This window comes from Salvelinus sp. IW2-2015, linkage group LG13 (genome assembly GCF_002910315.2).
Source record: "Salvelinus sp. IW2-2015 linkage group LG13, ASM291031v2, whole genome shotgun sequence".
Classification (NCBI taxonomy): domain Eukaryota; kingdom Metazoa; phylum Chordata; class Actinopteri; order Salmoniformes; family Salmonidae; genus Salvelinus; species Salvelinus sp. IW2-2015.
This window is the reverse complement of record NC_036853.1, coordinates 10,242,973-10,315,061: the sequence shown is the minus strand read 5'-3', so window position 1 is coordinate 10,315,061 and position 72,089 is coordinate 10,242,973. Positions and strand designations below refer to the sequence as shown.

The 72,089-nt window shown below is 41.5% G+C and overlaps 3 protein-coding genes across 4 annotated transcripts in view; 2 read left to right on the top strand and 1 right to left on the bottom strand.

The window, feature by feature from the left end:
- Positions 1–8,203, bottom strand: part of LOC111972089 (elongation factor 2b) — a 13,619-nt gene extending 5,416 nt beyond the window's left edge. Inside the window, exons 1-6 of one of the 2 annotated variants that reach the window (XM_070446117.1) lie at positions 8,098–8,167; positions 1,453–1,667; positions 1,165–1,346; positions 1,007–1,054; positions 697–908; positions 310–488 (exon numbers count right to left, since the gene is read on the bottom strand). In XM_070446117.1, the coding sequence (XP_070302218.1) occupies positions 310–488; positions 697–843 (326 nt within the window). In that variant the 5' untranslated portion in view covers positions 844–908; positions 1,007–1,054; positions 1,165–1,346; positions 1,453–1,667; positions 8,098–8,167. Of the gene's footprint in view, positions 1–309; positions 489–696; positions 909–1,006; positions 1,055–1,164; positions 1,347–1,452; positions 1,668–8,097 lie in introns of both variants that reach the window. The other variant, XM_023998929.2, reaches the window with a different exon arrangement.
- Positions 8,204–14,882: 6,679 nt separating this feature from the next.
- On the top strand, positions 14,883–29,185 carry LOC111971200 (cyclic AMP-responsive element-binding protein 3-like protein 3-B). The gene is made up of 10 exons (XM_023997992.2): positions 14,883–15,036; positions 15,868–15,981; positions 16,144–16,387; positions 16,697–16,830; positions 17,142–17,252; positions 17,364–17,470; positions 26,078–26,146; positions 26,234–26,318; positions 26,826–26,916; positions 27,504–29,185. The coding sequence occupies exons 1-10, from the start codon at positions 15,016–15,018 to the stop codon at positions 27,827–27,829; spliced, it is 1,302 nt and encodes a 433-aa protein (XP_023853760.1). The 5' UTR covers positions 14,883–15,015; the 3' UTR covers positions 27,830–29,185.
- A 7,674-nt stretch (positions 29,186–36,859) lies between these two features.
- Positions 36,860–38,166, top strand: LOC111971652 (relaxin-3 receptor 1-like). The gene has a single exon (XM_023998509.2). The coding sequence runs from the start codon at positions 36,882–36,884 to the stop codon at positions 38,085–38,087; it is 1,206 nt and encodes a 401-aa protein (XP_023854277.1). The 5' UTR covers positions 36,860–36,881; the 3' UTR covers positions 38,088–38,166.
- Positions 38,167–72,089: the final 33,923 nt, after the last annotated feature.

Genomic DNA, 72,089 nt, shown 5'->3' with positions numbered 1-72,089 from the left:
TTTGCTTTCGCCGTAAAGCCTTTTTGAAATCTGACACCATGGTTGGATTAACAAGAAGTTAATCTTTAAACCGATGTATAACAGTTGTATGTTTCATGAATTTTTATAATGAGTATTTCTGTTTTTGAATTTGGTGCTCCGCAATTTCACTGGATGTTGGCCAGGTGGGACGGTAGCGTCCCACACCCCCTAAAGAGGTTAACTACATTGCAAACGGACAAGGCTTGACATGTACCAGGCAATCTGGCAGGAGCTAGTTCAGGACAATGTGGCAGATGATTACAAGGTTGACAGTGACTGGTCCCTCACCTTTCACCCCACAGCTTCTTCATCATGTCCTCCACCTTCTTGCAGCGCTCTGCAGGTCCTAGTTGTGCATCACCCTTGGCAGCAAACTTCATCACGTACATTTCAGCAAACTGCTTCAGTGTAAAGGCCCATCCGTGGAGTCCCGACCCAAAGCCAACAGTTCCAATGACTGGGTCAATCTGTAAGAGAATAGTTGTTACTACTAGGGCAGGGTTGATACCAAGCCATGAAACTAGAACTCTATTTCCAGAGAAACACTTCCAATATTCATGTAAACTGCAGTTTTGTCATTAGGTGCAAAACAAAACTGGAACAACGCCACATTTTCACAGGTGAATTGTCAACAATTTCTGACAAGGCAGTGTACAGCCAACATAAGTTGCGTACCATGATAGAGCCCATGGGACCACCCTCATCCTCTCCGTAAGTGGCAATGATCACGTTGACATTCTCCACAATGCGCTGGAAGGTCTGGAACAGATCTTCTGGCTCCAGCTGCAGCTCCAGCAGGGCCCGGTCCATCTTGTTCATCATCAGCACGGGCTTGATACGCTCAGCAATGGCCTGCCTGAGCACGGTCTCTGTCTGCACACACACACCTGGGCAGGGACGGACAAGAGCAGATAGTGAGCTAGGAAAATGTTGAGAACAAATGGATTGGTTTGTTGACTGACTCCTACTCCTTTTTATAATATACCTCGTAATCATGGAACCTAGCATCAATATGACATCCTGTATGACATGTCTGAAAATAAAGAAATACTTGTTCACAAAAAGTATAGAACATGCCATCATTTTTTACAGAAATGAAAGCATGATTGTGTCCGACATAACTAGGGCGCAAGTCGTCCTTACCTGACACGCAGTCCACAACAACCAGGGCTCCATCAGTGACACGGAGCGCGGCTGTGACCTCAGAGGAGAAGTCAACGTGGCCTGGAGAGTCAATCAGGTTGATGAGAAACCCAACGCCATCTTTGCATTGCTTGATGAAGGCCATGTCGTTCTCAGAGAGTTCGTAGTACATGGAGATGGCACTGCATTGGAAGAAAGTGTTAGTCCACTCAAAGGCCAGCCAAAACCTCTCCCACTTCTGCCCAGTCAGAAGAAATGTTAATGCRCCATCGGCCAGAAGACACTCACGTTGACTTGATGGTAATGCAGCGCTCCTGCTCGTCCTTTCGTGTGTCGGTGAAACGGGTCTCTCCGGCACGGGATCCTGCGATGATACCAGCCTTCGACACCAGTGAGTCTGTCAGGGTGGACTTACCATGGTCGACGTGCGCAATCACAGACATGTTACGGATGTTGGACTTCTTGTCCATGATGGCACGGATTTGGTCTACGGTAAAGTTCACCTACAGGGGGGGGGGGGAGATTATTAATGTAGAGCTGGGACGATAAACTGAAAATTAGACGCCAACCATACCGATCACTTACCACAGGCATTTTGCTAACGTCGCTCATTATGACAAGTAGCCTACACTAGGGAAATGTGAAGTTTGAAATGAAATAAGTTTGCTAATACAATTGATGGCTACAACCTAGGGCTGGGCTATATAAAATTAATTCAAATGTACGTTTTACGCGATGTTCCAAATGCCTGTATCACAAAAGTCAAAGGTTTATTTCTCTCTCTGTTTTTATGAATGTTTGTCTTTTGTCTCGTCCCCTTTTCTCCTTCCCCAAACAGCAACAAAGACAAAAGAGCATATTTTTCCTTTAATTTCTTGACGCTAGGGGCCAGAATAGTTTTTTCCCTCTTATATATATTTTTGTATATAAATAACGTTCCCAAGGTAAACAGACTATTTCTCAGATCCAGATCGTAGAATATGCATATAATTTACAGATTAGGATAGAAAACACACCAAAGTTTCCAAAACTGTCAAAATATTGTCTGAGTATAACAAAACAGATTTTGCAGGCGAAAACCTGAGGAAATAAAGGGATCCGTAGCGCAGAGAAGTTAAGCTAGAGTTCTCTTCATTGGATGCGTCTTAATCCACTGGATCCGCCTATGTAGCRCTTCCGCATCTGCGGTGAAAGAGCTAGAGCGGTGTTTGACAGACCATGAGACATCCTGAAAATCGATCTTCAAACAAAATCGCCTGTAGCGTCCAAACGGTTTGGCCTACAAAACTATTATGACCCCCACAAGCGTATTGGGAAACATCTGAAGTTGGTACAGCCAATCTTYCAACTTCTGTCTGTCCAAACCGGTCAGACTACACACTAAACATGATCCTTCTGTGTAAAGGTGAGAAGCTCAACGAACACGGTTGTTTTGCAACAGGACACCCACAGGTCTGAAGACTCGTCTGAAGGTTCCAGCTGTTTTTTTAATGGAAATATATATGGAGACTTTACTGACAAAAAGCGGTTAATATAGCTCTCAGATATAGGAGACACCCCAGAACAAACTTCCTTTAGATTTTAATATTTTTTTTGGGGGGGGGGGCTGTTCTTTCATGTAGTGAATCTGTTATTCAATTAACTTGTATAGGCTAATAACAGTGAGGCCAAAAATATTTTTTTTCTCAATTCGTTTGATATGTCAAATTGCAAAATTATCCTTGGTATGACCGTAAAACAATTCCATATAGCCTAGTAGAAGGACAGGCGAGTGTATTCATAACAGTTCAACTGTTATACCTTATTAGCAAGCAAATGGATCCAAGTTGGCTAGACTTTAAATATAAAGATGAGGTGTTACTCAATAGCAAGGTGGGCTTGTGCTTGAGTGTTTATGAGACCGGTGTTAATTTTCTATATTGCCTGCTACCAGACGTTGGTCATTAGTAATGGATGTGCATCGTTCTGGTTAAATTTGTACCAAAAAGGACATTTTCACAGACTTSAAAGCCAGATTAGAGATGACAAAAAAAGCAGGTTAAAATATTTTGAAAAAAAATAAATCATTAGTGAGTTATGGTTAGCCTTCTATTTAGCCTAGGTATAATTTTTTGTCCTGAATTCATTACATTTTCCCAGACTTTTTGAAATGCAGTGTATTGCAACAAAGCGTATTTATACAATGGTAAAAAAACAAACAAAGATATCTACTGTGCAAGTATTCAGACCTTGACTTTTTCCACATTAAGTTATAGCCTTATTCTAAAATTGTTAACATCCCCCCAATCTACACACAAATAAATAAAAACAGAAATATCTTCTGTAAATAAGTATTCAAACCAGGTGCATCCTGTTTCCATTGATCATCCACTAGATGTTTCTACAACTTGATTAGAGTCCACCTGGGGTAGGTAAATTCAGTTGATTGGACATGATTTGGAAAGGCGCACACACACTATGAGGTCCCACAGTTGACAGTGCATGTCAGAGCAAAAACCAAACCATGGAGGTCAAAGGAATTGTCCGTAGAGTTCAGAGACAGAATTGTGTCCGGGAACAGATCTGGGGAAGTGTACACAAAAAATTCTGCAGCATTGAAGGTYCAAGAACAGTGACCTMCATCATTCTTCCTAAAGCTAGCCACACGGCCAAACTGAGCAATCGTGGGAGAACCCAATGGTCTCCAGAGTTACTCTGGAGATTGTAGAACCTCCCAGAAGAACAACCATTTCTGCAGCACTCCACCAAACAGGCCTTTATTGTAGAGTGGCCAGACATAAGCCACKCAGTAAAAGGCACATGACAGCCCGCTTGGAGTTTGCCAAAAGGCACCAAGGACTCTCAGACCACGAGAAACAAGATTCTATGGTCTAATGAAACCAAGATTGAACTCTTTGGTCTGAATGCCAAGCGTCACATCTGGAGGAAACCTTGCACCATCCCTACAGCGAAGCATGGTGGCATGGTAGCACCATCATGCTGTGGGGATGTTCTTCAGCAGGAGGGACTGGGAGACTAGTCAGGATCGAGGGAAAGATGAACGGAGCAAAGTACAGAGATCCTTTATGAAAAGCTGCTCCAGAGTGCTCAGGACCTCAGACTGGGGCGAATGTTCACCTTCCAACAGGACAACGACCCTAAGCACACAGCAAAGACAATGCAGGAGTGGCTTCGGGACAAGTCTCTGAATGTTCTTGAGTGGCCCAGCCAGAGCCCAGACTTGAACTTGATCTAACATCTCTGGAGAGACCTGAACATAGCTGTGCAGCGACGCTCCCAATCCAACAAGACAGAGCTTGAAAGGATCTGCAGAGAAGAACGGGAGAAACTCTCCAAATACAACYGTGCCAACCCAAGAAGACTCGAGGCCGTAATCACTGTCAAAGGTGCTTCAACAAAGTACGTTGTACCGAGTTTGAATACTTATGTGATATAATTTACAAAATTGTTTAAAAAAATGTTTTTGCTTTGTCATTATGGGGCATTGTGTGTAGATTGATGTGGGGGGAAAAATTGAATCAATTTTAGAATAACGCTAACAAAATGTGTAAAAAGCCAAGGGGTCTGAATACTTTTCAAATTTAAAAAAATAAAATTAGGCCACGTCAACCAGCCCTACTACAACCATGAAACGAGTAGTTTAAAGGATAACAAATAAAATTAAACTGGTGCACATGTTGTAAACTTATCAGTCGATAGAATTKAGGCAGTTTATTGCGATACGTATTTCTCTCCATAACGGCCACTAGTATAGAAGCAGTCTCCCCTGTTCTCCCACATCAATAAATATTTAGTATAATCAGCTCTGGCAGTCTCAGCCTTATTACTTATTTACATGGCCACACTGACGCCATCGTCCAGCTCTCCTAGCGTCGGGAATTGACAGTATTAGAAAAGCGACAATGCCCAAAAAGCCAGTGTTGAGGATAAACCAGCAAACCGTGCCAATATATCATCCAAACAATGGCTTTGAGGGCATTAGCACTTTATTACAACGGGTTACCAACATTCAAATAACGATTGCCTTGTTTTCATAAATATTATTTTCATGAATTTATTCATCCCCATTTCATCCTTCCACAGATAGTCCCAACACAAATCTAGGGTTGCTACCYAAGCTGGCTTTTATTTAACTAGGCAAGGCCATAAGAACAAATTATTATTTACAATGACGGCCTACACAGGCCAAACCCGGATGACGCGGGGCCAATTGTGCGCCGCCCTATGACTCCCAATCATGGTAGGTTGTGATACAGCCTGGATTCGAACCAGGGTGTCTGTAGTGACGGCTCTAGTACTGAGATGCAGTGTCTTAGACCGCTGCGGCACTCAGGAGTTTAAGCGGCTTTCTAGTGACATTTATTTGGACACATCCATAACAATGAGCTAATGAGGCGTGATTTAACCTGGCATAGAAAATGTGCTCTCATYAGGACACTGCTGTTCAGAAAAGCTAGTCAACAACACAGCCAACAATCACTTCAAACAAGCTGGAAAGAGTGCAAACTAGCTGCCCTTAATTTCGTTTTATCTTTTTTCAAATGACTTTTTTGTGGTATATTTCCATAAAAATGATGCCAGCTGATTCATGATTTCGACTGGCTGGGAAWCGCTGCCTGTCTCGTCCCAACACATTCATTACTATGGGACACCTGGATATCAAATTTGAATATTGAAACAGGTTTATACAAATTTCCGTATTTGAAAACAAGATTTAGTCCAAAAGAAATATGAGAATGTCTARATGCTTTTTATAGTGGAGATCATGTTTATAAATTGCCTGGCTGGGCTGATATGGAACAGTAAATAGGCCTTTTTAAAGTCATTGATTTAGCAGGTGGTAACTTGTGGAAAAGACACCAGCTGCAATGTGGTTTTAACCAATCAGCATTCAGGATTAGACCCACCCATTGTATAARCTCATTATGTAGGGAGGTCTAACAAAAGGTATGAGAATGGCTGATTCTGCATTGCTATAAACCGTGGAATGTAGTACCATTAGAACAGATATGACGCACTGAAAGCGGATGCATTGGGGACCGGGCACGCAGACAGTCAYGAGCATACTCACCTGCTCGGTTAGCTGACAGAACTTTATTAGCCAAATTCATGCTTTAAATTGTTCAATGCTAGGCAACCAAAAACAGTAAACTGCAGTAAATGGTGCGTGTAGGTTGGCCAAGAGCACCCGGTGGAAAATTTGACTAGCTATCACAAAAGTTGGCTCTCGAGTTTGCTACTAAGTTAATTAAGCAATTAGGCCTGAGGTGGTGTGGTATATGGCCAATATACCACAGCTATGGGCTGTTCTTATGCATGACAAAACGCAGAGCGCCATGACACAGCCCATAGCCGTGGTATATTGGCCATATCACAAACCCTGAGGTAACCAACATAATTATACCAGTAAAATAAATGTTTAGTCATACCCGTGGTATACGGTCTGATATATAGTGGTGTAAAGTACCTAAGTAAAAATGCTTTAAAGTACTACTTAAGTAGTTTTTTTGGGCATCTGTACTTTACCATTTATATTTTGTACTACTTCATGCCTAATGAAATTAATGTACTTTTTACTCCATATATTTTACCTGACACCAAAAAGTACTAGTCACAATTTGAATGCTTAGCAGTACAGGAAAAAGGTCAAATTCATACACTYAAGATAATGTCCCTGGTCATCCCTACTGCATCACATCTGGTGGACYCACTAAACAGAAATGCTGCCTTTGTAAATTATGTCTGAGTGTTGAGTGTGCCCCTGGCGGCCAAAAAATAAAGAATTGTGCCCTCTGGTTTGCTAAATATAAGCAAATTGATGTATAGCATTTACTTTCCCTCAAGTACTACAATTTATTATTTCTTCCACCACTGTACTTAAGTACATTTAAAATCTGATACCTTTAGACGTTCAAGTAGTATTTTACTGGGTTACTTTAACTTTAGCCATTTTACAAGGTATCTTTACTTTCACACAAGTATGACAATTGAGTACCCCCAATCTCTGTTGATATACCACGGCTGTCAGCCAATCAGCATTCAGGGCTCGACGACCCAGTTTATACCTAACGTTAGAAATCTACGTAACCGGTATACGATCAGACAAAAATAGGCCTCGGTGCAATCGGCAGAAAAATATAAACGGCAGTTTATTACACCTGGCTGCCATTTAATCCCACCAAGTAGCGGGATAGCGAGTTATATAGACTAAAACACCAGCTGTTTCTGAATAGTAAACCGAACAGATTTAAACTTGAGAGTATAGCCATGAAAGGTAGACCGTCATTGTAAATAAGAATGTGTTCTTAAACTGACTTGCCTAGTTAAATACAGGTTATAAAAAAATATATAAAACGAATTATTGCCAAGAGACAACGCTTTCAGACAGCGCAGCATACACAGCTAACGTAGCTTTTATGACATGTCGGCATCCTGCACACGCCAGTATTTGAACATAGCGTTAGTTTATTAACTTTGGCCAGTTAACAAGCAAACCTAGGACAAACAATTTGTAAACATAACACAGACAGCGTTAGTTCTTAACGTTTGCGTCACTGGATATGGGACCAATACTAGACGTGCAAAACATGACAATCGACCGCTAAGGGATCAGAGCCACTGACCGGCACTTCAACACGTAGCTTCATGCTAGAACCTCGTTTTAAGGACATTACAGATACAGGTGGCCTCTGGCATGGGGCATTATCAAACAGGGGGAAACTGGCATAGTTGGGGCCATTTGGGTGTCTGCACTACTGTGCAGAAAGAAGAGGTCTGTTCACACAAATTGGGTGCCATTTTGTTCAAAGCCCAAGTAACCAAATACCATCCATCTTCTTAGTGTCAGGCATTTTACACTTTAAAGTTATGACTGAAGTAGCAGAACACATGATTACACGATATTACTATTCCGAAAATACTTATCCAACTCACCATTTTGACGGATGGTTATGGATTCACTTCGTGGAAAAAGAGTCACGAGATTTTACACTGCCCACCTCACGAGGGCATAGGCAGGGAAGAGAGTGATTACGTCAACAGGCACAGTTTTATACTGTTCACGTGCTGCGTAAGGACGCAGTCTTGACACGCAGTCTACTGAGACAGAGAGGTGCGTTGATTTGGCATTTTGTGACAGAAGAAACAAACACTTTCTCTGAGGACCATGTGTAGCATTCTACACTGGTGGGCAATGGCCTACAAGCATTGACGAATAATTATACTTCTACGAAATTAGGCTGAATTAACGTTAAACAGTAATCGCTAGAGGGTTCCTTACGCGCCACACCCAGGTACAACAATAGACGTTTCACTGCACACGTCTTCCCTCGCCCTACCTGACTAGCCCAACCAGCCGTTTATGACGTGAAACGAATAACAGTGCCATCTGACGGGTGGTTGGGCTACGACCTGACCTGACCCTGTAGTCAGAACTTCAGAAATTGTTCAACTACAGTTACTTTAGCAATATATAATTTAGCAGTTCGACAGTATCTTATAAGTGTAGTGGAATCTCAAGTATGTTTATTCATGTAAATTATACCCAAAGAAAATGCACTTCTATTTTAGGCTACATGGGTCAGTTCACCCAAAGTAAATGTAGGACTGTGCTTTTCCATTCCTCAAAAATCCTTTAAAATAAAACGTATGCCTGATTTATTTCAACCCATTTGTTTAGTCCTCAATCACAAACAAAAATATTTAGATTGGATTTTAAATCAAATGGTGCATATCTTTCCCATTCATTTTGCATTGAGGCCAGCATGTTAGGGTAGCTCTAATRCAGATTAAAGGGAAGCGATAGATTAGAGTACACAATTTGAATTTGATGAAATATCCCATGTAAAGTGAAAGCTATGGAAAAAGCAATTGAAAAATGTCTTAGCTTTAATTCAAACAATGTCTTGTACTCTTGTTATTATTGCACTCTCACAGTGAACGTCTGCCAGTTGTCACGTTACTTGGTCAAGTCATCCAGCAGGTGGTGCCTCTGTGCTGAGTTCCGACCTCATTCTGCGTCACTAGCGAGTTCCAACTACATTCTAAATCTCAACCYGAAGTGCCATAAAACAGTGTGTGAAAGCTATGGAAAAATGGCTTTGCTTTATTTCAAACAATGTCTTGTTATTATTGCACTCCCACAGTGAAGGTCTGCCAGTTGCCACGTCACTTGTTCAAGTCATCCAGCAGGTGGTGCCTCTGTGCTGAGTTCAGACCTCCTGCATCACTAGTGAGTTCCAACTACATTCTAACTCTCAACCTGAAGTGCCATAAAACACTGGTGTTACCTAAGGTATTATCTAAAGATAGTACAGTAAAACATAGACTTATACAACAGAATGTCCTGTTCCATACCCAAAAGGCCATTATAGGGCAAAAGGTCACCGTGCCATTGTTAGAGCTGTTTTAAGGAGCATGACATACAAAGACCAGTCAAAAGTTTGGACACACCTACTCATTCAAGGTTTTTCTTTATTTTTAAATATTTTCTATATTGTAGAATAATAGTGAAGACACTCATATCTCCCTCACTAGCTTTAAGCACCAGCTGTCAGAGCAGCTTACAGATCACTGCACCAGTACATAGCCCATCTGTAAACAGACCATCTATCTACCTACCTCCTCCCCATACTGTATTTATTTATTTATTTATCTTGCTCCTTTGCACCCCAGTATCTCTACTTGCAMATTCATCTTCTGCACATCTACCGTTCCAGTGTTTAATTGCTATATTGTAATTACTTCGCCACAATGGCCTATTTATTGCCTTAACTCCCTTATCTTACCTCATTTGCACTCACTGTATATAGACTTTTTGTTTTATTTTGTTCTACTGTATTATTGACTGTATGTTTTGTTTATTCCATGTGTAACTCTGTGTTGTTGTATGTGTCGAATTGCTATGCTTTATCTTGGCCATGTCGCAGTTGCAAATGAGAACTTGTTCTCAACTAGCCTACCTGGTTAAATAAARGTGAAATAAAAATAAAAATAAAAAACACTATGAAATAACACACATAGAATCATGTACTAAGCAAAAAAGTGTTAAACAAATCAAAATATATTTTATATTTGAGATTCTTCAAAGTAGCCACCCTTTGCCTTGATGRCAGCTTTGTACACTCTTGGCATTCTCTCAACCAGCTTCATGAGGTAGTCACCTGGAATGCATTTCAATTAATAGGTGTGCCATGTTAAAAGTTAATTCGTAAAATTTCTTTCCTTCTTAATGCGTTTGAGCCAATCGGTTGTGTTGTGACAAGGCAGGGTTGGTATACAGAAGATAGCCCTATTTGGTAAAATACCAAGTCCATATTATGGCAAGAACAGCTCAAAAAAGCAAAGAGAAATGAGAGTCCAAAAACCATCAAGGGCTATTATGAAACTGGCTTTCATGAGGACCGCCACAGAAAAGGAAGACCCAGAGTTACCTCTGCTGCAGAGGATAAGTTCATTAGAGTTACCAGCCTCAGAAATCAGGAATTAACTGCACCTCAGATTGCAGGCCAAATAAATGCTACACAGAGTTCAAGTAACAGACATAAACTGTTCAGAGGAGACTGCATGAATCCGGCCTTCGTGGTCGAATTGCTGCAAAGAAACCACTACTAAAGGACACCAATAAGATGAAGAGACTGGCTTGGGCCAAGAAACACGAGCAATGGACATGAGACCGGTGGAAATCTGTCCTATGGTCTGATGAGCCGTGTCTTTGTGAGACGTAGAGTTGGTGAACGGATGATCTCCGCATGTGTGGTTCCCACTGTGAAGCATGGAGGGTGAGGTGTGATGGTGTGGGGGTGCTTTGCTGGTGACGCTGTCAGTGATTTATGTAGAATTCAAGGCACACTTAACCAGCATGGCTACCAAATCCTTCTGCAGAGATTCGCCATCCCATCTGGTTTGCGCTTAGTGGGACTATCATTTGTTTTTCAACAGGACAATGACCCAAAACAAACCTCCAGGCTGTGTAAGGGCTATTTGACCAAGAAGGAGAGTGATGAAGTGCTACATCAAATGACTTGGCCTCCACAGTCACCCGACCTCAACCCAATTGAGATGGTTTGGCATGAGTTGCACGGCAGAGTGAAGGAAAAGCAGCCAACAAGAGCTCAGCATATGTGGGAACTCCTTCAAGACTGTTGAAAAAGCATTCCAGGTGACTACCTCACGAAGCTGGTTGAGAGAATGCCAAGAGTGTGCAAAGCTGTCATCAAGGCAAAGGGTGGCTACTTTGAAGAATCTCAAATATATTTAAAATTGTTTAACACTTTTTTGGTTATTACATGATTCCATATCTGTTTTTTCATGGTTTCACTCTTATTCTACAATGTAGAAAATATATATATATTTTTTTAAACAGCCTTAATCCAGACAAACTTTTGAATACTTTTAGATTTACTTTCACTGAGATGGAGACATCTGGTCAATATGATGAGGCGTGCATCAAGCTGATATTCAAAACATTGTATGTGATTGAAATCCCACATTGTGTATTGAATGGTCACAAGGCGCAGGCCTCCTAACTATCCCTAGAATTTCTAAGCAAACAGCTGGAGGCAGGGCTTTTTCCTATAGAGCTCCATTTTTATGGAATTGTCTGCCTACCCATGTGAGAGACGCAGACTCGGTCTCAACTTTTAAGTCTTTATTGAAGACTCATCTCTTCAGTAGGTCCTATGATTGAGTGTAGTCTGGCCCAGGAGTGTGAAGGTGAACGGAAAGGCTCTGGAGCAACGAACCGCCCTTGCTGTCTCTGCCTGGTCGGTTCCCCTCTCTCCACTGGGATTCTCTGCCTCTAACCCTACTACAGGGGCTGAGTCACTGGCTTACTGGTGCTCTTCCATGCCGTCCCTAGGAGGGGTGCGTCACTTGAGTGGGTTGAGTCACTTACGTGATCTTCCTGTCTGGGTTGACGCCCCCCCTTGGTTTGTGCCATGGCAGAGATCTTTGTGGGCTATACTCGGCCTTGTCTCAGGATGGTAAGTTGGTGGTTGAAGRTATCCCTCTAGTGGTGTGGGGGCTGTGCTTTGGTAAAGTGGGTGGGGTTATATCCTGACTGTTTGGCYCTGTCCGGGGGTATTGTCGGACGGGGCGACAGTGTCTCCCGACCCCTCCTGTCTCAGCCTCCAGTATTTATGCTGCAGTAGTTTATGTGTCGGGAGGCTCGTGTCAGTCTGTTATATCTGGAGTATTTCTCCTGTCTTATCCGGTGTCCTGTGTGAATTTAAGTATGCTCTCTCAAATTATTTATTTCTTTCTCTCTCTCGGAGGACCTGAGGCCTAGGACCATGCCTCAGGACTACCTGGCCTGATGACTCCTTGCTGTCCCCAGTCCACCTGGTCGTGCTGTTGCTCCAGTTTCAACTGTTCTGCCTGCGTCTATGGAACCCTGACCTGTTCACTGGACGTGCTACCTGTCCCAGACCTGCTGTTTTCAACTCTCTAGAGACAGCAGGAGCAGTAGAGATATTCTGAATGATCGGTTATGAAAAGCCAACTGACATTTACTCCTGAGGTGCTGACCTGTTGCTCCCTCGACAACCACTGTGATTATTATTATTGGACCCTGCTGGTCATTTATGAACATTTGAACATCTTGGCCATGTTCTGTTATAATCTCCACCCGGCACAGCCTGAAGAGGACTGGCCACCCCTCATAGCCTGGTTCCTCTTTAGGTTTCTTCCTAGGGTCTGGCCTTTCTAGGAAGTTTTTCCTAGCCACCGTGCTTCTACACCTGCATTGCTTGCTGTTTGGGGTTTTAGGCTGGGTTTCTGTACAGCACTTTGAGATATCAGCTGATGTACGAASGGCTTTATAAATACATTTGATTTGTTTTGACTTCTGCTGATTGGGCGAGAAGTTGAACGCAGACTGATTATGATTGTGCATAGACCAAGACTGTTCAAAACCATTCAGAGTGACCAAGAGAATAACCAGTAATCTGCTCTGACTCAGTCTGCAAAGTGCTCTCTTTTTTTTCAAGTATCATTCGAACCAAACAGATGCTCAACGTTAATTTTCTTGACCTCCATTTATGCTCCATTAACATTGTCATTCGGTCCTTTACATCCAGCCAATTTAACATCCACTTGCTTTTGACTCACACTCACAGTTGCTTTTGACTTAGTTACTTGTCTTAATTTTTTTAATAAAATAATTTTTGCACAGACTGTATTGTAGCAATTGGATGTATGCTTTAAACAAACAACACGTGAACGTTTGCTTGTAGCTTGTAGGAGCAATGACCGGTTACGTCAGGTTATATTCATGAGAGTAATCCCAAAGCCACATAGTCTGAGAGTAGTGATAGCTATATTGCTTTTCAGATGTTGTAACAATGTACAAGTGGAACTCGCAGGCTAAGAACAGGGTTTTAACCTTTGGACCCATTCCCCATCAGATAGAGGAGCAATAATGATTATTTAATGCTGCCACAATATGAAGACCATCCTGGTTATTGGCAGTGATCTAATTGCAAATTGAAGACACAGCTCGCAGGACAGTGACAGACGAAAGGAAAGAGTGACAGATATTGTAAGTGATACAGTGAGTAAGGAGAGATAAAGGGTCAGGCTTTTTGGATATAATAGAAAATGAAGACGTTGACAACTCACATGAGACGGAAGAGAAATAGTGTCTGATAGGAGAACAATTAAATGTAATCTGTTTTATGAGAAATATGAATAAATGGTGCATAGCTTCTCTACTGTATGTGCTTTATTAGCATATAGATGTTGGAGAAATAGCTCTGTCACTATCGAGATGTTCAGACTAATAGCCTTGCCAAAAGAATCTGCCATCAACTTTTTAATGCCATTCATAAGGCCTTCTGATATATATTTTGAGAACAGAAACAGACAAATCAGTTTTGTAATTTGACAAAATGAGATTTTAATAGATTGTCTTGCACATTAAAACACTGAGAGTGGCAGTTCATCCMTTTTTCTATTTTCCATGCTGAGCCACCATTCCAGTCTGGGGTCTTTGCATCTGTCATCATTGCAACTAAAATGCGAACACGTTTGAATGTATTTTAGAAAAGARGACACATTAAAATATCCCCATGGGTTGTTTGTTATTGATTCATGCCTATGCTGCAGTCCTAGGCCTTGATCATAAGCCCAACTGAATCCCAGTAATAACAACAGGTGGATCCTTCCATATGCAGAAACAACAACTTCCTGGAGATCTACATATATWTWTYTTTTTKAATTTTGAGAGTTTTTTTTCTGGTCAGAGTTGAATGAATTGATTGATTTAAATCAGTTATTTGTATGAACAAATAAAGATTAGGTTATAAAAGCAGTGTTTCATTTTCATGRGGATTGTTTCAAATGGATACATCTTATCATATAGTACATTGATTACTTTTATAAGCTCAGAACTGTTTGCTAATGAAGGATGTTCAATCAAGCTCTCATTGACAGGCCATAAAGAGCATGTATACCGTATGAATTAACTAACATCACACAGAAACTGTGTCAAAGGGTACCCTCATTCCCTGTCAATCTGCTATCAAACACAATAAGAGGATAGGGAAGTATAAACTCTGATCTATTCATCCATGAAGAAGGTTCTTTCTTTTCTAGACAGACTTTCCTTAGTTGTCAGTCTTTCCCTAGCAATCAAATCTTTACAAACTGGCCAATGGGATGACAGCCCTGGAGTTGATTACTGGGTGTGCTGTGTTGGAGTTTAAACTTTGGACCTCAGAACAAGAGCAGGGAGATACAGTAGAGACATGKTCATCTGGAACAGAGCTCCTTCACMACAAAGGAAACAGAACATTTAACTGGATTTGTCTTATTTTGGGGAGTTCTGTCCTGTGCCACCCTAGTGCTGAAATTATGGACCACTATTCAGACCAGGTAACAGGGCCCATGTCTTAGTTTCTGTGTTTTAGTGTCTCCTGGTTAATTTGTTTTGTAATTTATGTTATTAGGGCAGCCAAGGTTATATGTATCGTGAAACAAGTTCAGAGGAGGTAACATACTGTATCAACGTGCCAGTGAATCGGGGTGGGTGCTTTGTGTAGTCTACAAAGGAATGTGGGTGCTTTGCGAAGTCTACAAAGGAATGTGGGTGCGTTGTGTAGCCTACAAAGGAATGTGGGTGCGTTGTGTAGCCTACAAAGGAATGTGGGTGCGTCGTGTAGCCTACAAAGGAATGTGGGTGCTTAGTGTACAGTAGCCTACAAAGGAATGTGGGTGCGTCGTGTAGCCTACAAAGAAATGTGGGTGCGTCGTGTAGCCTACAAAGGAATGTGGGTGCTTTGTGTACAGGATCCTACAAAGGAATGTGGGTGCTTTGTGTACAGTAGCCTACAAAGGAATGTGGGTGCTTTGTGTACAGTAGCCTACAAAGGAATGTGGGTGCGCCGTGTAGCCTACAAAGGAATGTGGGTGCGTCGTGTAGCCTACAAAGAAATGTGGGTGCGTCGTGTAGCCTACAAAGGAATAGTCTTACAATTTTCTCCTTTCAAATGAATCAGAACTAGATCAACTTAATTTAACTCACACATTGAAAGGCATAGTCAAATCGATACATTTTTTAGATAGGAGTGCCATGCGATAATGGTAATAAAAAGCATTAGTCCTGGGTATGATTGCTTTTACAGCCATCCTATAAGGCTCTTTGTATGTTAACTCTCAGTTGTAAATGTAGAGCAACATGTCATTAAGTGGCCTGTTCTGTTCCAGGGTTGCGACGGGCTTGAGCTGCTTGATTTGCTGTTTGATCAAAACAATGGCATCCTCCGTCACGAGGAGATGGGACACCATGACAACCATGCCTGGCCAATCCACGAGCCAAACGTGAGTGGAGTGAAATCTCTCACTCTGTGATTTTRTCCTGCAGTGTTTTTAAAATGTCCCCTTACCTGTGTCTACTACGTGATTCACATGTCTAGCCTGCCATTCTCAACCACTCCAGTTTGGCTGTACAGTAATTATCACATTTGGTGTGTCATTTGGCAGGTGTTGCGTCCAGCAGAGCAACAGAGCGAGGACTTCCTGAATGCCCTCCTGAGTGGCAGTGACTCAGTGTCGGGGTCCCCCCTGTGGTCTCCCTCTCCTAGTGACAGTGGCATCAGTGAGGACCCRCACTCGGATCAGATGGACAGCCCCCAGCGCCCTGAGAGCCCTCACATGGAGCCCCACTTCATCCCCCCTCAGCCACAAACCAAGGTTGCCCTGGATGCCAACTTCTCCATTGATATCAGTAAGACAAAGCTGGCACAAATTACTAAGCACAGAAAGTATAACAAAAACTTGGTTTAAATTTTCATGGTAAAAAGAAGCAACAGAGGCAGTTACATTATTACGTCATGCGGAACATGTGATTAAGTATTGTAATTTGTTTATGTCAAACATTGGAACAGAAGTTCATCCTTTGAAAGCAACACAGTCTGTGTTCGTAGGCTCTATGTATTCATTAGGCAAAAGCCTACATTGTCTCAGTATCAACACATACACAGACAAATGATGGYCCTTCTGTCTGGTCCTATCACGTCTCTCTGTGTGGTTACAGATGGCTTGGACTCATGCTTCTACCCAGGCAGGACTGGGGGGACAGAGTGTTCCTCTGATGTATGCACAACCCAGCTGTCTTCTGGCTTTCCCCTCACTGTCAAGGACCTACTGCTCTCTGTCACATCTGATCCGGTGAGTGATGATGAAGGGTGTGTTTGTGTTTGTGTGGTGCTTGGGGGGAGTGTGTCTGTAATTGTTTGTATGTAGGTGAGTGAGTGTGTTGGAGTGGAGAGGAATGGGTTAGAGGGGTAAAGTCATTCTATAAAAATCAGGCAATGTAATTGGCATGAGCAAAGCATGAAATGAGAGGGATGGAGGSCGATGCTGTCTGCCGTGTAACTCTGCACTCCCTCCATTCACTCTGAAAAACCCATTGCAGCTGGCCACTGGTTGTGATGCTGTACGTATGACTTACTGTATTAACATTCTCGTCTCACTTCCAGCCCCCACAGCATTCCCAACAGTCCTTCCAAGAGTTGATTCTTAATGAGAATGAGAAAAAACTGCTGGCCAAGGAGGGGGTGACTCTGTCTAGCCAACTACCTCTCACAAAGGTCAATCTTTTTTGCACACTTTGCAACTTCACAGAACAACTTATGGCTCTTGAGGATTTCCAAAGTGTGTAAACACGTTAAATATGTACTTCCTTTGTCTGTTTCTATTAGTATGARGAGAGGATTCTGAAGAAAATTCGCAGAAAGATCCGGAATAAGCAGTCGGCTCAGGAGAGCAGGAAGAAGAAAAAGGAATATATTGATGGTCTGGAGAGCAGGTACTGGCAAGAGGCACTAAATAAATGGATAAGGCAGGGAATCACAGACCTCAATTCAAAGTAGACATGATCAATTCTGACYAGAATTGCCTAAAATTGATAAAGCACTTCTACAAACTAACAAGATATTTGGAACATGTCACAGGGTGCTGAGCACAAAAAGTTAAAATCAAAGGTCCAATGCAGCCATTTTTATCTCAATATCAAATAATTTCTAGATAACAATTAAGTACCTTTCTGTGATTGTTTTCAATTAAAATGGTAAAAAATAAAGACAAATAACTTCTTAGCAAAGATCAATTTCTGAGTGGGGAGGGGAAAACTAAAAACAAGCTGTTATTGGCAGAAAGGTTTGGAAGTCACGTTCTTTTATTCTTCAGGCTAGGGTCTATTTTTCTCCACTTCCTGTCTAACTGACGTGCCCAAAGTAAACTGCGTGTTGCTCAGGCCCTGAAGTCAGGATATGCATATAATTGGTACCATTGGAAAGAAGACACTCTGAAGTTTGTAGAAATGTTAAAATAATGTAGGAGACTATAGCACAATAGATATGGTAGGAGAAAATCCAAAGAAAAACCAACCTGATTTTTTTGTTGTTGAGAGAGCCCATGCTCTTACAATGGAAAGTATAGGGGCATATCCAAATCCAGCTCCCAGATTGCAATTCCTATGGCTTCCACTAGATGTCAACAGTCTTTGTTCAAGGTTTCAGGCTTGATTCTTCCAAACGACGAAGAAAAATGAGTTTTAGTACTGGGATGCAGACTTGGAAATTTGTGTATGCGCTCGCGACGTAGAGGACGCACACCTGCTAATATCGCTTTCCTATTGAACATACTTCTTTCCGTATGAAATATTATAGTTTAATTACATTTTAGGGTATCTGAGGATTATTTAGAAACGTTTTTTGACTTGTTTTAACAAAGTTTTGCAGAAGCTTTTTGGATTCCTTTCTTTGCATGTTGAACGAGTGGATTACTCAAATCGATGGCGCCAACTAAACAGACTTTTTGGGATATAAAGAAGGRTTTTATCTAACAAAACGACACTACATGTTGAAGCTGGGACCCTTTGGATGACAAATCAGAGGAAGATTTTCAAAAAGCAAGGGAATATTTARTCGCTATTTGTGAATTTATGAAACTTGTGCTGGTGGATAAATATTTTGATGTGGGGCGCCGTCCTCAAACAATCGTAAGGCATGCTTTCGCTGTAAAGCCTATTGTAAATCGGACAGTGGAGTTAGAATAACAAGAATTTAAGCTTTTAACCGATATATACTTCTGGCAGTTGTAAATCGGACAGTRGAGTTAGAAWAACAAGAATTTAAGCTTTTAACCGATATATACTTCTGACAGTTGTATGTACCTACAGTGGGGCAAAAAAGTACAGTATTTAGTCAGTCACCAATTGTGCAAGTTCTCCCACTTAAAAAGATGAGAGAGGCCTGTAATTTTCATCATAGGTACACTTCAACTATGACAGACAAAATGAGAAAAAAAAATACAGAAAATCACATTGTAGGATTTTTTATGAATTTAATGCAAATTATGGTGGAAAATAAGTATTTGGTCAATAACAAAAGTTTATCTCAATACTTTGTTATATACCCTTTGTTGGCAATGACAGAGGTCAAACGTTTTCTGTAAGTCTTCACAAAGTTTTCACACACTGTTGCTGGTATTTTGGCCCATTACTCCATGCAGATCTCCTCTAGAGTGATGTTTTGGGGCTGTTGCTGGGCAACACGGACTTTCAACTCCCTCCAAAGATTTTCTATGGGTTGAGATCTGGAAGACTGGCTAGGCCACTCCAGGATACTTTTTTGCCCCACTGTAAATGTTAATATCCATAATTTTTATGATTATTTTATTTGAATTGCGTGCCCTCCAATTTCACCGAAGTTAGCGCGACACCTAGCCTAAGAAGTTCTAACTAATTTATCACCTTGGAGGTCAAAACTCCATCCCACCAAAACAGTCAGACATTTCAGACGATCTTTTCAAGCAGGTCTTAACTAAAACAGTATATCACCATTTTCCAATTTCACAGTATTATTACAACCTCAAAGTGTGGAAATATATATAAAACATTTTTGACTGCACTTGGCCTTTTTAAATATTTTTTTTTAATTTCACCTTTATTTAACCAGGTAGGTCAGTTGAGAACAAGTTCTCATTTACAACTGCGACCTGGCCAAGATAAAGCAACGCAGTGTGACAAAAAACAACACAGAGTTACACATAGGATAAACAAAAGTACAGTCAATAACACAATAGAAAAATCTATATACAGTGTGTGCAAATGGAGTAAGAAGGTAAGGCAATAAATAGGCCATAGTAGCGAAGTAATTACAATTTAGCAAATTAACTGAAGTGATAGATGTGCAGATGAAGATGTGCAAGTAGAAATACTAGTGTGCAAAAAAAGTTAATAAAAACAATATGGGGATGCGGTAGGTAGTTGGGCTATTTACAGATGGGCTATGTACAGCTGCAGCGATCGGTAAGCTGTCAGATAGCTGATGCTTAAAGTTAGTGAGGGAGATATAAGTCTCCAACTTCAGCGATTTTTGCAATTCGTTCCAGACATTGGCAGCAGAGAACTGAAAGGAAAGGCGGCCAAAGTGGGTGTTGGCTTTGGGATGACCAGTGAGATATACCTGCTGGAGCGCGTGCTACGGGTGGGTGTTGTTATGGTGACCAGTGAGCTGAATAAGGCGGAGCTTTACCTAGCAAAGACTTATAGATGACCTGGAGCCAGTGGGTCTGGCGACGAATATGTAGTGAGGGCCAGCTGACGAGAGCATACAGGTCGCAGTGGTGGGTGGTATATGGGGCTTTGGTGACAAAAAGGAGGCACTGATAGACTGCATCCAATTTGCTGAGTAGAGTGTTAGAGGGCTATTTTGGGTAAATGACATCGCCGAAGTCGAGGATCGGTAAGATAGTCAGTTTTACGAGGGTATGTTTGGCAGCGTGAGTGAAGGAGGCTTCTGTTGCGAAATAGGAAGCCGATTCTAGATTTCATTTTGGATTGGAGATGATTAATATGAGTCTGGAAAGAGAATTTACAGTCTAGCCAGACACCTAGGTATTTGTAGTTGTCCACATATTCTAAGTCAGAACCGTCCAAAGTAGTGATGCTAGTCGGGCGGGCGGGTGCGGGCAGCGATCRGTTGAAGAGCATGCATTTAGTTTTACTAGCATTTAAGAGCAGTTGGAGGCCAYGGAAGGAGTGTTGTATGGCATTGAAGCTTGTTTGGAGGTTTGTAAACACAGTGTCCAAAGAAGGGCCAGAAGTATACAGAATGTTGTCATCTGCGTAGAGGTGGATCATGGAATCACCCGCAGCAAGAGCAACATCACTGATATATACAGAGAAAAGAGTCGGCCTGAGAATTGAATCCTGTGGTACCCCCATAGAGACTGCCAGAGGTCTGGACAACAGGCCCTCCGATTTGACACACTGAACTTTATCTGAGAAATAGTTGGTGAACCAGGCGAGGCAGTCATTTGAGAAACCAAGGCTGTTGAGTCTGCGGTGATTGACAGAATACGTTGATTGACAGAGTTGAAAGCCTTGGCCAGGTCGATGAAGACGGCTGCACAGTATTGTCTTTTATCGATGGCGGTTCTAATATTGTTTAGTACCTTGAGCGTGGCTGAGGTGCACCTGTGACCAGCTGGGAAACCGGATTGCACAGGGGAGAAGGTACCGTGGGATTCGAAATGGTCAATGATCTGTTTGTTAACTTGGCTTTTGAAGACTTTAGAAAGGCAGGGCAGGATGGATATAGGTCTGTAACAGTTTGGGTCTAGAGTGTCTCCCCCTTTGAAGAGGGGGATGACCGCGGCAACTTTCCAATCTTCAGGAATCTCGGACAATACGAAAGAGAGGTTCAACAGACAGTAATAGAGGTTGCAACAATGGCGGCGGATAATTTTAGAAAGAGAGGGTCCAGATTGTCTAGCCCAGCTGATTTGTATGGGTCCAGGTTTTGCAGCTCTTTCAGAACATCTGCCTATCTGGATTTGGGTGAAGGAGAAGCTGGGGAGGCTTGGGCAAGTAGCTGTGGGGGGGGGGGGGGGGGGGGGGGCGGTGCCGTTGGCCAGGGTTGGGGTAGCTAGAAGGAAAGCATGGCCAGCCGTAGAGAGAATGCTTATTGAAATTCTCGATTATTGTGGATTTATCGGTGGTGACAGTGTTTCCTAGCCTCAGTGCAGAGGGCAGCTGGGAGGAGGTGCTCTTATTCTCCATGGACTTTACAGTGTCCCAGAACTTTTTGCAGTTAGAGCTACAGGATGMAAATTTCTGTTTGAAAAATCAAGCCTTTGCTTTCCTAACTGGCTGTGTGTATTGGTTCCTAACTTCCCTGAAAAGTTGCATATCGCGGGGACTATTCGATGCTAGTGCAGTACGCCACAGGATGTTTTTGTGCTGGTCGAGGGCAGTCAGGTCTTGAGTGAACCAAGGGCTATATCTGTTCTTAGTTCTACATTTATTTGAAAGGGGCATGCTTATTTAAGATGGTGAGGAAATTACTTTTAAAGAACAACCAGGGATCCTCAACTAACGGGTTGAGGTCAATATCCTTCCAGGATACCCGGGCCAGGTCGATTAGAAAGGCCTGCTTGCAGAAGTGTTTTAGGGAGCGTTTGACAGTGATGAGGGGTGGTCGTTTGACCGTGGACCCATAACGGATGCAGGCAATGAGGCAGTGATCGCTGAGATCCTGATTGAAAACAGCAGTGGTGTATTTGGAGGGCAAGTTGGTCAGGATAATATMCATGAGGGTGCCCATGTTTACGGATTTAGGGTTGTACCTGGTGGGTTCCTTGATAATTTGTGTGAGATTGAGGGCATCTAGCTTAGATTGTAGGGCGGACGGGGTGTTAAGCATATCCCAGTTTAGGTCACCTAACAGAACGAACTCTGAAGATAGATGGGGGGCGATCAATTCACATATGGTGTCCAGGGCACAGTAGGGAGCTGGGGGGGGTCTATAACAGGCGGCAACAGTGAGAGACATATTTCTGGAGAGATTAATTTTAAAAAATTAGAAGCTCGAACTGTTTGGGCATAGACCTGGAAAGTATAACAGAACTGCAGTAGATTGCAACTCCTCCCCCTTTGGCAGTTATATCTTGATGGAAAATGTTGTAGTTGGGGATGGAAATCTCAGAATTTTTGGTGGCCTTCCTAAGCCAGGATTCTGACACGGCAAGGACATCAGGTTTGGCGGAGAGTGCTAAAGCAGTGAGTAAAACAAACTTAGGGAGGAGGCTTCTGATGTTAACTTCTTTGGGAACGGGGAGCCTGAAACCTTGTTTCAGGCTTCTACTGTGAAGGGGGAGAGAATAAGAGCTGTTTGACTGAGAGGTCTGGCAGAATGCCATGAGGTCAGTCAGGCCTGCGGCCGTGAGAGCGAGCTCTGYTCCTTTTCATTTCTAAAGACAAAGGAATTGTCCGGTTGAAACATTATTGAAGATTTATGATAAAAACATCCTAAAGATTGATTCTATACATCGTTTGACATGTTTCTACGAACTGTAATATAACTTTTTTTTTTACTTTTCGTCTGAACTAATTGCTTGCGCACTGTGCATTTGGATTACTGGGCTAAACGTGCGAACAAAAATGAGATATTTGGACATAAATGATTGACTTTATCGAACAAAACAAATATTTATTGTGGAACTGGGATTCCTGGGAGTGCATTCCGATGAAGATCATCAAAGGTAAGTGAATATTTATAACGCTATTTCTGAGTTTTGTGACACCTCTTTTTCTTTGGAAAATGGCTGTATGTTTTTCTGTGACTTGGCGCTGACCTAACATAATCGCAAGGTGTGCTTTCGCCATAAAGCCTTTTTGAAATCAGACACTGTGGCTGGATTAACAAGATGTTTATCTTTAAAATGGTGTATAATACTTGTATGTTTGAGATATTTTAATTATGAGATTTCTGTTGTTTTGAATTTGGCGCCCTGCAATTTCAGTGGCTGTTGGTTAGGTGGGACGCATGCATGAAACCAAGGCTTTTACGGTTACAGAAGTCAACAAATGAGAGCACCTGGGGACACACAGGCCCTGGGTTAACCTCTACATCACCCGAGGAACAGAGGAGGAGTAGGATGAGGGTACGGCTAAAGGCTATCAAAACTGGTCGTCTAGTGCGTTGGGGACAGAGAATAAAAGGAGCAGATTTCTGGGMGTGGTAGAATAGATTCAGGGAATAATGTCAGACAGRGGTATGGTAGGGTGCRGGTACAGTGGAGGTAAACCTAGGCATTGAGTGACGATAAGAGAGTTTGCATCTCTGGAGGCTCTAGTTATGCTAGGTGAGGTCACCCCATGTGTGGGAGGTGGGACAAAAGAGATATCTGAGGCATGTTGAGTGGGTCTAGGGGCTCCGCAGTAAAATGAAACAATGATAACTACCCTAAACAACAGTATACAAGGCATATTGACATTAGAGAAAGACATAAAGCGAGGCATGTTGATTGGGAGAGCTAGCTAAGACAATGGGTAAGATAGCAACAGCTAATCAGCTAAGACAACAACAACAGGTAAAATGGCGATGAATGGGCAGAGAGGGTCAGTTAACTACACTCAGGGCCTGAGTTCGAGGCTGGGGCAGACAGATAAACAAAACAAACAAAATGGAGTACCGTGATTAATGAACAGTCCAGCAGGCATCATCTATGTAGCCAGGTGATCATAGGGTCCAGTGAACAGCAATAGATGAAACAGGGAAGTCGTTACTACGCTGGCAAGCAGGAGACACAGCGTTCATAAAGTTAGCAGGTCGGGGCTAGCAGAAGCGTCTTCATCGACGTCCGACAAAGGCCGGTTGAGGGTACATCGGATGGAATTACGTCGGCAGACTAATCGTGATGGATCTGCGGGGCTCCGTGTCGACAAAGGGTCCTGGCCAATTGACAAAAAAGGTAATGTAGCTGGAGTAATATCGTTTGCTAGCCGGGAAATGCGCCTGTCTCAAGGCTAACTGGTGCTAGCTTCGGGACAAGGGCGTTAGCCACTATAGCCACTCGGTAGCAGCTAGCTAGTTGCAATGATCCGATGCAAAGGTCCAGAGCTTACGGCAGAAATCCGGCGATGAATCTAGTCGTGTTAGTGAAGAGTCCGGGAGGCATCAGCTGTGTAGCCGAGGGATCATAGGGTCCACTGAGCTGGCCGGGAAATGGGCCAGCTAGCTGCGAGGATCTGTAATAATGGTTCAGTAATCTGGAGTAATGGTGGGAAAAGCAGTCCTGATATGCTCAGGGTTGATATCGCGCAGTGCAGACTGGCGTTGTGCAGACTGACRGGTATTATCCAGGGTAAAAGCGGCTGGTGTCTGAGATAGAGGTAAAAGCCGCTAGCAGTGGCTAACAATGACTAAATAGCTAGTAGCTAATTAGCTGGTTAGCAGCTGATGGCTAGCTTCTGATGGAGGTTCTAGCTATAAGGTCTAAAAATAGCGGATTCGTATCACATTGGGTAAGACGGGTTTACGGAAGGTATATTTCATTTAAAAATGGAAAAAGAAACAGTGTGTGGAAGCTCAGACACACTGGTAGGATTGTCAAACGTTTGCGTGACGACAATACTTAGCACCTCTGAACAGAGTGTCGGCAGTCAATCTTTATTGTGTTCACACAGCAAAGACCTTGGAAGTCGTCAGCCACGTAAAATACTCCAAACCAGAAGGTGTCAATAGTGTTGTTTGGCAATGCATATCCGTGCGTATTGCCTGTGGTCTAGATTCCAAGCTATCTGCGCTAACGTTTCTATTTTGTAGAAAGCCCTTGTTGATACTAACCAGATGGCCACAGCTAGATAACTACCTGGCAAAACGATGCAGAAACATTCACTCTCCATAATCCCATACTGCCAGTGCCAGCCCATAGCCAAATGTTTCACTAGCTAGCTAATGTTAGCATATCTGCTAGCTAGCACAAAATAGCTARCYAGCTAAGGACACTGCAAAAACTCAGCAGCTAACAYTGGCAGCTGTTTCATGGAAGCTAGCTAATCCATTGTGATTTAATTATAACGACAATACTAGCTACAGTGGTTAGCTAGCTTGGAGGAAGTATTTAGTGTTGTGTGCATTGCGTCTGTGCACTTAGCTAGCTCACAGGAAAAGAAAATGACTTTTTTTCATTTTTTTGTTGGGGTACGTGTTCTCTGATTGGATCAAAGTCAAGTTGTTGGCCACTGACGAGCATTGCGATTCCACAAGTAGAATCGGTASGTTTGTCGCTACCGGGTCAGCCCGCAGCACGTACCGCTTAAGTTCTAGCAAGAGATAGAACGGCCTCCCACTGTGATATGTACTTATCGGCAGTCTATCGACAGTGAGATTCTTGATGTGTGTCTGCTTAAGTTGCGTGGGAAACAGAGAAACTTCACAGGGCCCACTGCAGTCAGAAATGTGTAATTCAGTATACTTGACTGTCACATTATGATCTAATTCTACAAAAGGGTTTTTCAGTGTGGTGGTAAGAGTGATAGCTAGCTAGTATGTTTCTTGGACTGATCAAGCAGCAGCAGCTCGTCAGTCTCATCTGGGAAATTCCCTTGTTGTTTGTCTTCCAGGATGGCTGCCTGCAGCACACACAACCAGGAGCTACAGAGGAAAGTGTTCCAGCTGGAGAAATGCAATACGTGAGGGACCTCCACACTAATCTGCTCTGTTTCTGCCTCCGTACACCCGGTCTCAACGTTTGCTAATTGAGCCTTTGTGTCTCCCAGGTCTCTGATGGAGCAGCTACACAGGCTGCAGACTCTGGTCATGGGCGGCTCCAAAAAGACCGCCCAGGCTGGGACTTGTGTCCTGGTAAGGAGAAGTGTCACTTTAAGAAACAGTTTTACTAGATCAGGCCATACACCATGTGAAATTAGAGAGAGACAGACAGGTGGAGTGAGAGAAAGATGTATGCCAGACATACGGATGTAAATACAGACACAGATAGATAGACTCCAGAGAGGCAAACCATTGATTCCCTTGTCTACAACATAATTGGACAGAACAAAAATCACACCACATCAGTGCAAGCAGTAATTAGACTTGTAAATCCACTATGAATATGAATGAGTTTGTATCTCTTCTAATGCCTTTCGGAAAAGGCAAACATTTTAATTATACGGATTGTGTGTTCAAGCCGTGTGACATTGATGCCCATGTACTGGGATGAGCTGAAAAGTTCTAAACAACAGTTACTGAAAAAGTGAATCTTCCACTCTGGAACTCCACTGGGGAGTGGAAGCTCTCCCAAATGGCTAAACCTTATTGACTTTGGCAAAGAGAAAATTATGTGATTTTTACCCTTCCCTTTTCCCCCAGGTACTGCTCCTGTCCTTCTCCATCATCCTCTTCCCCAGCCTGAACCCTTTTGCCAAGGTCAGCCAAGGAGGGGACTTCAGCCCAGTGAGGGGTGAGTCAGCCTCCTGCACTGTCTGGCCAAACCTCCCCCGCCACCCCATACCTCCTGCCTCAAATCACAGCTGGAGAGCTGAATAGACTAGAGCTCCTCTCACTTCTACTGCCAGATGCTGCTACGGCGCCACTGTTAAAACAACTCTGCAGAGCAAGGCGGCCCACCAATTCACATCAAAGAGCTGAGCTGGCAACCCTCAGCACAGAAACCATGTATTATTGAGCACTCTTCTCATCAGCCTGTCTGACTGTAAAATTCCTTTCAACAGTTGGAGGAACTGTTGGATAAAATATGAAATGGACTTCAAAGATATCTAATGGTCTCATCAACGTTTTAAGATTGTGAATTACTTAAATGTAATTTGTCATCTTAACCGACTGTTCGTTAGCTCTATGAATATAATCAATTCCTAGTTGTCTTTAGGTAAATGTACAACCGAAGACCAAGGTACAAAATTGTTGAGGGTGGCGTACAGTTAACGAATTAAAGTTGGACTGGGGATGTATGTGTGACATACTGTAGTTCAACATTTAATGACTGGAATACATACTCACCTGTAACCTGTGTCCCTCTCGCTCCCGCAGTCCAGTCACGGTCCCTGCACAACCTCCAGTCCTCCAGAGTGCTGCATGTGATTGACCAGCCGTACCAAACTGCAGACGACAAGGCCAAGCCTCCAGACCACCATGTCCTGGGAGACCAGGGTGTGGATGAGATTATGTCTCTGCTGGGTAAACTGGGCACTGGTCACGACAGCCAAGGACTGCCCAATTTTGACCCCATGTCTCATAATAATAGCATGGACGAGCAAGTCCATTTCCAGGGAGACCCCATTACTGGCCATATAGCTACAGTAACTTGGAATCCATACCGCAGAGCCCCACTACGCCCACATGCTGATGACATGTGATTTGGAGAGAGTATTCCCAGCAGGATTCCTCTGTTCTGCTCCCATCTCCAGACACTTCATATGATAAAACAGAGTAGCACATGCCTAAGGCTCTTGTTTACACTATGAGTTACGGAATAATAAATACATTATTTTGCCTGTTATAGTACATACAGTGTGTGTGTGTGTATATATATATATATATATATATATCATTTTTTCCCTGTTTGTTATTCTGTTTTGTATTGTTTTAATTAACTATGGGATCGGTGWCCCCCCCACGGGACGGTTGAGCTAACGTGCACTAATGTGATTATCATGACATCATAAGTAACAAGAAAATATGTCTTATATGRGCAGAAAGCTTAAATTATTGTTAATCTAACTGCACTGTCCAATTTACGGTAGCTATTACAGTGAAAAAAATRCCATGCTATTGTTTGAGGAGAGCGCACAACAACAAAAAAACTTTTATCACGGCAACTGGTTTGATACATTCACCTCAGAAGGTAAATAATGTACTTACATTCAGTAATCTTGCTCTGATTTGTCATCCTGAGGGTCCCAGAGATAAAATGTAGCATAGTTTTGTTTGATAAAATCCATTTTTATATTCAAATGGGTTCTACAGTTTGAACCCCTGCTGTGTCTGCCCCCCCATCTAGATGTGTGAAGGTTAGTGTCTTTTCTGTACAGAAGCTAATTATCCATAATTTATGACATTCCTGGGAGTGTGTAAACTTACATTTTTTATTACCATATCATTTTTGTATGTTCTCTATAGTTATGTACTTGAAAATGTATCAATTGACCAATTCGGCACACTTTGGCAGACTTGATACAACATTTTGAACAGTAAGGCAATGGTTCATTGGATCAGTCTAAAATGTTGCACATACACTGCTGCAATCTAGTGGCCAAAATCTAAATTGTGCCTAGACTCCCAAGTGATATAATGGCCTTTCTCTTGCATTTCAAAGATGATGAATTATCTATATTATCTTTTACCAGATCTAATGTGTTATATTCTCCTACATTAACTTCAAATTTCCACAAACTTCAAAGAGTTTCCTTTCAAATGGTATCAAGGATGTTTTCTGATTTAATCTGAATTTCTGTATATTGTAAAATTTATTTTTCAAGATGAATTGAGCTTCTCTTGCCCCTCTGACTGTTTTAACATTGACAGTGTAGGTTTGTGTATTTTGAGAGAGACAATAATAATTATTTTTCATAACTGATGGTGCGTAAAACTGAGCTTTACAAGTAATTCAGAGAATAATTTTGCATGTAATTTGAATACTATGATACTATAACTTTATTAATAATCTTGCTAAACATGACAAAAACGGTCTCAAATAAACTAAACATTTTAAAGTGTAGTCTCGTTATTTTTTTTAAAAGTAGCTCATTCCAATAATATTTCAAAAGTGGTTCAAGAGAAAAAGTACAAGATTTCTCAAAAGTTCTGTAGTGCATGAAAAGCTGACAATTTAAATACAGTGGCATATTTACAATGTCTGAAATGACAGGGATTTACAGAGAGAGACAGTGAGCCAAAGTGAACTAGGTCAAAGGTATTGCAAAGGTAAGATAACCTTCCACTGACAAAATACAAAAATCAGTGCTCTTGCTCAATGCTCAGACCATGACATGCCCTCAGCCAGAGTTTGTTTCCTTGTCTGTTAGTGTGACATTCCTAGTCAACTCCACTGGGCAAAACCTGGATGAATCATTGTTGTTTCCATGTCATTTCAACCCAAAAATGCAGTGTGATGACATTGAATCAACTTGGAAAACTGATTGGATTTGAAAAACGTCATCAACGGAATTTCGTATTCTTTGAACCTAAATCCAATGACCTGGTGACATTTGTTTGTTGATTTCACGTTGAATTCACGTTAGTTGACAACTCAACCAAATGTAAATCCTCGCCTCATTGGATTGTCAATAGAACCCCAGAACACAAAAAGTACCCCATCAGCGAGTGAATAAAAGTGTTCTCTCTCAAGTGCTTCTTGGTCCCCAATTGGATCATTTAATATTAAATTCTGAAATAGTCTGGCTAGTCTGACAATATCTGGCACACGCAACATCAAGGGGTTTGGGGATGGGGACAGGCTGGAGAGATGGAGATGTGCTATTCAGTTTCAAGTGCATAGTGTCTTGTTGACACATATGTAGTAAGTCAGTGGAAATGACAAAGACACTATACCAACCTTCCTAACAGTGGTGTTTAGGTAGCCTAGTGGTTAAAGTGTTGGGCCAGTAGATAAAAGGTTGCTGGATCAAATCCCTGAGCTAACAAGGTAAAAATCTGTTATTCTCCCCCTGAGCAAAGCAGTTAATCCATTGTTCCCTGGGTGCTGAAGATGTGGATTAAGGCAGCCCTTTGCACCACTCTGATTCAGAGGGGTTGGGTTAAATGCGGAAGACACATTTCAGTTGCACAACTGACTAGGTATCCCCCTTTCCCTCATTTGACCAAATTGACATGAATGACTTGTGTGTGTGTGTGTGTGTGTGTGTATGTCTGCAGACGCACACCCCAACGATTGTTTGTGTCAATCGTTATCTGCCGTGGTGCCTCTCATCTCTCAGCCTTTAATCATGGGGAGAGTAGCTCAACGACCAGCATTCGTAATCAGCTTCTCTGTGACCCACTTTGATTGTCCATCTTCCACCAGCATAGAGTTCTCCTACCACGGGTCATATCCCACTAAGTCAGACCCTGAGAGAGGGACAAAAAAAAAGTACACAGTCAAAGAGATGTCCTTGATTTCACTTGTTTAAAGGGGCAATCCAGGATTAAAGCATACATTTTTGGACTTTTAAATTAACAATACCATTGATTATTGAAGAATTTAATTTATAAATGCCTCAGGAGATTATTTCAACTCTCTTAACCCATCAGGACCCAAAATATAAGCTTGTTTTACATCATTCTAACACTGTGTAGATTCTCATGGATGGTCAGTCCATGCATTAATAGCTCCTTGCATCTATAGCTCTGTCTATAAATTGGTGAGTGTTTACATTACTCCAGCCCCATCCCTCAGCTGTTTACCAAAACAAGTGGCAAATCCCAGATTGCCCCTTTAATCCTGCAAATTGCTGTTCTGTTTGAGGTGTATGGTATGATTCAACAAATATTATAGATGCAAAAATGTATATAAGATAGCTAGCTAATCACTGAATGTAYGGTCCGAGATATACAATAAAGAGATTAAAGTCTGCAGGTTTATCGAACTTCACAGGTGCGCTCATCTTGGTGTTTGATAGGATTAACCTGTGCCGTGGCCTTAGTGTCTGTGTGATGTTACAGCTTGACTATCCTCTGTCTACTGACATAATGCTTTACAAAATGTCAATATCTGGCCATCTGTGCAAATGCCAAACACTAGCTACTGGCTCTCTCTTCCCGGAAGTTCCTACCTTGGGATCTGACATGAAACATGTCCTAATTAGCYWTCGACAGGATAATAACATCCATTTTAGTCTCATTCATTTGAATTGATACGTTTGACAATAGCATACTGACTCTGCAAGGCTCACTAGAAGGCGGACTCAGAAAACATTACTTCAGAAAAGTTGTAAATGACTATTACTGTGCCATAATATTCAGATCCAAGAACAGCACTTTAGAGCAAAGCCAACCCCACTGTGAATCACTACGACCTGTGTCTAACCCAGGCAGCAGCACACAAGATAAACACCATGCTGGTTTTACTGACCGTCTCTAGGTCACACACCACTCTAGGTCACACAACACTCTAGGTCACACAACACTCTAGGTCACACACCACTCTAGGTCACACACCACTCTAGGTCACACACCACTCTAGGTCACATAACCACTCAGGTCACACACCACCCTGGCCAACACACCACTCTAGGTCACCACACACTCTAGGTCACACACCACTCCTAGGTCACACACCACTCTAGGTCACATACCACTCTAGGTCAACATACACTCTAGGTCACACCACTCTAGGTCACACACACACTAAGTCACACACCACTCTAGGTCACAACCCACTCTAGGTCACACACCACTCTAGGTCACATACCACTAGGTCACACACCACTCTAGGTCCCAGACCACTCTAGTCACACAACACTCTAGGTCACACAACACTCTAGGTCACACACCACTCTAGGTCACACACCACTCTAGGTCACATACACACTCTAGGTCCGCATAACCACTCTAGGTCACATACCACTCTAGGTCCACACCACTAGAGGCCACACAAACCACTCTAGTCACACCACCATCAGAGGTCACACACCACTAGAGGCCACACACCACTAGAGGCCACACACCACTCTAGGTCACACACCACTCTAGGTCACACCACACAATTTGCATTTCTCCAGTACTGTGAAAATAAACATTCTAGGAAGGAAGCAATCAGAGCCATTGTTAATCGTAATGTGAAAGCAAACAAGATGACGTTCATCATGCAGATGGATTTGGAGGAGCTCCATCCAGATCATAGCGGTCTAATATGAAAGCCACTATTGGCGTCACAATGAACCGGAAGAGGGAACATTATCTGTTGTATACTGTACTGTACTGTTTACTGGGCACCAGTGGGTTAATGACTCAGGGGAAAATCTCAATGAAGGACATTGTTAATGACTAAATGACTATCGCCCCGTAGACCCACTTCAATTTGCTTACCGCCCCAATAGGTCCACAGACGATGCAATCGCCATCACACTCCCATTTGGACAAGAGGAATACCTATGTAAGAATGCTGTTCATTGATTATAGCTCAGCATTCAATACCATACTCTTCAAGTTCATCATTAAGTTTTCAGCATTCAATACCATACTCTTCAAGTTCATCATTAAGTTTGAGGCCCTGGGCCTGAACCCCACCCCGTGCAATTGGGTCCTGGACTTCCTGATGGGCCGCCCCCAGGGGTGAAGGTAGGAAACAACATCTCCACTTCGCTGATCCCCACAAAGGCGCATGCTCAGCCCCCTCCTGTACTCCCTGTTCACTCATGACTGAGTGGCCATACACACCTCCAACTCAATCAAGTTTGTAGACGACACAACAGTAGTAGGCTTGATTACCAACAACGATGAGATAGCCTACAGGGAGGAGGTGAGGGCCCTGGCGGAGTGATGACAGGAAAATAACCTCYCCCTCAACGTCAACAAAATGAAGGAGCTGATCGTGGACTTCAGGAAAAAGCAGAGGGAGCACATCCCTATCCACATTATAGGGACCGTAGTGGAGAAGGTGGAAAGCTTCAAGTTCCTCAGCGTACACATCACTAACGATCTGAAATTATCCACCCACACAGACAGGAGGCTGAATACATTTGTTTTGGCCCCTAAGACTCTCACAAACCTTTACAGATGTACAATTGAGAGCATCCTGTCGGGCTGTATCACCGCCTGGTACGGCAACTGCACCGCCCACAACCGGAGGGCTCTCCAGAGGGTGGTGCGGTTTGCACAACGCATCACTGGGGGCAAACTACCTGCCCTCCAGGACACCTACAGCACCCGATGTCACAGAAAGGCCAAAAAGATAATCAAGGACAACAACCACCCGAGCCACTGCCTGTTCACCCCACTATCATCCAGAAGGCGAGGTCAGTACAGGTGCATTAAAGCTGGGAACGAGAGACTGAAAAACAGCTTCTATCTCAAGGCCATCAGACTGTTAAATAGCCATCACTAGCACAGAGAGGCTGCTGCCTACATACACAGACTTGAAATCATTGGCCACTTTAATAAATGGAACACTAGTCACTTTAACAATGTTTGCAAATCTTGCATTACTCATCTCATATGTATATATTGTATTCTATACTATCTACTGTATCTTAGTCTATGCCGCTCTAACATTGCTCATCCATATATTTATATATTCTTAATTCCGTTCCTTAATTTAGACGTGTGTGTATTAGGTATTTGTTGTGACATTGTTAGATATTACTTGTTGGATATTGCTGCACTGTCAGAACTAGAAGCACAAGCATTTCGCTACACCCACAATAAAATCTGCTGAACACGTGTATGTGACCAATACAATTTGATTTGATTTTCGAGACATTTTTGGAAGACAATGTACTGTACGTTTTTACTAACTTTACTCAGTATACATTTGCATTGATATACTGTATTGTGCTTGCTACCTTCAACAATAACACAATGTTCTTCCTATTCATCCTCCCAGGGAAACGGCAGGTATTCTCATCAATGCAACAGCCACTTTTCTCAAGGATTTCACATCGAAACACACAAGTCAAATGTACCAAGTTCTTCTTTTCAGAAATAGTGTTACTGGAGCATTTGTAATGCAAGACATCAGATATGATGGCTAGTGTGTCAGAAGAACATGTGAGAAAAGTCTGAAAGAACGTTCCTATTCCATTACTATGTGTGACTTGGGGATATAACAGGGTTATTTTAGTATGTGTTGTAGATTGTGTGTATGATCTTGGTCTAATAGCAGAAAAGATCCAGCTACATTATTCAAGTGGTTAGTGTAGAAACATCTGCCAGACCAGGGTTCCCCAAACTCGGTCCTGAGGCCCCCCTGGGTACACGTTTTGGTGTTTGCCCTAGCACTACACAGCTGATTCAAATAACCAACTCATCATCAAGCTTTGATTATTTGAATCAGTTGTGTAGTGCAAGGGCAAAAACCAAAACATGCACCCAGGGGGGGCCAGGACCGGGTTTGGGAAACCCCGTTCCAGACTACTTTTATTATGGAAGATTTGAATATGTTTGATTGCTCTGTATCCCCCCATTGGAATACTAATTATTTACAATTCATTTATTAGTTTCTCATAGACAAGCTCTCTTCTGACCCTGTTGATTCGGCCTCAACCATGCTGTGCCGGAAAGATGGTCCTAATTTTACTTTGGCTGCCTTTAACAGTCTACATCCTCTTAAGGTTTCTTCCTATAGCCAGGAGTTTGTTTAAACTGTTACAAATACAATGGTTACTTCACTGAATAGATTATTGATAAAATATTGGATATTTAACAGTCTACTGGTTGTAATTGGTTGTATATTTATCAGCTTTTAGTTGAAAAAATGAAATCGCCGCATTCTCACCTATTTATTTTCAGAATGCATCCACAGTTTCACTCATGATGACCACTTTCATCTCTACCTTCTGAAACAACCTGGTCTCAGAGCATTGCGTATTATTCTGTACGTAAATCTGAGACACTCCATTTAGTGTGATACAGTATGTTACGTTTCTTATGGTATGTATTAATTTGTGGATGTCCATCATCCATTTCGTATGATATGTTACGAATTTGCTAAACGTACAATATGCTACAAATTAGCAAAACGTACAATATGTTAAGAATTWGCGAAATGAATTATTTGTTATAAATTGCAATTTTTTGTGGCTAACATTAGCTAAGTGGCTAACGTTAGCTAGGCTAGGGGTTAGGGGTTAGGGTTAAGGTTAGGAGTTAGGTAAAAGGGTTAAGGTTAGGGTTAGATAAAAGGGTTAAGGTTAGAATTAGGGGAAGGGTTAGATAACTTGTTAAGTAGTTGCAAAGTAGCTAAAAAGTGGTAAGTAGTTGAAAAGTTGATAATTAGCTCAAATGCTAAAGTTGGCCGTGATGAAATTCGAACATGCAACCTTTGGGTTGCCAGACGTTCGCATTATACGCCCACCCACCCTGACCAACCACCCTCCTTTCATTTTTGCCTTAAGTAACCTTCTGTCTTTATGTAACCATGTCAAAAGTAACATATCATACTCATTTGAGAAACTGGATTTACATGTATTCTCTTACGTCTAGTCTATGAGACCTGTCTGAAAGCACTGGGGAGAATCTGCCAATGTGCCCCAGGAAAACATTTCAGATTAAATAATATGACAGCTTTATCCTTCTAAACACCTGCTATTAATCCCTAGTCCCATGACTGTCTGATTTCTAAGTGTAACGAAAGTGGTTAAGTGAACCATGCTCATGTGCCATGAGACCTGAAAATTTGTGTTAGCTCCCCAAGCTAATGTAATGCCTAGGCTTTAGGTCAGCAGGCTAATACAGTCTTGTAACACACAGACGACCTGGGTTAAAACCCAGTCAATCACATTCGTGCCTAGACTCGGTCAATTGATGCCTATCAGCTGCAAGGATTGTTGTGGAGAGGGGGTTAAAGAATAGGTCATTCTGAAAAGCATGCTCTTTTGATGATTAACCTTGCCTGAGAGTTAAAGAATTGAGTCAGTTGGAAACAATATTGGTATTTTTGTTGTTGTTGCCCTTTGTAAAACAATTATAACGAGCTGGTAAATGATTATTTTTTAATTGGTTATATCTGTTAATTTTCCAATTGTCCAATTTGATCCCCGAGATAATAACTTGAGCAGTAGGCTAACAGTGTGCCGCCTCTTTTCTCTCCCCATACTCTCTGTTCCAACACGTTTCAAGCGCTGAGAAAAAGAGAAGTAGATGTTAAAATACCTTAAGTCAAGGCTGATAATATCTCTGTTTATTCCGAGGAAGAGAGGGCAGTTCAGGTGAATAAATGTGTTGTTTGTTTGTTTTGTTTAATCCCAAATTAATTCAATAACGCCACGGAGCTCACTCCATGACACATTTACATACACCAAACAAATTGAAGACACACAGCAAACAAGATTTAAATTCAATGTCAGAACGTACTGAGATGTATTTATGATGAGTGGGATATGTGCACAGACATTGCAGGACGACCAAGGCATTTTCTGGGTTGTTTCTAACGGAGACAGGCGAGAAGCTGTGGTGGTGATTACGAGCCTGAACCTTGCGCGTGCCTGCGGAATCTATAAAAGAATGAGAGGTGAGTCCACCGAGCTCAGTGAAGTGAATGAGAGACGATACGCTACGCGTTGCAGAGGACAGACCTATAAAGTGGAGAACAACTTGGATTTAGCAAAAAGACAGCTCCACAGAGAAAATGAATAGGACAGGTATGTTCATGTAGGCTGCTTTTTTTCCCCTCATCATGAATGTGGCATCTCCTACCAATTTCTACTCCTGAGCATAAGAGGTCTCCAACATGCCATGCTGAGTGATTTGTGAATGAATAAGTTCGCCATGCAACCAAACGACAGTGTGCAGACCCTGGTACCAGAGGTGTGTGAGCAAGTACTGGAGGATAATGCAGGACTGGGTTACGGTGGCTCTACTGGCAACCTGTCGCTGCGCTGCTGGCTACACTTCTTAAGCAAGGAATCTATACTGGAGCTTCAGGGAGATGGTTCCAGCATCACAGTGCGTGTAATGATAGCTCTGGTGTACTCTGTCGTGTGTGCACTGGGGCTAGTGGGGAACTCTCTGGCACTCTACCTGCTTCACTCACACCACAGTCAGAAGCAGTCCTCAATCAACTGCTTTGTAATGGGCTTGGCTCTCACTGACCTGCAGTTTGTTCTCACGCTCCCCTTTTGGGCTATTGACACGGCTTTGGACTTCCGCTGGCCCTTCGGCAAAGTAATGTGTAAGATCATCAGCTCCGTGACCATCATGAACATGTACGCCAGCGTCTTCTTCCTGACTGCCATGAGTGTGGCGCGATACTACGCAGTGACCTCGGCCCTCAAGATGCACAGCAGGCGTACGGCGGCAGCCAGCGCCAAGTGGATCAGCCTGGGCATCTGGGTAGTGTCGCTGCTAGCCACCCTGCCCCACGCCATCTACTCCACTAGTGCCCAGCTATACGACGAGGAACTGTGTTTGGTGCGATTCCCTGAGTCAGGCAGGTGGAACCCTCAGCTGCTCCTGGGGCTGTACCAGCTACAGAAAGTACTGCTGGGCTTTGTTATTCCCTTGGTGGTCATCACTGTGTGCTACCTGCTACTGCTGCGCTTTGTGCTGAGCCAACACATCAGTGGAGCGGCCAGCTCAGAGGGCTCGGAAGGCCGCCACAAGCGCCGGTCCAAAGTAACCAAGTCGGTAGCCATCGTGGTGCTGTCCTTTTTCTTGTGCTGGCTGCCCAACCAGGCGCTGACGCTGTGGGGCGCGCTGATTAAGTTTGACCTGGTGCACTTCAGCAACGCATATTACAACGTCCAGAACTACACCTTCCCGCTGACTGTGTGTCTGGCTCACACCAACAGCTGCCTCAACCCTGTGCTCTACTGCATAATCCGCCGTGAGTACCGCGCGGGCCTCAAAGAGCTGCTGCATGCCACACCCTCCTTCAGGAGCCTGGCCAACCTGCTACCCCGCAAGGCCAAGGTGGCAGAGGCTCCCCCTGTCATGACGCTGGTCCAGATGGATGTCTAAAGGCGGGCGGCTCAGCGGCTCTCGTAGACAATGGGCAACAACAAGGAATGCACTCAGCTCTCCAAAATACCAGTTTCATGGAATTTGTTTGTTGTAGTTGCTGGAGCAGCATCACAAGGCAAGCCCATTGGGATGTGTGCGGTGCAAATTAAATAATAATTACATACTATACTGTTTAATTAGTCATACTATGCTGTTTTACTTGGAGAATTGTCTGTTGTTATATGTTAGTATTTTGCTGATACAGCTTCGTCTTTTGTGGGTCATGGGTCAGGGCCTACAGATAAGAGCCATTTGGGTGTGACTGTAGTATGTGACATCCTGTTTTAACAATCCACAGGAACTTAGATGTGTGGAAACATGCAGGAAGGGACAGACAATGGTGGCAACGTCAGCTATCTTAATCTGCACAGACAAGCTAAATCAGCTTTTACACACCATGTTCCGTCCCTGTTTCCACCGGTCTGCTAAACTGCCACGTCGACAAAATAGGTTGTTCTTTTTCTATAAGAGGAGAGAGACAACTCTTTTCGTTGAGCTTTCCTAATGATGCACTGTTGAGTGGTTGTTATTGATTGCTTCATTTTTGCAAATCTTATAAATAGTTGTTTTGAAGAATACAGTCTCTCCCTTTGGTTAGAAATACCACGACATGTGCCCCAGTTTTTCTCCCCCTACTCAGATTCTCTTCGCCAGATGTGTTTTTCCTCTCTCCTCCGCTGCTTCTCTGCTAGCTAGAGATACATTTAGCAAGCTAACGTGAGATAGGTATCACGATGGTAGCTCGGCTACATAAGGTTACATAACATTCACATATGTCGCGGGGCAGTCGTTGAACTTTATTTCCCGAACTCACATCTTCTTTGTCACTAGAAGCCAATGCCTCAAACATACACTATATAAACAAAAGTATGTGGACACCCCGTCAAATTAATGGATTTGGCTATTTCAGCAACACCCGTTTCTGACAGGTGTATAAAATCTAGCACACAGCCATGCAATCTCCATGGACAAACATTGGCAATAGCATGGCCTTACTGAAGAGCTCAGTGACTTTCAACGTGCGGACATCATAGGATGCCACCTTTCCAACAAGTCAGCTCGTCAAATGTATGCCCTGCTAAAGCTGCCCCGGTCAACTGTACATGCTGTTATTGTGAAGGGTAAAAGTCTAGGAGCAACAACAGCTCAGCCGGAAAGTGGTAGGCCACACAAGCTCACAGAACAAAACCGCTGAGTCCTCGGTTGCAACACTCACTACCGATTTCCAAACTATTTCTGGAAGCAACGTCAGCACAATAACTGTTTGTCGGGAGCTTCATGAAATGGGTTTCCATGGCCAAGCAGCCTCACACAAGCCTAAGATCACCATGCTGAACGCCAAGCGTCGACTGGAGTGGTGTAAAGCTCGCCACCATTGGACTCTGGAGCAGTAGAAACACATTCTCTGGAGTGATGAATCACGCTTCACCATCTGGCAGTCTGACGGACAAATCTGGGTCTGGCGGATGCCAGGAGAATGCTACCTGCCCAATGCCAACTGTAACGTTTGGTGGAGGAGGAATAATGGTCTGGGGCTGTTTTTCATGGTTTGGGCTAGGCCCCTTAGTTTCAGTGAAGGGAAATCTTAACGCTACAGCATACCATGACATTCTAGACAATTGTGTGCTTCAAACATTTTGAGGAAGGCCCTTTACTGTTTCAGCATGAAAATGCCCCTGTTCACAAAGTGAGGTCTATACAGAAATGGTTTGTTGAGATCGTTGTGGAAGAACTTGCATGGCCTGCACAGAGCCCTGATCTCAACCCCATCAAACACCTTTTGGGATTAATTGGAATGCAGACTGCGAGCCAGGCCTAATCACCCAACATCAGTGCCGACTTCATTATTGCTCGTGGCTGAATGGAAGCAAGTACCCACAGCAATGTTCCAACATCTAGTGGAAAGCCTTTCCAGATGAGTGGAGGCTGTTATAGCAGCAAAGGGTGGACCAACTCCATATTAATGCCCATGATTTTGGAATGAGTTGTTCGTCGAGCAGGTCCACATACTTTTGGTCATGTAGTGTATATGGTTGGATTTGTTGGAATTCTCTCTCCAGATCTTCCTATAGGGAAGCAAATCTTCCTTGCGATATAGTTAGACACAAAGCTGCTCTTGCTGTCAGAGACGTCTGTGTAGCCCGTTGTTCAAATGGTGATGTGTGTGTGTTTTTGACCAAGCTAGTATAAGCCAGCATACGAACATGCCCACTTTTGCAACATAATGCCTGCCCTTCGACCTTACGCCTGCCCACATGTGAAAGTTCAAGTAAATCACATGATAAACGAGGTGAAAAGGAGACTGGAGGCCGTCTTTAATAACTTGTGCTGCCTTCTCATAATTTATCATAGGGGTCTTAACAGGTTCAAGCTGTACTGCTTCACCCACCGCTTTGTACCTGCGAGATAAATACAGACCGTCAATCCCCCCATGATCTCCATTAAGGAGGGAATAAATAATAAATTTGTTTTCACTCATTTGAATCAGTGAACTTACTCTCTATAGAAAATACTTTTAGCAGCTTATTCTATTCATGAGATGTTGAATTGATGAGAGACTGTTCGTAGGATGCAGGAGTTCATTCAGATAGCACACTAACATGATGTCTGTGTAGGGTGTTATTGTCATGCAATTCAATACCTTGTTATTATTCAAATTGGTCATGTCCTCCTGTGCTATAACTGTCCTTAGTAGGTAGATCCTTTAATTCATCAAATTAAACATAAACTCAATTATGGCCTCATTTTATATTGTTTTGATTCAATTTATGTGGTGAACTGTTATTACCAGAGCCTTATACACATGTATGTATATATATGGCACTGTTTATTACTCATAAGATAACCATTGATGAAGGGAAAAAGAGGATGTCTTCATGAAATTACTCTTTGCTTTGGGGTCATGTCAGGTGTTGAATAGAAGCTCATAAAGCCATTTCTTCAAGCTTTGTGGACAAATGTCTCGCTTCAGGAAGCTTTGTTGTGTGTGCAAGCAACAGATTAGTAGTTTGAGTATTGTTTTACTCCAATGGACATAGAAACATTTAGTGTGGTGGGAACATACTGTATACAGTATGTGATTGAGGTAAGGAATGTACCAGAGGAACATACCAGAAAGCAAGTGGTAGGTCATTGCCTTGCACCACATAAGCTGATCATAAAAGGAAAACATTTCTCCCAAGTGTTAACTACAGATGTATGCAAGGTCAGGGTCTCTTTCTTTGTGCACTAGAATGTAAGAAAACAATTATATTTGAAGGAATGGAGAAATTGCATTGCATTGCAACAAAAATACAACCTTGCTTTCGCCGTCTGCCTATTAATCACTCATTCTCAGTCTGTTACAGACAGAGAGCTGCTCTCTCTCTCTCACACACACACATGCAGACACGCACCCACACTGAGCCGCTGCTTGCTTTAAGAAATACAATGTGAATGTCTTATTGGATATCATCCTCCTACCCATTCACACATCTGTATTCAGAAATCAGTTTGAAGGAAACATATTCAAATATTGAAATAGTCTAAACTTTCAATGGGATGTGAATTTAAAAAACACAAGTCTCTGTGAAATCATGTACTGTAAAGATTATACTGCAAAAACTCTACAGTATTACTACTGTGATTCATCATTCTCTGTAATTGTGTTGCCTAGGTATATCGTTATATAAACTAAGTAATTATGAAAATTACAAGTGAATACATGATCTGCATTATGTAAGACTAATAAATAAACCACTCAACTTGAACATTCTCTTATGATTAATTGGGCCGTGTTAGAATTCAGAGCATGCTGATGGGGATGTATTATCTATTGTTTATCTGACTGGCTGGCCGTTGAGGGTCCCAGTGATGAAGTGGCTCTAATTATGCTGTTAAATACTTGACATTCTCAGCATGTAGACAGGAATGTGGCTCTCCTCATCCTTCTCACGTAGCGTTCATTCTGGGTTCACCAGGCTATTCTTCTCCTGCACTGAAAGACAAACTCTGTCAAACCATACCAAACTTTCAGCCTGAGAAATTATGAGGATTCTTTATTTTCTCAACCTGTAACAAATAAAATGCTTTGACACCAGCTGGCCATCAAGGGCTGCTGTATCGCCTTAAGGAGCTCCTTTCCCAGGCACTGTGATTTATTCATTAGTCATTGATGGACCAGGGTCCACTGCATATCCATAGAAAATGTATTTGGTATCACCTTCCACTTGACTTTTAACAATTTTTCTACTTAGCCTGACATTGCCTTATAGCAATGCATAGCTAAACTTTCAGACTCATGGGCAAAGAATTTGCAAACCATCTAAGAAATCTAAAATTGGTCACGTAGTGATTGAAAGTGCAAAATCATCAGATGATAAGTAAATTAGCTGACTACAGTCTAGACGTGTGCAATATCTCTCCATTAATGATATTACATATTTAGGCTGATGAATAATACAGGAAGCCCTACTCAAAAAATCTTATAGGATTCCAAGAAAACAAATCTAATAGACAATCCTATCAGATTTTGGGACCTAGCCTATATTTATTTATTTATTCATTTCACCTTTATTTAACCAGGTAGGCTAGTTGAGAACAAGTTCTCATTTTACAACTGCGACCTGGCCAAGATAAAGCAAAGCAGGTCGACACATACAACAACACAGAGTTACACATGGAATAAACAAACATAAGTCTATATACAGTGTGTGCAAATGAGGTAGGATAAGGGAGGTAAGGCAATGAACAGGCCATGGTGATTTTAGGTTATATGAATAGGCTATATGATTTTAGCTAATATAATATAATCCTATAGGAGTACAACAGGACTGGTTCCAATATCTGATAGGATCTTTCTATTGGATTCTTGTATTGGAATCCTATAGGATCCTATAAGAAAATCCTGGTTCCAAAATCTAATTGAAATGTTCTATTGGTCATGTTGCAAATGAACTTGCCTGGAATCACTCCCATATTGTAATGGTGCGTTGAAGAGGTTGAGAAGCTTAGGGAATTATCACTGGTGTGACTAGGCAAAGATAAAGTATGTGCTCTGGAGATGTGTGAGAGAGGCTGTTCCTCAGTCTTTAATCTTGATTGCAGTTTAACAATTTATAAAAAGGTTTAGCTATGAAATTGTCAAATAAAGCTGTATTTATCCAATTGTATTGTTCATACAATGTGGTCTGAAATAACAATGAATAGAATAATATCAATACTATGGCTTGACAGGTTATAATATATAGGCAGGGTGATTGTCATTGTGGGAGATCTCTCTAAAACGCCCGGTTAAATTGTGCATAAGAGCATTTAGTAAATGTAAATGGTTAAACTAGTGAGAAATACTGAATGTGTACACTATCATCATAAATTGAAATGTACATTTATTTGTACATACAGTGGGGCAAAAAATATTTAGTCAGCCACCAATTGTGCAAGTTCTCCCACTTAAAAAGATGAGAGAGGCCTGTAATTTTCATCATAGGTACACTTCAACTATGACAGACAAAATGAGAAGAAAAAAAATCCTGAAAATCATATTGTAGGATTTTTAATGAATTTATTTGCAAATTAGGGTAAAATAGGTATTTGGTCAATAACAAAAGTTTATTCAATACTTTGTTATATACCCTTTGTTGGCAATGACAGAGGTCAAACGTTTTCTGTAAGTCTTCACAAGGTTCACACACTGTTGCTGGTATTTTGGCCCATTCCTCCATGCAGATCTCCTCTAGAGCAGTGATGTTTTGGGGCTGTTGCTGGGCAACACAGACTTTCAACTCCCTCCAAGGATTTTCTATGGGGTTGAGATCTGGAGACTGGCTAGGCCACTCCAGGACCTTGAAATGCTTCTTCAAAGTAGCCACCCTTTGCCTTGATGACAGCTTTTCACAATCTTGGCATTCTCTCAACCAGCTTCATTAGGTAGTCACCTAGAATGCATTTCAATTAACAGGTGTGCTATGTTAAAAGTTAATTTGTGGAATTTCTTTCCTTCTTAATGCATTTGAAACAATCAGTTGTGTTGTGACAAGGTAGGGGTGGTATACAGAAGATAGCCCTATTTGGTAAAAGACCAAGTCCATATTATGGCGAGAACAGCTCAAAAAAGCTAAGGAAACGACAGTCCATCATTACTTTGAAGGTCAGTCAATACAGAAAATGTAAATAACTTTAAAGGTATCTTCAAGTGCAGTCGCAAAAACCATCAAGGGCTATGATGACACTGGCTCTCATGAGGATCACCACAGGAAAGGAAGACCCAGAGTTACCTATGCTGCAGAGGATAAGTTCATTAGAGTTAACTGCACCTCAGATTGCAGCCCAAATAAATGCTTCAGTTCAAGTTCAAGTAACAGACACATCTCAACATCAACTGTTCAGAGGAGACTGTGTGAATCAGGCCTTCATGGTTGAATTGCTGCAAAGAAAGCACTACTAAAGGACACCAATAATAAGAAGAGACTTGCTTTGGCCAAGAAACACTAGCAATGGACATTAGATWTTTTTTTATTCCAACCGCCGTGGCTTTGTGAGACGCAGAGTAGGTGAGCGGATGATCTCCGCATGTGTGGTTCCCACCGTGAAGCATGGAGGAGGAGGTGTGATAGGTTGGGGGTGCTTTGCTAATGACACTGTCAGTGATTTATTTAGAATTAAATTCACACTTGACCAGCATGGCTACCACAGCATTCTTCAGCGATACGCCATCACATCTGGTTTGCGCTTTGTGGGACTATCATTTGTTTTTTCGACAGGACAATGACCCTAAACACACATCCAAGGGCTATTTGACCAAGGAGAGTGATGGAATGCTGCATCAGTGGCAGCAGCATCAGTGGCAGCAGGTAGCCTAGTGGTCAGAGTGTTGGGCCAGTAACCAAAAGGTTGCTGGATTGAATCCCCAAGCTGACAAGGTAAAAATCTGTCGTTTTACCCCTGAACAAGGCAGTTAACCCACTGTTCCTAGGCTGTCATTGTAAATAAGAATTTGTTCTTAACTCACTTGCCTAGTTAAATAAATAAAATATCAATCACCCGACCTCAACTTGTTTGCGAGGAGTTGGACCGCAGAGTGAAGGAAAACCAGCCAACAAGTGCTCAGCATATGTGGGAACTCCTTCAAGACTGTTGGAAAAGCATTCCTCATGAAGCTGGTTGAGAGAATGCCAAGAGTGTGCGAAGTCATCAAGGCAAAGGGTGGCTACTTTGAATCTAAAATATTTTGTTATTTCCTACTTTTAATGTCTTCACTATTATTCTACAATGTAGAAGGTAGAAAATATTAAGAAAAACCCTTGAATGAGTAGGTGTGTCCAAACTTTTGACTGGTACTATATGTGTTACTCACATTTTGACCATATCGGTTGAGTGTAATTGCACATCCTTTTTTACCTTAGATTAGTGATATAAGAATAAAAGTTTATACTAATCACCATGACACAAAATTGCTTGAAACAGATCAATATCATTGGTTTTGTACAGTTTATTTAGTTATATGAGCTGGCTGTCTTAGGACTTCTATTATCATCAAACTCAAATGGTGGAAAATTCGTGACGCGAAAATTCGTGATGCTATAATAGTTGCCGGCCACGCACCTATACATGGATTTGAGCGTCAAACTATCACTCAAATAACAGCCAACACTTGTCACTGTTGATATGCTATGTCGGGTCGTGATTCGTTTAAGTTAAATAATAAAGCAACTGATTTGTTTCCTTTCCCGTTTTGGCAGCCTCCCAAAACCTCCATCCGACATTCTAGAATTTAGATGACTGCCTTCAGCAAATTCTCTTCTAACCAGTGTTCTAAAAATGATTCTCATATTCAGTGTGTCCTTTGAATAGTGTTAGTTTAAACAGTGCATGCACCCCAAATGTTGGCCCCTGCTCTATTGATTTCAAATTGATACAAGTTGTCCTCTAACCAGTGAGATACATATTATTCCAAGATTCCGTGTGTTTTTTTAGTAAGGTTAGTTTGAACAGGACCTTCAACCCGACCCCTCTCTCATTCTATTGATTTCAATGTGATATCAATATGAGTGACTGACAAATAAGTGTTACATTTCTCTTTCCGTTTTGGCAACCACCAAATCAAAATGCATCACTCCAAAATGTAGCCGGTTGTCTTCAGCTGGTTGTCCTCTAACAAGTGATGAAAACAATATTTCAAGTTTACATGTGGTTTTAGAGTTGTTAGTTTCAACAGCACATGCAACCTGATTTCCCCACTAATCAATATGAGTGATTAATTACAACTTTTCAAAACAACTGGGTTTTTGGTGCATATGCAGTTTACAAGGGGCTTGTTTAAAAAAAGAATAAAGTAATATGATTACTATTGTGGCACATGTATGTGTAAGTAGTACATTTTATGTGTAGGTTGTCTATATATCACAAACTGTTTATTTATTATTGATTTATCAAAAGTTATTGTCAATGGGAAGCAGTGACAGCATCATTTTCAACTTATGTTTTAGGAATATAAATGGAAGTTTCAACATTCATTTCTAATAGTAGTCTACTTAATTAGGTAAAAACTGCTGAATGATTCCAAAAACATGATTTATTTATTTACTTTGATGATCTACCAGAAATCATGAAAACGGGGTTGACTTGCCTATAATAAAGCACATATATTTAGCAATAACAAACAATAAAAACATATTTATCATCGGCTATAAAAATACACTGACTTAAAAACAACATACAAATTGGTACAACTTAGCTAGCTAGCTAGTCAGCTGACAGGCAAATGTGACTAACAGTAGTTTCTTAGCTAGCATAAAAACACGAGCATAAAATACTGTACAATGACGAAAATATTACTAAAACATTGACAACTTCATCAGGAAACATAAGGAAACAAATACTGTACTCACAGTTCCTGCATTCACGCACAGTGAAGAATAAATCAGTTAGAATAATATTGTTAGACCACCAGAGATTCTCTGCACAGCCACAGGTGGTGAGCTGACCTAGAGAGTTAGGTAAATTAACACTGCAAGCTTCTGCTAGCTGTGAGTTCATCAGTCACTCTTAAAGGGACATGCTTTCTTATAGGTGAATATAGAAATTAATATAGGTCTGTTGTTTCAGATCAATGGAAATGTAATTAATGTTGTTGTATCGTACTTGACCTAATGACAACAAACTATAATTTAATGAGTTCAATTAAGAAAAAAAGTTCTAATAGGATTCTGATTGGGGAGATACAAAATCCTATAGGATTGCTCGAATAATATATGGTCCAATATGATTACTCTTCATTCCCAATAGGAATAAATAAGTCCAATAGAATTCTAATTTGACTTTTTTATATCCAATAGGACAAAAGTAGTCCAAAGGGATTACAATCAGATTCTGTTTTTACTGGAAAAATCAATAAGCCGAAAGGATTTTTTTTTACTAGGGAGTATAATTGGTCACAGAGACAGCCTATGAATACCCAAGTACATTGCAATAACCTTTATTCTCCTCAATACTTCAAGGAGTGGGTGGAGTTGAGAGGCACTTTCTCCATCTCCCCAAGGTCAATGACTGATTCTTATTGAGTGACTGCCATAAATGACAGGGAGGACTCCAGATGAATTCCTTGCTTCACATTTTTTTTTAGAACCATTCAGTGTGACACCCTGATCTGTTTCACCGGTCCTTGTGATTGTCTCCACCCCCCTCCAGGTGTCGCACATCTTCCCCATTATCCCCTGTGTATTTATACCTGTGTTCTCTGTTTATCCGTTGCGAGTTCGTCTTGTTTGTCAAGTCAACCAGCGTTTTTGTTCTCAGCTCCTGCTTTTTCCAGTCTCTCCTTTTTCTCGCCCTCCTGGTTTTGACCCTTGTCTGTCCTGACTCTGAGCCGCCTGCCTGACCACTCTGCCTCCCCCTGACCCTGAGCCTGCCTGTCACGTTCGTCGTATGGTGGAAGAGAGGAGGACCAAGGCGCAGCGTGATATAAATACATTCTTCTTATTTATTTACCGAAACGAAGAACACTAAACACACTATCAAAATAACCAACGAACGTAACGCTATATAATCAATAAGTGCAGACACTGGCAACTTACACATAGACAATAACCCATGAAATACCCAACGGAATATGGCTGCCTAAATATGGTTCCCAATCAGAGACAACGATAAACAGCTGCCTCTAATTGAGAACCAATCTAGGCAACCATAGACATACAAACACCTAGACAAGTCAACACCCCATAAACATACAAAACCCCTAGACAAGAMAAAACACATACATCCCCCATGTCACACCCTGACCTAACCAAAATAATAAAGAAAACAAAGATAACTAAGGTCAGGGCGTGACACTGCCTACCGTCCTGTACCTTTGCCCCACCTCTGGATTGTTGACCTCTGCCTACCCTGACCCTGAGCCTGCCTGCAGTCCGGTACCGTTGCCCCACCTCTGGTTTACTGACTCCTGCCTGCCTTGACCTGTCTATTGCCTGCCCCTGTTGGAATATTAAACCATTGTCTATTCGACGTGTCTGCATCTGGGTCTTACCTTGATTCCTGACATTCAGAAGCTTCCCAGAATGAATGGCTTTCCTGGGTAAATGTACTGTATACTGTAAATAACATCTGCTGTGGTTCCTCTCACCAGAGTTGTTTTTGTTTCCCCCCCATCATTTCCTATTAAATTATTCCACCTCTTCTGACCATTCCAACAACACACACATCCACATCTTTTCAAGTCAATGATGTAATTCAATTTACTATTATCTTGTCCACAGCACGAGAAGGTGCTTATATTTGAGCCCATTAAAGGAAAAGTCCACTCAAACTATATTTTGGTATTTTCTTTATTAGACCACTGTTGATACAGTCCTCAAATGGTTTGCTTGTCAGCAGTCAAGTTTTCAAGATATTGGACATTCAAGAAGAAAAGTGTCACCGGCCACATCATTATGATGATGCAAAATGCAAAATATTGTTCTTTAAGAACTGTGCCAAGTAAACTCTCACAGTCCTAAAGCATACTGTTAATCCCCGGCACTCTCCTCCCAACTTTGCATTTCCAACCACAACCCACTCTGTGTCTTCCTTCCTCCCTCTCCTGGTTTATCTCACTTTCTACTGCAGCTTTGATCCAACTAAGTATGAAATCGCTACAGTTTTCTAAATGCAAACTTCAGGCACACTTCTCGTGCCCACGCAGATTCATGACAAGGTGTGTCAGGGGCAGAGATGCTCCCCTTTGACATCAAAGTCACTTTGACGTGACTCAGAAAAGTACATGGCAGCTCTCAAATTGAAAATCTCACTGGGGAACGTTGAATTTTTTTTTCTAATTCCACCCCTGCTGGTACTTACAGATGGCATTATTTCATGTCTGTAACTTGAAATATGATTTTTGGAAAGTAGATTTTAAACCAACATGGTTCCCAGTTGTAATATCTGGGACTTGCTATGGTAAAGGCCTGCTTCTGTCAAAGTAATAATGAGCARGTCAAATATGCCAACCCAAGTGCAGCACATTACGACCAGGTCACCTATATTTGAACCTCTAAGAGCAGTGCTATGAGAGCTCTAATGCCTCTTACAGGATGTCATAATGGACACGTGGTCAGTTTAACAAATCAAAATCACAAGTGGAGTCAGCAGAGCAGTTTAGAGGGTGACAGAACCAGTCTGATAGCCTTTCAGCTCCCGAGGAAATTCAGCACTAGACAGCAGCCTTTTAAAGTGGAACTGACAGTGTTTTAGCAACATAAATCATATATTTGTTTTTGAGAAGCAAGCACTTAGATATGGTCATTTTCACATTTTCATACTTTCATAGAATGTTTGGGAATTACGTAGAGTAAGGCATTTAGTGAAAATTCTATAGTAATATAGAGTTCGAAAGCGACCGTCGATTGGACAATTTATAGATACTGCAGTCATATAAGGCCTATATGCAATTAAGCCATTTTCCACACGGGCCTGGCATCATTCATGTTGAACTGGGCTGTCTGTTTACAGGCAGAAGCAACAGTGCGACTTTAGATCATTAGAACACATTCGCCAAAAGCCACAAAATACACCTGAATGGATTTCTGCAAATATGTAAATACCATAGGAGTCGTCTTACATTTGGGAACTTTACATTCCTATTGATTAAACAAGCATGAACAGGTAGGCTTTCTCTCCTTCAGTTGCCTATGCACAACAACAACAGCAAGATCAACAACTAATGTTAGCCAGAGCGAGATGAGCTAAAATCTAATGAGGGAACAGTAGATAAACCCTCTCAAACTTTTTCAGCTTGTAGTTGGCCGTCAAAACTACTCTGATAAACAATGGGTAGTACTGTAAGCTAACGCACTTCTGTACATCGTGCTGTAACATACAATTGACCTTATTTTAGCGCCCAAAATACGTAATATTTCCAGATCAACTGTAATATGATTACCATTGTATTCAAGCATGTATAAGCACAATTTCTCCCCTTTCCAGCAAAATCAATGACAAGTCCTTCATGCTGCCCGTCTCTGCATGATTGAAGAAGGAAATAAGCTCCGTCGGGTCTTTTTAAAACTGACAGGTGGGGAAGCGAAACCTACTGCGTGATAGGGAAAGGGGGAGATAAGCCGTGTGGGGAAGCTGCTTTTTTCTCCCGATCTGTCCAATTTATCACCTCTAAAATGTAAATAAAACACTATAAAGAGTTTATATAACGTGTCATTACATACCTATATGAAGGTTTGTGTCGAATTTGAATCGGGTTTTTAGGGCGGCGCTAAAGTCATCTTCAGAAGTAAACAGCGGCTGTCGCGGCTTTTGAGAGTCATGGTGGCTTGCAGTGATGACGCAAAAAATGAATGCATTAGGTTGTACAATTGACTGTATCCCCCCTTACCCTGTCCCTGTCCCTTTCTTATTTTTAAACTGCGAGAGAAGTTGGTGGAGAGAGGCTGTACAACACAGAATGAGTTGCTTTATACATGCTATATGTCACAATTTAACGTACAGCGTCGGAGGGGTGAGTTTGTTCAACTTTTCCCCAATACTATCGGTCCATTACCATGTCAATCAATGCTTGTAGTTCACACCTCAGATTTTGATGCCAACACAGTCACTACTGTGCCATGTTATGACTGACTTGTGGTCATTGCCCTTGCTAGTTTGATTGTATTGGTATTCCAAGCCTTAGTTACATTTGTCAGTTTTTGTCGAAAATATTGAGTAATTGAAACTGAAACAGTGCATCCCGAATGGCTGCAGGCAGCAAACAATGTACCGGGTCAGCTGTCATTTACAACCTGATAGCAATATTTGTTGGATTACCAAGAAATGTATTGGTGAATTATCTATATTAATCATGCATTGAACTGCATCCATTTATTCTGACAACAATGCTTCACTCTACGTTATGGAATTTGTCAAATATAATATATTTTTAAAAGCTCTTGTAAAGTTGTTTTTGTAGCATAAACCAACGTGGTCTCAGAGCATTACATATTATTCTGCACATAAATCCGTGACACTCCATTTAGTATGATATGTTACAATTCGTATGGTATGTATTAATTTGTGGATATCCATCATCCATTTCGTATGTTAAGATACAAATGACGATTCGTATGATATGTTACGAATTGCAATTTGTACAATATGTTACATATTTGCAAAACGTATGATATGTTACGAATTCCCATTTGATGTGGCTAACGTTAGCTAGGTGGCTAACGATAACGTTAGCTATCTCTATGGGTTAGGGTTAGGGGTTAAGGTTAGGGTTAAGGTTAGAAGTTAGATTAAAGGTTTAGTGTTAGGGGAAGGGTTAGGTAAAAGGGTAAAGATTAAGGGAGGGGTTAGCTAACATGCTAAGTACCTGAAAAGTAGTAAGTCGTTGCAAAGTTGTCCGTGATGAGATTCGAACACGCAACCTTTGGGTTGCTAGAAGTTCATGTTATACGCCCACCCATCCACCCCGACCAAACAACCTTCTATCTTATGTAACCATACCAAACTTAACATATCATACTAATTTGAGTGTCCCGGATTTACATTTACTATGTTATGTCTAGTAGTCTATGAGACCAGTGAGCATAAACTGGGAATTTTATATTTTTCACAGATATTACGAATGTCTGTTTGTTTCATTTCTGCAAAGTAGTTCAAATGCTGTCAGTTCCACTTTAAAGCCATACAGAGTGCAAGGACCCATGAAAAAAGAATGAATCATCGCACGAATGCTAAATGTTTGGCTCATATGTAACCTACAGCGCTTTCAGAAAGTATTCATACCCCTTGACTTATTCCACATTTTGTTGTGTTACAGCCTGAATAAAACATTTATTAAATAGATTTTTTCTCTCACCCACCTATACACAATACCCCATTATGACAAAGTGAAAACATGTTTTTAGAACTTGTTGTAACTTGACAAGGAATGCCCACACAGATTTCAATATTACTTTCCTTTACTTTCAACCTAAGAAATAAAAGGTGTACAGCCATGTACAAACGGTACAAATACAGCAAAACGATACAGCCCACTCAACAGGTGGTAGAGTCGGATTGTGCAGATCCGACTCTCGGTGTTGATGTCCTCAAAGGGGAAAGGTCACAGTCAATGCCAATGCCAATAATAACCATATAAACATGAATAGCAAACATACTATACCGCAGGTAAGTACAATACATATTCCATGTAATTATTTATATAGTGTCCACACAATAACAGAACTTTAAGTACATTTTATACAGAAATATTTCATTTACATAAGGTTTTACACCCTTTGAGTCAAATATATGTTAGAATTGGCTTTGGCAGCGATTAAATCTTTAAGTCTTTCTGGGTAAGTCTGTAAGATTATTGTCCTGCAGAAAGGTAGATTTGTCTTCCAGTGTCTGTTGGAAAGCAGACTGAATCAGGTTTTCCTCTAGAATCTTACTTCTTAGCTCTATTCCGTTTCCTTTTATCCCAAAAATGTAACTAGTCCTTGCCGATGACAAGCATATCCATAACATGATGCAGCAACCACCATGCTTGAAAATATAAAGAGTGGTACTCAATGATGTGTAGTGTTGGATTTGCCTCAAACATAACGCTTTGTATTCAAGACATAAAGTTACTTTATTTGCCATTTGTTTTGCAGTTTTACTTTAGCTTGTTATTGCAAACAGGATGTATGTCTTGGAATATTTTTATTCTGTACAGGCATCCTTCTTTTCCCTGTCAATTAGATCAGTATTATGGAGTAACGACGATGTTATTGATCCATCCTCAGTTTTCTCCTATCACAGCAATTAAACACTGTAACTGTTTTAAAGTCACCATTGGCCTAGTTGTGAAATCCCTGAGCGGTTTTCTTCCTCTCCAGCAACTGAGTTAGGAAGGACGCCTGTATCTTTGTAATGACTGGGTGTATTGATACACCACCCAAAGTGTAATTAGTAACTTCACTTTGCTCAAAGGGATATTCAGTGTCTGCCTTTTACATTTTTTTAGGTGCCCTTTTTTTACCAATAGGTGCCCTTATATGTGAGCCATTGGAAAATCTCCCTGGTCTTTGTGGTTGAATCTGTGTCTGAAATGCAATGCTCGACTGAGGGACCCTACAGATAATTTAATGTGTGGGATACAGAGATGAGGTAGTCATTCAAAAGTCATGTTAAATACTATTATTGAACACAGTAAGTCCATGCAACTTATTATGTGACTTGTTAAGAACATTTTTACTCCTGAACTTATTTTAGGCTTGCCATACAAAGGGGATGAACACTTATTGACTCAATACTTTTCAGCTTTTCATTTTGAATTAATTTGTAAACATTTCTGAAAACATAATTCCATTTTGACATTTGTGTGTAAGCCAGTGACAAAATCAAATTGTAATCCATTTTAAATTCAGGCTGTAACACAGCAAAATGTGGAAAAAGTCAAGGGGTTCTAATACTTTCCGAAGGCACTGTAGGTAATGAATATGACAGAGCGCTAGTCATCCCGCAACTGCGTGATAATAATTGGGATCTTGGGGTACGGCCTCGTTGCTGCAGTTTGATGGTGACCTTTACCAGCTGCTCCGGCTTTGATAATGATCGTGTCCAGCTTGGGGACAATAGAGCAGCTGAAATACCAGCCCAGTTAGTGTTTCAAGCCTTATCGCTCTGTCACATTGTAATAAACCTCTTTCTCTCTCCCTCTGCACCAGCCAGCATCAGGGGAGGCTTAGCAGATGCTTTCAGCCTGTACCTTGCCATCATTATCACCTGCGTCAGGACAAGCAACGGAGACAAAACAACTTTACAAGCTCAATACAGGTGTGCTGTCAAAGCCCATAAAGGTTGATTTGTGACATTGTGTCACAACTTGACCTTATCATGTTTTATAGCTTGATGATATTTGAACCTATAAACTACACATGACAAGTGTTAGAAAGTGATCCCATTGAAGTACACAGTGTGGTATTTATACTGTATACACCTAGGCTACCCAAAAGTTGAAATTAATTAGAAATTAATAGAAAACCTCTCATCCAGTAAAATGGATTGATTCATTAACTGATTGGGTTTAAATTGAGCTTTTCCTGATGCTCAGGGGGTGGGATGGGGAGTAATCAAAAACACACTTTACTTAAAGCTTTGAGAATATCATTGTTGAGTGTAAGCAGGCAGGTAGCACCAGTAATACGTATCATTCCATCCAAGTCATATTTCCAGATGATGACATTTAGTATGCTGAATTATGGATGAWTCAATGGTTTAGCAGTGCTATGTGAGTCATGTGGTGGCTTGTTTGTTACTTGACCAATGTATTTCTATTAGTACTATAACTAAAGTCATTCTGGGACAGCCCCGTCTCTCAGCCCCTTTTCAGGTTTCCCAACTTTTCTTCCTACAAAAAAGGTCCTTTTCTCAACAACTTACATGATAAAATACCACAATTTACTATAGAATACTACAGTACTTACTATATAATTTTATAATTAACTGTAGTTTACTGTCGAATACTATACAACACTTTATAAACTAGGTGGTTCGAGCCCTGAATGCTGATTGGCTGACAGCCGTGGTATATCAGACCGTATACCACGGGTATGACAAAACATTTATTTTCACTGCTCTAATTACATTGGTAACCAGTTTATAATAGCAATAAGGCACCTCGGGGGTTTGTGGTATATGGCCAATATACCACGGCTAAGAGCTGTATCTAGGCACTCCGCGTTGCGTTGTGCTTAAGAACAGTTCTTAGCCGTGGTATATTGGCCATATACCACACCCCCTTTTGCCTTATTGCTTAATTATAGTATCCCTCAATCAGGAGTAGTACTTACTATAGAATGTTGTAGTATACTGCAGAATACTATAGTAAATGCTACAGTATTATCCACAGAAAGACACTGTAGTAAATATTATAGTAATATCCGCAAAAACACTACAGTATATACTACAGTCTGCAAAAATACTACTGTAAATACCACAGTATAGTAGAGTCCACAAGAACAATTAATATAATATATACTACAGTTCTGTTACTACAATATTTATACTATAGCTAACTGTAAATACTACAGTATACTAAAGTAAATAAAATGTATTCACTTTAGTGTTTTTGCTTTGACTTTAGTCCGCAAAACACTACATTGAATACTACAGTAAAGTCTGCAAAAACACTACAGTGAATGCTATAGTATTTATATGATAGTGTACTATAGTATTTTTATGCTGTAGTATTTATACCATAGTGTACTATAGTATTTTTATGCTGTAGTATTTATACCATAGTATATTCTAGTATTTTTCCACTTGGGTGTGTTTTGTTACCAATGTCCCTTTCCATTCATCAAATGGCTTGAGTGCACAGTGCACTGTTTGGATGCTGACATTATTTTGGAATGGATGAACATTCGCAGGTAGCCTACTTTTTGAAGTATTTTGTTTGACAATCAGATGAAAACATCACGACTGGTTGTGTTCATGCCAAATTAAAAGGTAGTAAAACATTTTTTACCATTAAATTCAGAAAAATTACTGGCACAGGCATGCGTGTGCACATATAGGAGGTCTGTGAAAAGAATGTCACGGTATACTTTTCACTCTGATGCGAAACAATTGGAAGCAAAATGTGCACCTCTCAAGGTGGCTTTACCGTGGAAACAAACTGAATGCCTCAGAAGCTAACTCATTCTGACATTGTGTTCAAGTCAAAAAGAAACCTCAAGATCATTTTTGCCTTTTGAGAAAAGTAAAACTGGAACGGCATACATATGAAGTAGCATTTGCTTCCTGGAAAGATGTTCGTTTTTGATGTTAAAATAAACATGTAACCCTTTGCTGTTGTTTGCACACCATGTTGTGACAGGCTGTGGCCTATATTCCTAATGTGGGATCAGATTCATGTGAATTTAGGACATGCAAATCATTCAAAGTTTTCAGATGCATAATTCATTAACCCTAAAAGCACCATCCTATTTTTCGCTTAAAAGCATCCAAATGTCAGACAAAAAGCAAACAGTGTTTGTTGTTTGAAGTAATGTCTTTTTTGTTGTAATATCGCAAACGAACATTGCAGTTTCACAGCTACAAATTCCAACTTTAAAAAAAAATCATGGTAAATGATGCTGTTTTTTTAGTCAGTAACTAGTTGCTTGACAAAGTCCTAACATTTCAATATGATTTAAAAAAGGGTGGATTGAAAAATAACTGAATGTACAAATGATGTAGATTGACATTTGCCAGCAGCAGTTCCAGTGTCAACTCAATTCTCAATCCAATTACGTGGTAGAGCCACTGTTCGAATCTGCTCTCAAATGTCCAAGAGATAAACACTAGAGTTAAAGGCCCAGTACAGTCAAAAACATGACTGTGTTTTCAACCTGTTCTCAGGTGTTTTATTACATTTCAGCCTGTTTTTGTGGGATGGAGTTTTGGCCTTCCATGCAATACATTTGTTAATAAACCAATAAAGAAAGAGTTGCAAATCTCTCTGCCAAAAACAGCTAATTTTCAGTTTTCCCCTCCCCACTCAGACCTAGCAAAATTCTTGCTTGAGAAAATGCCCTTTGTTAAGAAGCTATTTTTAATTGAAAACAAGCACAGTAAGGTACTTCATTGTAACCCAGAAACTATTTGATATTGAGATAAAAACCGTCTGCATTGGACCTTTAACATTAGCATCCATCAGTGGACAATGTTTCAATATGTAGCTTTCAGTGCAGTGTACTACTTTCATTCAATTATTTTGTGTGTACTAGATTGCTGATTGACCATTACCAAGAGAATACATCTTATTCCAAAATCCTGGGCATTAATATGGAGTTGGTCCCCACTGTTCTGCTATAACAGCCTCCACTCCTCTGGGAAGGCTTTCCACTAGATGTTGGATCATTGATGTGGTGACTTGCTTCCATTCAGCCACAAGAGCATTATTGAGGTTGAGCACTGATGTTGGGCGATTAGGCCTGGCTTGCAGTCGGCATTCCAGTTCATCCCATAGGTGTTCGACGGGGTTGAAGTCAGGGCTATGTGCAGGCCATGCAAGTTCTTCCACACCTATCTTGATAAACCATTTCTGTATGGACCTTGCTTTGTACACGGGGGCATTGTCATGCTGAAACAGGAAAGGGCCTTCAAAGTTGGAAGCACAGAATCATCTAGAATGTCATTGTATGCTGTAGCATTAAGATTTCCCTTCACTGGAACTAAGGGGCCTAGCCAGAACTAAGAAAAACATACCCAGACCATTATTCCTCCTCCACTAAATTTTACAGTTGACATTATGCATTTGGGCAGGTAGCGTTAATGACAAACATAATACTTTACTGAGAAAAGGTAGCCGCAGGATCACAGTACACTTGAAAAACAACAAACACTAAGTCTCAAAAACTCACTCAGGAAACGCACGCACGCACAGTTAACAATTCAAGCTTCTGCAAAGGACAACAGAAAACACACCTCKTTTAACAAGGAAATCATAATGAGTAACACACCTGGAAATCTGTCCCTTGGTCTGTTGAGTCCAAATTTGAGACTTTTGGTTCCAACCACCATGTCTTTGTGAGATGCAGATTTGGTGAATGGATGATCTCTGCATGAGTGGTTCCCACCGTGAAGCATTGAGGAGGTGTGATGGTGTTGCGGTGCATTGCTGGTGACACTGTCAGTGATTTATTTAGAATTAAAGGCAAATTTAACCAGCCTGGCTACCACAATATTCTCCATACGCCATCCCATCTGGTTTGAAATAGTGGGACTATCATTTGTTTTTCAACAGGACAATGACCCAAAACACACCTCCAAATCAAATCAAATCAAATGTATTTATAAAGCCCTTCTTACATCAGCTGATATCTCAAAGTGCTGTACAGAAACCCAGCCTAAAACCCCAAACAGCAAGCAATGCAGGTGTAGAAGCACAGTGGCTAGGAAAACTCCCTAGAAAGGCCAAAACCTAGGACGAAACCTAGAGAGGAACCAGGCTATGAGGGGTGGCCAGTCCTCTTCTTGCTGTGCCGGGTGGAGATTACAACAGAACATGGCCAAGATTTTCAAATGTTTATAGATGACCAGCAGGGTCAAACAATAATAAACCGGAGCAGCAGCACAGCAGGCTGTGTAAGGGCTATTTGACCAAGAAGGAGAATGATGGAGTGCTGCATCAGATGACCTGGCCTCCAAAACCACCCAACCTCAACCCAATTGAGATGGTTTGGGATGAGTTAGTCCGCAGAGTGAAGGAAAAGCAGCCAACAAGTGCTCAGCATGTGTGGGAACTCCTTCAAGACTGTTGGGAAAGTGTCAAGTGTGCTCCCTCTCCGGCCTCACCAGACTGCTCGTTATGGCGCACACCTGTCACCATTATTACGCGCACCTGCGCGTCATGAGACTCACCTGCACTCCATCACTTCTCTGATTACCTTCCCTATATATGTCACTACCTTTGGTTTCTTCACCAGGTGTTATTGTTTCTGTTCCTGTGTCATGTCTGTGCGTTGTTCGTGTKTCTTATTTTCTATTATTATTATTATTATTACTCACTCCCTAAACTTGCTTCCCGACTTTCAGCGCACTCGTTCAGAATAACACCTCACCTAATGGAAGTATCAGGGTGTGTTGTTCTTTTTATGTCAAGTGGAATGACGTCGGGTCCGGCCGCTACAGGCTCTCATGCCTCAGACAGATCGCCAGGCTCCCCTGCCTCTGCCGGTTCGTCAGGCTCTCATGCCTCAGACAGATCGCCAGGCTCCCCTGCCTCTGCCGGTTCGTCAGGCTCTCATGCCTCAGACAGATCGCCAGGCTCCCCTGTCTCAGCCGGCTCGTCAGGCTCTCATGGTCTCAGCCGGATCGCCAGGCTCCCCTGTCTCAGCCGGCTCGTCAGGCTCTCATGTCTCAGCCGGCTCGTCAGGCTTTCATCCCTTTGCCGGATTGCCAGGCTCCCCTGCTTCCGCCGGCTCGTCAGGCTCTCATGTCTCAGCCGGATCGCCAGGCTCCCCTGCCTCAGCCAATCTGTCAGGTTCCCGCGCCCCAGCTGGTGATAGGTTCCTGCACATCAGCAGGGGTGAATGGTCCACTCCTGATCCCCGGGATCGTCCCTTGGTTGGCGTCCTGTGGCTCGAGCCGAATGCGCCGGTGTGGGGGTACCGTCACATATGCTCTCTCTCCGGCGCTCTAGGTTGCCATGCTCCCACGTCTCAGCCGGACTGACAGGTTTCCCGTGCCTCAGCAGAGGTGACTGGTCTGCTCCTGATCCCCGGGATCGTCATTTTGGTCGGCGTCATGCGGCTGGGGCTGCGCGTAGGGGAGGAGGTACTGTCACTTGTGCTCCCTCTCCAGCCTCTAGGTCACCAGACTGCTCATTATGGCAGCATTAGATAGTTAATCCAGAGATTCTTACCTTTGCCTCGATTAAGCAGTGGAAAAAGAATTGGAACCATTTTCCTGTTTGACTACTAGATTTTATGGCTATTATGACTCATACTCTAGTACTCTATACACCCAGTCACTACAAAGATACAGGCATGCTTCCTAACTCAGATGCCAGAGAGGAAGGAAACCATTCAGAGATTTCACCATGAGACCAATAGAGACTTTACAACAGTTACAGAGTGTAACAACTATGATAGAAAACTGAGGATGGATCAACAGCATTGTAATTCATCCACAATACTAACCTAAATGACAGAGTGAAAGAAGGAAGCCTGTACAGAGTTACAATATTGAAAAAACATGCATCCTGTTTTGTAAAAATGTGGCAWAGAAATTAACTTCATGTCCTGAGTACAAAGTGTTATGTTTGGTTGGGGCAAATCTAACACAACACATCAGTGAGTACCACACTTCATATTTTCAAGCATGTTTGTGGCTGTATCATGTTATGGGTGTGCTTGTCATCTGCAAGGACTATGAAGTTTATTAGGATAAAAATAAATGGAATAGAGCTAAGAAGCACAGGTAAAATCCCAGAGGAAAACCGGGTTCAGTTTGCTTTCCAACAGACACTGGGAAAAATGTCACCTTTCAGCAGGAAAATAAACCTAAAAGACAAGGTCAAATATACTTTGGAGTTKCTTACCAAGACGACAATGAATGTTTCTAAGTGGCTTAGTTACAGTTTTGACTTAAATTGGCTTGAAAATCTATGACAAAGACTTGAAAATGGCTATCTAGCAATGATCAACAACCAACTTGACAGAGCTTGAACAATAAAAAAAAAAAAAGTGCAAATATTGTACAATCCAGGTGTGCAAAGCTCTTAGAGACTTACCCAGAAAGACTCACAGCTCTACTCACCACCAAAGGTGATTCTAACATGTATTGATTCATGGGTTCATCTTTTWTTWTTWTTTTWWTTTTTTACAAATGCTAGAATTTTTCATCAACTTTGACATTACAGAGTATTTCGTATAGATTGTTGACAACAAATTACAATTAATCCATTTTAATCCCACCTTGTAACACAACAAAATGTGGAAAAAGTGAAGGGGTGAGAATACTGAAGGCGCTGTATATATTAAAATAGTACAAACAAAAACCATAGTAAATGCCTGCTGAAATAAGACTGAAACTGCAAAAAAAAAAWATATATATATATATCTTAAAGTCTTAGATCCTGTACAGTTATACAATAGGCCAATGCGGGTGTTTGTAAAAGGGTTGTTTTATTTAGCTTTTGCAGAGGAATACTCTTTGACAATATTGTACATAATCTATAACACTTGTAAATGTCTCACAGGAATATGGTGCAGATTTACCTTTATGAAACCAGCTCTTGGTATATTAAGCTTCAACGTGGGTAGGCAGTATAACATTTGAGGTATTGGGTACATGGATCTGTTGGAATCTGACTGACAGACCTGTCTACACCTGATACCAAACCTTTATATGTACATTTTCCCAGGTCAACACAGGATTTTCCTCTTCTTTTTTTGTTGAAAATCTTGTAGCCCTTTCCTGGAGTCCAATGACCAAAGAGCTCTCTAGTGGCCTCATGAGTGGAATGTTAATAATATGTTTCATCATTTCAGGATTAATATACATTACTTAACATTTAAAAAATCTTAAAATGTGTCGTTTCTTTGTCAAACAGTTTTGTTATATTTAAGCCTTCTGTGTTGTATATAAAGTGTAATATTGCAAACTCAAAATCGAATACATTTCAWCTCTATATCTGACATGGTACATACAGGTGTCTTCTTTTTTAAAGCCCATAACTATGTGTGAGGTGTATACTTTTGTTTATAAGTAGATTTGTTTAAGACTAGCAAGAAACACTCTGTGCAACYCTGATTTAGCTCACTGCAGTAAAAGGTTAAATGTGTTATTGTTAATTAAATTGTGAATGCAGTATAATTTCAAGTAGTTTGAAATGTATTATTTCTTCTTGAAACTGAAACCCACAAAAGGCAGAACCATTATGAATCATTTGTTTGTTCTTCCTGAGGAGCTCATGCAGATGATCACTGCAGCCTTCACGATGACCCACTTACAAGATAATAGCCACAAACCCTTAATCTGTGAAGTAAGCCCTTGATAATTATTCTCCTTTCAACAGAAATGGGTGTAGGAAAACAGGAGATACACTACATGACAACAAATATGTGTACTGTGCACCTGCTCGTTGAACATCTCATTCCAAAATCATGGGCATTGATATGGAGTTGGTACCTGCTTTGCTGCTATAATAGCCTCCACTCTTCTGGGAATGCTTTCCACTAGATTGCTGTGGGGACTTGCTTCAGCCACAAGAGCATCAGTGAGGTTGGGCACTGATGTTCAACTCCAATTCATCCCAAAGGTGTTCAATGGGGTTGAGGTCAGGGCTCTGTGCAGGCCAGTCAAGTTCTTCCACACTGATCTTGACAAACCATTTCTGTATAGACCTCGCTTTGTGCACGGGGGCATTGTCATGCTGAAACAGGAAAGKGCCTTCCCCAAACTGTTTCTACAAAGTTGAAGCACAGAATCGACTACAATGTAATTTTACGCTGTAGCGTTAAGATTTCCCTTCACTTGAACTAAGGGTTCTAGCCCGAACCATGAAAAACAGCCCAGACCATTATTCCCACTCCACCAAACTTTACAGTTGGCACTATGCAATGGGGCAGGTAGTGTTACCCTGGCATCTGCCAAACCCAGATTCATCCTTCGGACTGCCAGATGGTAAAGTGTGATTCATCACTCCGTAGAACATGTTTCCACTACTCCAAAGTGCAATGGTGGCGAGCTTTACACCACTCCAGCCGACACTTGGCATTGCACATGGTGATCTTAGGCTTGTGTGCGGGTGTTCGGCCATGGAAACCCATTTCATGAAGCTCCCGACAAACAGTTGTTATGCTAACCTTGCTTCCAGAAGCAGTTTGGAACTCGGTAGTGAATGTTGCAACCGAAGACAGGCGATTTTTACGCACTATGCGCTTCAGCACTCGGCGGTCATGTTCTGTGAGCTTGTGTGGCCTAACACTTTGCCGCTGAGCAGTTGTTGCACCTAGAAGTTTCCACTTCACAATAACAGCACTTACAGTTGACCAGGGCACCTCAAGCAGGGCAGAAATTTGACTAACTGACCTGTTGGAAAGGTGGCATCCTATGACGGTACCACGTTGAAAGTCACTGAGCTCTTATAGAAGGCTATTCTACTGCCAATGTTTTCCTATGGAGATTGCATGGCTGTGTGCTCAGTTTTATACACCTGTCTGCAACGGGTGTGGCTGAAATAGCCAAATCCACTAATTTGAAGGGGTGTCCACATACTTTTGTATATATAGTGTATTTCATTAAACACTTCAATAACTTAAGACTACATTATAGATTGCTGCATTAACATAAAATCTATCTCAGACCATTTCCATATTGCTCCGTCTACTTCTCAGCCTGGAGTAACTTGTGTTGTAACCTTGTTTTACCTTTCCTTTCTCAGTGCTGTGGGGGGAACAAAGGTTCTCCAGAGTGATCACATAGTATTGCGAGACAGTTCATGCATGGTTGAAGCGTCACTTTCCATACCTGAAGATAAAGCGGAGGAGTCTCAAGGCCTGTCTGTACACTCTCTGACCTCTCCTCTACAAAGACACACACCAAAGACAGTCACATCTTTGAGAGAGCAAAGCGATGCGTTCTTGTGTCCACCAAAACACCCAGTCTCACTTTAATATCCAAATACGTTTTTTTCCCCCGGTGCATTTATTTTATATTTCAAGGAGTAGGCGATCCCTCTGGTCACCTGGTTGTACTACCTGTGGATTATACTACAAAGCCTCTTTAAAGTCTTTGCAAAGCCATGTGAATAATAAGCCATATGGTCTTAAGAACAGTGGAGTTGAACTGAAACATTYCTTCAGGACTGCAGAATAGTACCTTCTCGCAGATACAGTCTGTTCAAAGATATACTGTATGAATTATTTATCTTAAAGAGATAGTTCACTTCAAGTTACAACTAAAGATCACTCCAAAATCAACTCCGCTGGGTGATCAGACCTCTTGATTGGTCTGATAGAGACTTGCCCATGTCCCATGCCATCTGTTGTGTAAATCTAGTGCTATACCTCAATGCCAAATGGACAGAAAGGCACCATCAAATTAAATCAATTTGGTTAGCCTATATACATGTACACTCCCCTACATACAGTTAAAGTCGGAAGTTTACATACACTTAGGTTGAAGTCATTATAAATAGTTTTTCAACCACTCCACAAATTTCTTGTTAACAAACTATAGTTTTGGTAAGTCGGTTAGGACATCTACTTTGTGGTTGACAAAAGTCATTTTTCCAACAATTGTTTACAGACAGATTATTTCACTTATAATTCACTGTATCACAATTCCAGTCGGTTAGAAGTTTACATACACTAAGTTGACTGTGCCTTTAAACAGCTTGGGAAATTCCAGAAAAKTATGTCATGGCTTTAGAAGATTCTGATAGGCTAATTGACATCATTTGAGCCAATTGGAGGTGTACCTGTGGATGTATTTCAAGGCCTACTTTCAAACGCAGTGCCTCTTTGCTTGACATCATRKGAAAATCAAAAGAAATCAGCCAAGACCTCAGAAAAAGAATTGTAGACCTCCACAAGTCTGATTCATCCTTGGGAGAAATTTCCAAACGCCTGAAGGTACCACGTTCATCTGTACAAACAATAGTGCGCAAGTATAAACACCATGGGACCACGCAGCCGTCATACCGCTCAGGAAGGAGACGCGTTCTGTCTTCTAGAGATGAACGTACTTTGGTGTGAAAAGTGCAAATCAATCCCAGAACAACAGCAAAGTACCTTGTGAAGATGCTGGAGGAAACAGGTACAAAAGTATCTATATCCACAGTAAAACGGGTCCTATATCGACATAACCTGAAAGGCCTCTCAGCAAGGAAGAAGCCACTGCTCCAGAACCGCCATAGAAAAGCCAGACTACGGTTTGCAACTGCACATGGGGACAAAGATCGTACTTTTTAGAGAAATGTCCTCTAGTCTGATGAAACAAAAATAAAGCTGTTTGGCCATAATGACCATTATTATGTTTGGAGGAAAAAGGGGGATGCTTGCAAGCTGAAGAACACCATCCCAACCGTGAAGTACGGGGGTAGAAGCATCATGTTGTGGGGGTGCTTTGCTGCAGGAGAGACTGGTGCACTTCACAAAATAAATGGCATCATGAGGGAGGAAAATTATGTGGATATATTGAAGCAACATCCCAAGACACCAGTTAGGAAGTTAAATCTTGGTCGCAAATGGGTCTTCCAAATGGACAATGATCCCAAGCATACTTCCAAAGTTGTGGCAAAATGGCTTAAGGACAACAAATTCAAGGTATTGGAGTGGCCATCACAAAGCCCTGACCTCAATCCTATAGAAAATATGTGGGCAGAACTGAAAAAGCGGGTGCGAGCAAGGAGGCCTACAAACCTGACTCCGTTACACCAGCTCTGTCAGGAGGAATGGGCCAAAATTCACCCAACTTATTGTGGGAAGCTTGTGGAAGGCTACCCGAAATGTTTGACCCAAGTTAAACAATTTAAAGGCAATGCTACCAAATACTAACTGAGTGTATGTAAACCTGTGACCCACTGAGAATGTGATGAAAGAAATACAAGCTAAAATAAGTAATTTTCTCTACTATTATTACTATTATTCATATAGTGGTGATCCTAACTGACCTAAGACAGGGAATTTGTACTAGGATTAAATGTCTGGAATTGTGAAAAACTGAGTTTAAATGTATTTGGCTAGGTGTATGTAAACTTCTGACTAACTGTATTATGTGACTTATTATTTTAAGCACATTTGAACTCATTAACTTATTTAGGCTTGCCATAACAAAGGGGTTGAATACTTATTGACTTAGACATTTCAGCTTTTCATTTTTTATTAATTTGTAAAAATCTCTGAAAACATAATTCCACCCTGACATTATTCGATATTGTGTGTAAGCATGTGACACAAAATCGAATTTAATAGATCAAATACTTTCTGTATTTGACAGCAAATAATGGCATCATTTCTGCCAACTATATACTGAACAAAAACTTAAACACAACATGTAAAGTGAGCCTAAATCAAAGATCCCACAAAAAGCTTATTTCTCTCAAATTTTGTGCATAAATGTGTTTACATCCCTGTTAGTGAACATATCTTCTTTGCCAAGATATTCCATCCACGAGACTGTTTTGGCATATCACGAAGCTGACTAAACAGCATGATCATTACACAGGAGCACCTTGTCCTGGGGATGATAAAAGGTCACTCTAAAATGTGCAGTTTTGTCGCACAACACCATACGACAGCTTTAAAACATTTTTTAGGGACCGTGCAATTGGCATGCTGACTGCCGGAATGTCCACCAGAGCTGTGGCCAGATCATTTAATGTTAATTTCTCTACCATAAGCCGACTCCATTGTCGTTTTACAGAATTTGGCAGTATGTCCAACCGGCCTCACAAATGCAGACCAAGTGTAACCACGCAAGTCTAGGACCTCCACATCTGGCTTCTTCACCTTCGGGATCATCTGAGGGAGCGCTGAGGAGTATTTCTGTCTGTAATATAGCCCTTTAGTGGGGAGAAATATAACTCTGATTTGCTGGGCCTGACTCCCAAGTGGGTGAGCCTATGCCCTCTCAGGCTGCGCCATTACCCAGTCATGTGAAATCCATAGATGAGGGCCTAATGAATTTATTTTAATTGACTGATTTCCTTATACGAACTGTAACTCAGTAAATTCTTTGAAATTGTTGCATGTGGTGTTCATATTTTTGTTCAGTATATATTTACCTCCACACTGAAAGTTTGATCAATACTACTAGAGGGAGCGTGGCTTTCTTGCCAAATAACCTGATTTAAACTAAGGGAAATTGATTGAGCAGGGGAAAAAAGCTTTTTTTTCTCCAGTTTGCACTGGTTTCAATTTGGAGAGCTTCGGCACTGATTATTCCAAGCAATAAGGGAGAGTGGTCAGAGAGGAAAGAGGTGAAGAAAGAGGTGAATAAAAAAAGAAAAAAGCAACAGAGCTAAATAGAACACATCAGATTTAGAATATTAAGGAGACGGAAGAGAGAAAGCAGGTTGAGGGTAAATTAAAGGTTGATGAGAGGAAGCAGGTTGAGGGTAAATGAAAGGATGATGAGAGGAAGCAGGTTGAGGGTAAATGAAAGGATGATGAGAGGAAGCAGGTTGAGGGTAAATGGCACAACCTGCTTTCTATCTTCAGATAGAAAGCAGGTTGAGGGTAAATGAAAGGATGATGAGAGGAAGCAGGTTAGGGTAAATTAAAGGATGATGAGAGGAAGCAGGTTGATGGTAAATGAAAGGATGAAGATAGAAAGCAGGTTGAGGGTAAATTAAAGGTTGATGAGAGGAAGCAGGTTGAGGGTAAATGAAAGGATGATGAGAGGAAGCAGGTTGAGGGTAAATGAAAGGATGATGAGAGGAAGCAGGTTGAGGGTAAATGGCACAACCTGCTTTCTATCTTCAGATAGAAAGCAGGTTGAGGGTAAATGAAAGGATGATGAGAGGAAGCAGGTTAGGGTAAATTAAAGGATGATGAGAGGAAGCAGGTTGATGGTAAATGAAAGGATGAAGATAGAAAGCAGGTTGAGGGTAAATTAAAGGATGATGAGAGGAAGCAGGTTGAGGGTAAATGAAAGGATGATGAGAGAAAGCAGGTTGAGGGTAAATTAAAGGATGATGAGAGGAAGCAGGTTGAGGGTAAATGAAAGGATGATGAGAGGAAGCAGGTTGAGGGTAAATGAAAGGATGAAGATAGAAAGCAGGTTGAGGGTAAATTAAAGGATGATGAGAGAAAGCAGGTTGAGGGTAAATGAAAGGATGATGAGAGAAATGTGTTGTGCAGGGATCAATGCAGGCAGACACAGGGAGGAGTCTGTGTTCATGCTTGCTATATGCAGTCAATCTATACAGTTATACTTACTTCAAGGACAACACACACTTGACAACTGTGTCTAGTGTTAGCGTTATATGGGTCTCTTTTACATGATTGCATGAAGACATGTTGTGTCAGGACAACACAGTAATTCAACTGTTTATGCACATGAAACATGGGAAATATATTTTTAAACAAGCCAACCACTAGCTCTAGCCTCAGATTTCCTTCCTTTCCATCGGTTCTTGTTTTCTGTGAATGACTAATACATTCATCTCAAGTACATATTCTCTAGCTTGGCAACCAGACTGATTCTGTATTCAAGTCGCCTACACTGTTGCCTTGTTTGGTAAAAGATGTCCACACGTCTCCCTAAAGTAGAGACACAGTGGCAGACATGCTTGTTATTTCCTCCCACAACAGTGGGAGGATGAGTCAGAGTGTTACATCCGTGAAAACAAGAAACACTCACTATAAGTACTGGGAATGATCATTATGGGGGTGGACTATGGATCTGTCTCCCTCTGTTCGTACATAGGTTAGTATGTATGTTTGTAACACATGATATATCAGACACCAGACACCACTGGACCGATGTTTACGAAACTTGGGTGAAGGATGCGGCATTCACATTGATTGGCCCAAGAGGGGCACTATAGTAATTGAAATGCCAAACTTTGAGCAAGCATATATCTTGTACAGTTTGCGCTACAGTCATGACATTTTATACGTGTATGCATCTCCTCATGAGAAACAAGTTTCCCATGAGGATCTATAAGATCCGCCTATTCACAGAAATGTTGAAAGGGTGAGTAGACTATCTATACACAATGCAATTCCATACAGATACAGTTGACAATTAATAATTTTTGGCAATGTTTTTATTTTTATATATATTTTTGGAATAATCACATGTAATGTCCCCCACAATGAAATCTGTCTCCGTACTATGGATCTGATGAAGACAAAGAGGCCATGCTCTTGTGCGTTCGTTTGTGCGTTAGACAGACACCACTTGCCCCATTTTGACTAAACTCAGGTGAATGATGCATTTTGCCATGGAGATCCGACATTTAAAACTTCCATTATGGTGGCTCCTACAGGGAATGAAGATGAAGCATTCATTTGATCCAATTGATAGAAGATTGAATTGATTGCCTTATTATGGAGGCAGGGTTACTATTGCCATAAATCATCTTAACCGTCAAGTCCCCTATTTAGGGGACTTTGACCAGTTCTGGATCGGTTCCAGACCTTTTTTCTGTGTACAGTGCGCTCTGTGAAAGGTGCTTTACACTCCCTAAAAGCGCTGGTTGTACCAATTCATATACACTATTGCAAGCGCACCTTCACAGATACAGGAAATCGTCCATTTGTACAGGGAATTACATGTTCTGGCCTATCCAGACAAAGGAACGATTTATTGTGCCTGTGACCTTGTAGCTGTGCTTGCAATAGCGCATACGAAACAGGAGAGCCGAGCGGATGCAACAATATACGTTTTATCTTGCTGTGATGGACAGATAGCTCTCAACAAGAAAAAATACGAAATCATTTAGTAGAGTTGAAAACAGAGACCACGTTCTCTTGGTCACAGACGGACAAAATCATATTGTGCTTAAAGCTTGTTGTAACAAGTCTGCACACATTTGAATAGTGTCTCTGAGTCAGAGGAAGTTTGGCAGAAATATCTCTGCAGTCAGTTATATGAAATGGTACTTATATTGTACTGTCGCTAAGTATGATCATACTATATTTATTTTACATGTATAAGAAAGGTGAAATCTTATAATAAGTCATTTATAATTTGATTGTTACTACATATATTTAGAAACCATGTCTGTAATTTCAAGACCTATTGCCCCACTTTTGTTTAATAGAACAAAAAATCACATATAATCAATATTTGTACTATGTACTTGAGCTTGTGTCCTCAATAGTGAGAACACCTCCGCAATTTATAAAAAATGTTCCAGACCTTTCTCAAACTATGCAGCATTACCAGTTATTGTTTATGGCCATCTCATGAAAAACTATAACTTTTTTGGTATGTCTATTTAGGCAGAAATCAAAAATGTTCCCTAACGTTCAAGAGGCCATGAGAGCCAATCTATGCTTGATCAGAAAAGGTGGTCAGAGGTGCTGTGTGGGTGGTGTGAGGCAATTGCAGAGTCTCCGGAGGCACACAGAGGCCAAATTGAGCTCTGTACTACATTGCCATGTGCCTCTCATATCTTGTGACAATGCGGGGGCTCCATATAGCTCCGCATTGACATGATTGGTTGACGGTAGGTGAGGGTGGAAGGTACTGTACTCACTTCCTTGACAACTTCCTTCACACCAGCTCTGCGCTGCTCAGCGAAGCGTAAGAAGTATGAATGCCCTGACTTCTGCAGAGGCCATATCACCTTAATACTGTACGGCCAATGCAGACGTCAGATTGACCATGCAGATTTGTTTATTCACTCACTGCCCATTAACAATGTATATTACTGCTGACACAGAGAGGATAAACACAACCAGGGCCTGATCACATGATGGCAGATACCTATTCATACTGTACAATCTTAGAATGTATTAACATTTTACATTTGGTAACGATGTCAATTCGCTCTCTCTCCGTCTCTAATCCATCTCTCATTAGACAGAAAGTAAGATTAGCAGCACCCAACAGGGGAAGGAAAAGTGTCAAACTGTCTCTGTAATTTGAGGAGAAGATTATGATTAGTTATTACAAGTTTTTATCTGATTTTTAACTAACGTCTCCATAGCCGTCTCATCAACTTTGACATATTCAGTGAAACTGACAGTGTCAGTGAGGTTGCATGTTGGACCATGGTGTATTTTCCTTAACCACTGTTTGAACTGGCACACATTCTACCCTCAAGCTATAGACCGGGGTCATCCCCCTGACATTTATTACCATTTACCTTTCAAGTGCCATTGACTCTATTGACAGTAACGAAAAATGATGTGGTCTTTGGGTCATCGACACAACCTACTCTGTACGCTATACTGTATGTGTTGCTCTTATCTCAGCATTGACTCATTTAACCTTTGTCACTGACTCAATCTCTATTCCTATTGCATACATACTGTATGTCAAATCCCATCCCCTGCATCAGCCAGTTGCACTTGTACAGTATTGAGTATATTTCCTCAACCTAAAACAATAGGATCCTTTTCAAGCAACTCATACCAGTCTCATAATATCAAAACCCACTCACACCTTGCTTGCCATTGCCAGAGAGGTATTATTACACGAACTGGAGCTGTACAAAGAGAGAAGATAAGAGCAAACAGATAATAGGATAACAACCCAGTCATTTTCTTAATGGTGCCGGGCTCATACCCTGCTACCAGGCTGTCAGAAGTAGCCCAAAACTAGATGTGACGGACCATTTCCTCTCCCATCACTGTCTGTGACCCCATATACCGGTGCGTAACCTTTTTCCTATTCTTAGAAGCTGCTGGGCTGGCAGGATTTTAATTAAAGCCGGAGTAAATTGATGCCTGTGGACTGCAACAGTGTTTTCTTGTTGCTTTCGTTGCTTGGACACTTAATCAGTGCCTGTCATGGCGACCAGGGATCAAATACACTGCAATTTATCAACGGCAGCACAACACTCCAAGCAGGTCGACCACCACGCAGTGACCCCCCCACCCTCAATCATCCAAAAACTCTCTGGACATTATTTTATTGTCCAAATCATCAGGTGGTCTACGTGAACTGTCCATGCCAACGTGGCAACATTCATTTAGTAGCCATGAAGTGCTATGAAAGGCTGGTCATGGCTCACATCAACATCATCCTCCCGGACATCCTAGACCCACTCCAATTTGTATACCGCCCAACAGATCCACAGATGACRCAATCTCAATCACACTACCCACCGCCCTTTCTCACCTGGATAAAAGGAACACCCACAGTTGAAGTCGGAAGTTTACATACACCAAGCCAAATACATTTAAACTCAGTTTTTCACAATTCCTGACATTTAATCCTAGTAAAAATTCCCTGTCTTAGGTCAGTTAGGATCACTACTTTATTTTCAGAATGTGAAATGTCAGATAATAGTAAGAGAGAATTATTTATTTCAGCTTGTATTTCTTTCATCACATTCCCAGTGGGTCAGAAGTTTACGTACACACT

Coding starts and splice junctions, on each gene's coding strand:
- LOC111971652 (XM_023998509.2), top strand. CDS start 36,882: ATGAATAAGTTCGCCATGCAACCAAACGACAGTGTGCAGACCCTGGTA.